Source organism: Arachis hypogaea, chromosome 3, assembly GCF_003086295.3.
Source record: "Arachis hypogaea cultivar Tifrunner chromosome 3, arahy.Tifrunner.gnm2.J5K5, whole genome shotgun sequence".
Lineage (NCBI taxonomy): Eukaryota > Viridiplantae > Streptophyta > Magnoliopsida > Fabales > Fabaceae > Arachis > Arachis hypogaea.
The window spans coordinates 22113922-22186010 of NC_092038.1; the positions used below are offsets into that span (position 1 = coordinate 22113922).

The 72089-nt window shown below is 28.0% G+C and overlaps 2 protein-coding genes across 3 annotated transcripts; one reads left to right on the top strand and one right to left on the bottom strand.

Moving 5' to 3' along the window:
• Positions 1–13542: 13542 nt before the first annotated feature.
• Positions 13543–22022, top strand: LOC112789842 ((-)-germacrene D synthase). The gene is made up of 7 exons (XM_025831929.3): positions 13543–13760; positions 15447–15726; positions 16081–16462; positions 18649–18867; positions 18957–19095; positions 19607–19855; positions 21554–22022. Exons 1-7 carry the CDS (start codon positions 13617–13619, stop codon positions 21845–21847), a joined length of 1707 nt encoding a protein of 568 aa, XP_025687714.1. The 5' UTR covers positions 13543–13616; the 3' UTR covers positions 21848–22022.
• Positions 22023–30103: 8081 nt separating this feature from the next.
• Positions 30104–36603, bottom strand: LOC112789843 (probable transcription factor GLK1). 2 transcript variants are annotated; one of them, XM_025831931.3, is made up of 7 exons: positions 36047–36306; positions 35562–35916; positions 34781–34921; positions 32938–33231; positions 32230–32286; positions 31543–31677; positions 30104–30614 (listed from the first exon to the last, which is right to left on the bottom strand). In XM_025831931.3, exons 2-7 carry the CDS (start codon positions 35904–35906, stop codon positions 30465–30467), a joined length of 1122 nt encoding a protein of 373 aa, XP_025687716.1. In that variant the 5' UTR covers positions 35907–35916; positions 36047–36306; the 3' UTR covers positions 30104–30464. The 2 variants fall into 2 exon arrangements, with proteins under 2 accessions (XP_025687716.1, XP_025687715.1); XM_025831930.3 differs by having other exon boundaries at positions 35562–36603.
• Positions 36604–72089: the final 35486 nt, after the last annotated feature.

Sequence of the window (72089 nt, forward strand, 5' to 3'; positions counted from 1 at the left end):
ATAATATTTGTTTAGGTGACTTATGTTATTGCATTTTGTTAGGCTTAGCTTATTATCGTAGTTTATTTGTTTGATAGATAATTGATTAAGCAATTTGTTTCATTTTCAGGTTTTATAGAAGCTATCTTATTTTTATTGATAGTTTACTTAATTGATAAATAATTATTTGGATTAATTTTTATAGTTATTGATATTGTTAGATTTAGCTTGTTTTGATATTTTATTTGTGAAGTGTCTATGTTGGAGATGCTGCATTAGACTTTTATTTTAATAAATATGTAAGGTTTGATTTTTTTAAAATATTTATAATTTTGATGAACTAATTTTATTTTTATGCATTATAATCTTTTAGTTCAATCACTAAAACAAAAAAATTAATATGATGTTTATTTTAGTGTAACGAAAAAATTGGAATTCTAACCGATATTCTAGTAAAATTAGCGACATACTCGCTATTGATGATGGTGACAAATTAAAGACTCTATTGCGACTGAAACATTTGTGAGATACCTATCGATCAGTTACTATTTTAATAGGAATTTGCGATGACATCTTGCGATAATATTGCAACTAATTGACTATATATTATTTTCTAGTGAATTAGCAACTATTTCATAACTCTACTTTATCATTTCGAATAGCTTTGGTTTAGCGATAAAATTCCTACAATTTTGATTATGGATTTTCAAAGATTAACTATAGATTTGCTACAAAATGTGACAGATTTGCGACTATATTAGCGGACAACTTGCGACGAGTTAGCTTCGAAAAAATTCCTCACTAATTAGCGTCAACTAACTATTCCATTTTGTCTGCGTAGTTAGCTTGCATTTAGGATGAATCTGCTAAAGTAGAGTTTATCGCTAATTAACGACTACCTTTTAGTTCATTTCTTCTATGGAATTAGCTTTTACTTTAGTGATTGATTTGTGACTATCTATTCGGTAGCTAAAAAGAATTTTCGATGAACTAGCGACTGTTGTATTTGTTTCACTGATCTGTCACTTGTAATTAGCGAGAAAACCATTAGTTGTTAGACGGTAGCTAATCTGTCACAAAATATAAGGTTTTGACAAACATATATTTTCATTATAAGGTTTTTATTAGCGAAAAAACCATTGTGTTTGCTTTACTGATCTAACACTATGAAGGGACTATGACCCTACTGATCCTCCTTTAAATTCGCTCCTGTCAGACTATAAGAGTATGTCCAATGGTGATAAAATGAAGGTCCCTTCACTATTTTCGGACAAAAAGTGGAGACTTAGTGTTAAAAGAAAATAAATTTGAGATTTTTCACATTTTTTAGGCAAATGAAGCGTGCTTAGAAGAATTAAACTTCTTTGAAAAGATGCCAACTAAAATTAAACATACGTGACTAATAATTTATTAATAAATATATTAAATCATTATATACATTAACACAATTCATTATTAATTAAATATTTATATTAAATCTATTAATATATAATAAGTATGTAGTAGATGGTTAATTAATTGACAAGTGTTATGAATAAATATTTGACAAGTATTAATTTTGTTTAATTGACAAATGGCACAGATAAAACAAGAATTTAAAAACCATTTCAGTTATTCTTATTATTCTAATATTAATTTAAAATTAATGCTGTAAATGGTTATTTGTTGGATTGTTTTCAATACGTTGCGTAAAAAAAATGATCAAGTTGAGCACAATCTTTCTGTTTTTGATATCAAAATTTGAAAACAAATTTTAAACGCTATCTTTCTTTTTTGAGTGCATAGATTTCATTTAGGTTTAAAAATTAATTCTTTTTTTATTCTCTCTGTCTCTTTCTCTTCTTTTATTCTTGCATTCTCTTTCTCTCTGATTGAGTACACAAATAGAATGGTGGTTCAAAATATATGGAGATATTACAAGCGAGGAAGAAGAAGCAAAGAGCTCGTTGCTAATGGAAGAAGTAACAGTGACTGTTGATAATACAAAAAGGAGAGAGAGACAGGGAAATGTAGAACAAAGCAGAAAAGATGAAAATAACAGAGTGACAAAAGGAAGCACGACCAAAGAAGGAGAAGAAAGTGACAACGACCGTGATGGATTGAGAAAGAAGGAGGCTACGCCGAGAGAGAAAGGAAGAGGATTGAGGTGACGACGGTGGTGGAGGCCACGACGCAGCGTCACAGCCGCTTCTTTACCGATGACGGCGGCGGGCGCTGCAAATGCATCGAAGCAGTTCGTTACGACGTCGTTGTACATTGGGATCTGGACCCTGAGGTCGATGAGAACCTCTACGATTTGTTCGACCAGGTCGGACAAGTGGTTTCGGTTTGTTTTCCCCACCCTTTTCTCTAAATTATTTTTGTTTTGTTTCGTTTGTTTGAGTTTATTTTTTCTTTTTCTATGATTGTTTGTATGAACAAATGGGGTGTCATTTAGTTAGAGTTTTTGGTGCCATTGTGGAATCATTTCAAACTTTCACTCTTTATCGTTAATTTTTGAAGCTGCAGATACAGTTTGTTTAGGATGTTCTCCGGCTGTTGTTGCAAAACAAAAGCGACCCCTTGGATTTTTATGCTGAAAGAAGAGAAGAAAAAATGCTTAGTCCACAAATGGAAGCATCTGGTTTAGACAGTGACTTGAACACTCGCTGATTTGTATGTGAACTGCTTTGGTAAGAACAATGCCTTGAGATGAAGACTAATTCTTTGTGTTTTTATGTTTTTGAAATAAGAAAAAATAGGTTGAAAGTAATCTTTTCTGATTGGGATTGTCCATGACTCTTTCAAAGGAAGATGTTAGTTTAGTACTTTTATCTAATATCAACAACCTAGAAGAATTCATTTTCGATAATTAGAATATGCAAAATAGATCTTTAGTTGTGCACTACAACATTTTCAGGTTGAGGCAACATTTAAAAGGTGTTGTTTAAAGGTTGGCAAAAAGTTGCTTTTGATCTATGGCAACACTTTTGGACCTAAGACAACGTTTTTGGGTGGCGTTGCATATGCAGCCGTTGCCTTAGATCAAGACAACACTTTTTTGTTTCAAAAGCAACGCTTTTGAGAGCAACACTTGGTAAGTGTTGCTTTTGGTTGAAAAACAACAAACTTCAAAGGTGTGTTTGAAACAACACTTTTGCAGTGTTGTTTCTTCTCTCGTCTTTTGGTCACTACTAAAAAATATTGTCTATTTGCAATAAAATGCAACTCTTTTAGGTGTTGCTTATAAGTTGGAATTTGCAATACTTTAAAGTATTGCCTATTAATTTTGAATATGCAACCTTTTAGTTGGAATATGCAACCTCTTAATGTTGTCTAATATTCAAAATATACAACTAATAAAAGGGTTGCCTTTTTGATAAAAATAAAAATTACTTTTGTAATAAAAAATACAAAAAAATAAAATTTATAATAAAATTGTTTGTTCATACATGTGTAATTATTTTAATTAATAAATAAATTTGTGCACAATAGAAAAAAATTATAAAAGAGACAAAATAATTAATAATAAAATTCTAATTAAAATAGATATTAAAAAGTTCAATTAGTATTTTAAATACATGTTCATCAATAATTCTCAACAAAATAATAAAATTCTTGTCTAACAATAATTGTCATAACAAAATAGTAATTAATATTTATCAAAAGGATGTCAATCTACTTGCATATTTTATATCCATGCTTGACTTGTCTTGTCCCATATGCTAAATCTGCAAATAATACACAACAAAAAATAAACAACTTATCATTAAAACTGAAAAATTATAATAAAAATTTCTTTATGATATTAATAAACAATGATCAAAAGCTGCTACTTTACCAATAAACAATGATCAATGATCCATAAACAATGATCAAAAGCATATGTAAATTTTGTGTTGAACAATCTATGTTGTACTCGCTGTGTCTCTCGCTCAAACGATTAAAGACTTAAAAGTAAACAAAATGGAAAAGAGGAGCAATTAGGGTTGGGCAATGAGAAATTTAGATTTGATTGAGAAAATTCATTGAGAAGAACAATGAGTTAATGTATGTACTACATTAACAGTAAGGTATTAAGTTGAACAGAAAAGCTAGTGATCAAGTGAAATCAAAATTGAAAATTGAAAATTGGCCTAAGGCTAGGAATTCATTTTGAATCAAAATAGCTAGAGAGTGAAAAGAGGCAGAGGAGAGTACGTACCATATTTGTGTGAGATAAAGTAATGACAATGTTCCAGATATGGTGTATTAAACTATTAATTGATGATCTGAGAAAACAGCACTTCACCACCAAATTTAGAGTATAGTTACAAAATTGTAAAATAACACATAACCAGAGAAAAACACAACTAGTAAGTACTTAATTGTTGATCAGAGTTTCATAAATACTTCAGATTTACTCACTTATGTACCAGATATGTGCATTGTATAGTATTCGATACTCGTATTTATATTCATGCAACATAAACTATAAAGAGAGGTGTCATTACTTGCCTGTGATAGAGGCATTTCCCTCAAATATAGGAAACAAAAAGACAATTAGTAAAAGAGAAAAAATCGTAGTGAAAAAAAAAACTAATTTTTTAAAATTTACCCGTGATTTCGTGTATGTATCTTTAGTGATGTTGTAGAATTCCTGCACATTCGAGGGTTGATTTTCTCATAATTTCTGAATATTGAGAAGTAAAAAAGCAATAATTAATTAATTAATTAATCAATTAATTAGAATTATGAAGTTTGATAAGATATATCATAAAGAATTTATAGATAGGAATTTATCAATGTTAAAAATGGAGAGAAAAAGAATTTCTACTGCACACAACACATCACTAATTGCTTTATTTTCATGAAAGTTCTAAGTATAACAGTTTTGACCACTAACATGAATTCAAAGTATACTGAGAGTTGAAGAACTTGTCAAGAAACTCTCTTGAGCTTTGCTGAATCTATCAACCTCTTTCTCCTTCCTGAAGAAGTAAGTTCAGTTAAGCAGAGTAAAAGAAAAAGTGAAGATAATTGGAAGCATTGTGAAAAACCTAGTAGCAAATTGATTGAACCGGAAGCATTCTCAGCCAACTCCAACACCTATAACAACTATGAATCTAATGTTAAGTTTCCTAAATTGAAATTCCACCAACAATAATTAAATTCCAAGCCCTAAAATTGACATCATTTAGTGATTAAAGCACAAGTCGGCAAATACACAATAACAATAAAACATTGCAGTGATTTAATAGGATCATAATTAATTAAAGAGTAATTTCTCATCAATGAAGAAAAATTATCATTAATAAGATCATAATTAATTAAACAGTAATTTCTCATCAACTTCAGCCATAACAAAATTGAGTAAAGCAAGGAGCCTATCTGTTGTAGTGCATGATATAGAGGGGAGAAAGAAGAGTAAAATAGAACATACATCATTGAGTCCAGGAACTCTGAATTCAGGTTATCTTCCTTGACATTGTTGGAGTTAGATTGATGATTCATGTAATTCTCCAAAGTCACTAATATAATCTATTATATAAGCCAATCACCCAAACAAAAAACAAGACAGGAAGTCATCTGATTAAAGGGGGAAAAAACAAAAGCTGTTGCAACGAGTCCAAGGTAATCTTGAAGTTTAATAGCCAAGTTTTGGTTTGAAGTTTAGAAAATAAATAAATAACAAACTGAATCACAATGTTGAAGACAACATTCCTTTCTCGTATATAACTGTTTGTATCATTGAGCCATAGCCAAGAGTCAAAATATGAAAAATATACTCACATCATCGAAATCCATGGAAAGATGTGAGTGCTCACCCATGAAACACACCTAGCCATGGAAACATAGAGAAGAGAAAAATGTATGAACATAGGATGGTACAAATGACCTTAGGAAACTACCAAAAGGTACTAAATGGTATTCAAGCATGAATAACTGACTCAAATGATTTAAATGTCTCCTTCTTATAACCATAAGTTCACCCCAAATATGTCCTACTCCATAAAAAGTTGTGTTCATAAAAAATAGTTAAAGGGTGGATTTTTTATGTGCTACTATATCTTTAATAAATTTTCTTGTGTGTATTTTATTAAGAATAGTCCTAAATATATTGAATTATGGGAATGGAACAAGAATTAAGCAATTTCCAGAAGCAAAGGAAGAACCAAAGCAAGGAGCAGTACCATATAGGATAAAGCTTGTAGTCCTGCTGAACGTAGATGCAGAGCTCGTTCATCTTTGTCCACTTCTTGAGCCAATTGGCATAGTTTAAGTATAAAACCCTCTAAATTGAACACGTATGTACCATCTGTCTATTTTTAATTCAAAAAGTCAGAGATACAAAAATTGTAAAGAAAGCAAATATATAGGGCTAAAACATACAATATCTATAAAAAGAACTTTGGTTTTTCTTTTTGAGCTAAGGGGTACCCACTTTTACCACCAAAATTAACTTCCACACAGATACTTTTCAAAGGGATTGCATATCGCTGCACAGTATCCACGGAAACCAATCATACAGTGATGTTAACCTTAAGAAAGGTTTAATAACCAAATACCTGGCATTCTATAAAATCAACAAGAGTGTTGCAGCCTAATATCCTGATTTCATCTATTTGAGACTGTTCTAGAAGAGTTCGAATCATCGCTAATAAACTACTGGCATATAGTGGCCTGCAAAATAGGAGTATCACTTGCATACTATTACATATTCTGATTATTTGAAATAGAATGAAGTGGCAATCCAACAATCAAAATCAAATGAACCAAAGCTTTATAGTACAGCAAAAATTGGCTGTCTGAGACTGATTCAAAACATTTGGCAAACTAAAAAAAAGTAAAACCACTCATTAGGAGGGAATTTATCAGAATAATGACAATTAGTTTAATTACTATGTATGTGCCACTGAACTTACATCTGCTCCTTACATGACGATAAGAATTTCCTATATATGCACAAGACAAATTTATTTGAAGAATTTAAGTATTGCACACGACATGGCCAATTGGGAATCTATTCAGGAGATTTTAATTAGGCATTACAAAAGCAATACATTTTTTATGCAGGTTATGTTCAATTAAGTTAATTACCAAAAAAAATTAGACCACTATATGTATATCACTTAGCTTAAATTTAAAAAATTAATACCACTGAGCCTGGAACTGGAGAATCTGTGTGCAAAATGGAAGAATTTTCTCATTATTTTCCATCAGAAGAAAGAAAACCTTAGCAGGAGCATCAGCAACTCTGAAAGCTTCTGCGGTTGCCCGTACTAACCACAAGCTAGGAAAAATACTGAAAATTTAGCATAGTACATACATGATGATGAAAGTGAAAATAGAAAGAAAAAAAATACACCGTGCATACAGTTGTTTCTGAACATGTTTAGGCCTCGAACCTCAAAGCATAGCATTATATGCTAGCGACTCGAAAAAGCATATTCAATAAGCACATACACTTGACCCTCTCAAAGAACATATATACATCCTAAACACATTCCTCAATTTTCCCAATCTGAGAATAGAATTAGCTTCCTAAGATTACGGAGAAAAAAAAACCCTAACCTGAGACATGATTGCAGCGAGCAGTGAGGATTACAGCAGAGACGGCTCAAGCAGAGTTAAATTTTTGGAAGAGCGGCGACAGCCTCCAACAACTCAAAACAGAACCAGAAAGAGCGGCGGCAGCGTCCAACAACTCCGGTGAGCTTCCTCAACGACAGTGGTGGCAGGAGCTTCGGCGTTGCTAATCGAGACTTGACGGCGGCGGTCGAAGCTCAGCAGCAACGGAGACCAGCGCGGCGGCGACTCCACACGCAACGGTGACAATGACGGCTTCACCTCCTCCGCGCGCACTCTTTCTTCTCCGTCCGTGGCTATGGCTCGCGCTCCCTTCCGTTCGCAGTTCTGTTTCCGACGCGGCTCAAGGACGATCGGTGGCGATGACCAAATCTCTAGCGACGGCAAGAGGATGCACGACGGTGTCCTGGCTTGCGCTCGTCACTCTTTCCCATGGCTCCCTCCGCGAACGCTCTCTCTCTCTCCACGGTTCGACAACGACGCGACGACGGCGGTGAGGCCCAACGCGCTGGCGCGGTCTTCTTCTCTGCTCTCCCCTGCTTTTCCTATATATATATATATATATATATATATATATATATATATATATATATATATATATCTCTCCGGTGACGGTGGTGCGGCGGCAAGACGCAGCACGGTCCCTCCTCCCTTCCCGATCTCCCTTCTCCCTCGGACTCCCCCTTTCTTCTTTCTTCGTTTTTAATTGTTGGAGTTAGGTTTCTAATTGAAAATAAGGGTTGCAATTTTGTTTTGAACTCTAAAAATTTGAATAAGTAAAAGAATTATTTTGTGTTAAGTTAAAAGAAAGAAAAAGTATTTTTTGTTAAAATATTTGGAGAAAAGGTCAAAATTTTAGAAGAAAAATTTTAATTTATTTTTGGCAACATTTATAATGAGAAGTTTATTAAAAATTTAAGAATAACACTTATAAAGTGTAATATATAAATATCATAAATGTTGCTTATTTAATTTACAAAAGCAATACTTTTTATTTGTATTTTTAATTGATCAAAAGGAACATTTATGATCTGTTGCTAAAAGAAAGTTGCAACAGCTTTATTTTTATGTAACAAATATTAAGTGTTGTCTTTAATTAGTTTAGACAACATTTTTTTAGTGTTATTTGTAATATATGTTGCAATAGCTAAAAAATGATGTAGTGGTGGTTTTTTAATTGTGGAAGTTAGGTAAACTTAAATAGTAAAACTCAATTCAAAATCGATTCGGTGAGTAAACATGTAAACTTTAGAAATTGATACCCTTTCCGTATCCACTGCATCATTGTAGCTACAAATTGTATTGATATTTTCAGTCCAATACTAATTATTTGAAAGAGGATCTAAATCATGGAGCTTGTGATTAAATTATAATGAATTTATTAATAATTATAATAATTAATTATATTAAATAATTATATTTTTATTTAATAATTTGAGTTTCTATTTATTGTTTAGGATGCAAAAATTGATATGAAATTACTTTTTATAACAGATGACTATAAATAAAAATTTAGATGAATTCTCTATTAAAAATAATCTAACATTTTGATATGTGTGTTTGCATTTTTCATTTTTAAAAAATGTTAAATGAATATTTTTATTTTTGGTTATATTAACACCAACTAATTTTTTATGTTTTAATATACACGGTAAATATATTGGATTCTTGGCATTTTTTCCTTTGAAAATTTTCAAATAGCCAGTTTTATATTTTTTAAATCTATTTATTATATTAATATCTAAAATATTTATTATTAAATTCAAAATTTAACTGATTTATTTAATTTTGTTAATATTATTTTATTATATCTTAATCATTTTTCTACTAATGCCCTAATGTGGTTTCAAAATTCATCATTATTTTATTTTTTTTTTCTTAGCCTACTTTATTCGATTTTTTTCTTTTTTCTTGTTTTATATTCACATCTTCCGCCACCTTTACATTTCATATATATATATATATATATATATATATATATATATATATATATATATATATATATATATATATATATATATTATTTCTGTCATTTTTAATCACAAATTTTTAACCACTTTTCATATATTCATTATCATTCTTGTTCATTCATATTTTTCTCAACATTTTCAACGCTACAATCTCATCACTTATTTTTTATCGTAACAAAAGAAGGAAAATAATTTTGACTTATTTCCTATTTTAGTTTCTTTCATTCGAGTATGGCAGTCCCCCAGCCCACACAAAATAAAAGCATGGTGGGAGTGACACTATGGATGATATAATTTTCCCCAGAAGAAATTACCAAAAATAAATATAGAATCATACCATTACATGAAAGAAAACAAAAATGATAAGAATAAATAAGCCAATATATACTTGATCATGCATAATTCGTTATCCGCCAGCCAGTGTGAGCTGGAGTGTTTTGTCTCGCGTTTTTTTTTTTTTTTTTTTTGCGATATAATCATTTGGATTCTGCTAGATACCAATTTGAAGTATAATCAATTATAGCCAATTATATATATTAAAAAAATAATTTTTTACAATTCTTATTTTCTAAAATTTTAAAATTAAAAATAAAGAATAATTGATTTGGGTTCGCTTATGCTATAATTAGTTTTTTAGAATTTTTAAATTGTTTATATTGTCTCCTTCTATAAATCAATTTAAGTTTTAAGATAAATGGTATTATGATATAGTATAAGAGCTCTATATCTAAAAAATTTAGAGTTTAATTTTTAGTAAATCTTAAAAAAAAAAACATAAGCTAAGACAAATACAAAAAGTTATGCAAAAAAATAAGCAAATTTAAAAGAAATTTTTGTTTAAAGAGGAGTATTCGAAATATATTCATTCATGTTATCTCTTTCTATTAATTTAAATTTTTAGGATAAATAATACTTTTAGATTTATACACCATCATATTATATTCATGAATAAATAATGGCACAATTTATTTTATATTTTTTATCTTTATTAAAAAAAATATTGATTTAATTTCTTATATTTAGACTAAATCTTAATTTTATTTTTTAATATTTAAAATATTTTATTTTAATTTTATCTCAAATATTTTATTTTATCTTATTTTAAATTTTTAATCAAAATTTAAATTTTTTTAAAAATATCTTTTTTTATTATTATCTTTTTTTTAATTATTATATTGCCATTGTTATTCTCAAATTACTATAATAGTCACTAAAATTATAACTTTTACAGTTATTTAAAAAAATCATAATAAAAAAATGTTTCAAAAAACTTTAACCAAAAAATTAAAATAAAAATAAAATATTTCAAACCTTAAAAACAAAATTAAAACTTATCCCACAAACTAAAACATAAATTTGCTCTTATTAAAATATTCACATGCATGACACGATGATGTGCATAAGAAACATCAGTGATGGTGCATTCTCCCTCCTTGAGGGAAGATCTAGAGACTTCAATATGCAAAGGGTAAATTTTACACAAACTTTGTAATTATCCTTTTTTGTATTATATTTTTTTATATAAAAATAATTTACACATGATATGTAGCTGTTGAATTACATTAATTTTTAAAAATTTTGTCAATGAATAACAAATTCTTAGAATTTTTTTTTCAATAATTTTGTTTTTATATGACTGCTATATAAAAAAAACACAACAATATTAATATTAATAATACTCTAAAAAATTATAAAATACTAATATTTTTGTAGTGTGTTTAGTTAAGAAATTATTAATATTTGAATGATTAAAATGAGTTTTTTTTTAATTTTAAAAACTTGAAAACAAATTATAAACTATTAATTATCTTAAAGATATTGATACCCATATAAAATAAAGATATATATAAATCTCAAAATAAAATAATAATCAAAATAAGATATAATAAAAAAATAAGGTAAAAATTTTTTCTTTTAACAATATAAATTAAAAAAAATAATTTTTTTTGAAAGAAAAAACATCTAAAATATATATCGTGGTGACCAAAATAAAAAATTAATAAGTCAATATTCATTTTTTATATAATAATATAAACATTAAATATGTTAATATTTTAATATTATTAAAAAATCAAACAAATTTTTAAAACATGAATATAGAGAAATAGATATATATAAAAAAAAGAGGACTTAAATATATAATATTAAATTGATTAAATAAAAATATTATATATAAACTCATTATTACATATAAAACGAAACCACTATTATACCATATAAGATATTTTATTTCCTTAGATACATATTTTATATAATTGTTAGAAATTTTGAGGGTCGAGGTCACTATTCGCTTTTATTTTGTATTTGCACTCATATATATATAAATAGGAGTAATAATAGATAGAATAAAATAAAATTTAGATTTAATTTTAATTTTATATGTAGGTTGAATTTTTTTTATATAAATTTAATTTTATTTTATTTATAAATTAAAAGTATATTAACTCTAATTTTATCCGTTTTTATTCTACAAATATTCGATCCTACCTTTGAGTTACTAAAAAAATTTAATATTATATAACATGATGAAATGTGCTAAGTCATTAATTGATGACTTTGGCTCTGTGGCTAAAAATGTTTTACACCAAACAAAAAATTCTTAGTTTAACATTAACTTTGATCGGATAGAATTAATACTTAACTCGTATTATAGCTGAGCTACATTCAATATGATTTTATCTATTGTTGATCAAGTTGGACATTTTATTCACTGTAAATTAGATTAGCAACCCTACCTAATTAAATAGAATCGAATTAAATGCCCATGAATAAATTGCAATATAATTTTTTTTAGTAAAAAATATTGACATAAATTAAAAATAATTTAACTTTTATTTCTCTTAGCTTTAAAGAATTTGGAGACAAAAATCAAAGAAAAGTTTTTAACGAACTTTTTATTCTCTGACTATGTATATGTATATGTTTCTTAAAGAAATAGAAAATTACTGTTGAAATGGTTATTTAATTTAGGTATAGCATAGTTTCGTATCTTAGAAGAAAGGATGAAGAGAGGAAGAGGATAAAGAAAAAGAATATATCGAGATATCAGAAGTGATGAGGGTTAAAATAGTAATTTTAATAGAAGAAGAAAAAAAAATTGACTTACTAAAAATTTGATTCTAATCCATATTAAACAGGGACGGATCCAGGGGGGTTAAATTAGGGGGGGTAATTTATATAAATTAAATAATTATATTAGTTATTGATTTATATTTTTTTTAATGTTTTTACTAAAATGTATTGTATTTTATATTTTGTTTATGGTGTAAATAAAATATGAAAAAAAATTTAAATACATATTATGGGTGTATAGATAATATGTAAAAATTGATGTACTTCACGTATTTTGTTTACAGTATAAACGAAATACGAGTATATATAATTATAAAAAATTTAATTTTTATAGGTATAAAAATATCATTTTTAAAATAATAAAACATTATTAAAAATATGATTTTGACCAATTAAAAAAAAACGATACATAGTTATTACTTTTTAGATCTACCTTAATTAATTTATATCTCGTCTATATTTTAAAATTTAAACTAATAACTTTCTCATGTTACTCTATATTTTAATAAGTATTTATCCACTGGTATAAAATAAAATAAAATAAATATGTAAATAATTCTTCTTCCAATCAAAATACTGCTAATTTTTTTTATCGTTTCCAATGCATTAAATGAATATAGTGTGCTAAATGAAAAATAATAAAAGGAAAAGTCTAGAAATTTAATAATTTTTGTGTTTTCTGAGCATCACTTAATCAAGCTAAGTGAGTGATTTCTCACTATTGAATATAATCTCATACCATTAAAAATATTATTGATGATTAATTAATGATACAAAATACTAAAATGGCTAGCTCCTAATATTGCTCATAATAAAATATTCATCATCATTACCGAATCCGCATTTAAGAATTCATGGGGTAAAGTTAGTGGTAAATAATTAAATATTGCTTAATTATTTAATCAATTTTAATTGCTTAGCTTTACATAAACTTTTAAGCATTATATATATAATGAACGCAGAGAGTCCAAATAATCCTGCAAAGCAAATCAAAGATTTTTCAGCATACAGAAGACAAAAAAGAAAGAAAGAAAGAAACATTGAAACATGTCTACTAGTGGAGCTTTAACCCTTAATTATTATCTCCCCAAGCCAAATGCAAATTCTAGTTTGCATGATCATCGACGCACTTCAGCATATCACCCTAGCATTTGGAAGGACTATTTCCTTCAATATGCTTCGGAATTCAAGGTATATAAATACTCGCAATTGTAAATTACTTTAGCATTAATCATCGTCATAATTAGCAGTTGAACTCATAATAATTTAGTGATTACTCTTTTATTATATATCTCATTAAAGTACACTATGAAACTGGAGAGTAAATCTTTCTCAATATATTTTTTAAATTGTTTGGTCAAATATAATTTATTATTAAATATCTTCAGTTATATACTTAAAAAATATAAGATAAGAGATCATATTTTATCAAATAATTAAAAAAAATTGAAATGATATATTTCCATGTCACTTTATTCAACTCACAACTCCAACATCTTCCAAATATCCTATAAAATAAATTGCTAACTTTTCTAAAACAGAAATCACATAATTACTATAGGATTTCGTTAAAGATATATACTCTTAAAAACTATTAACTTTAACTCTCAAAGAAGCTAAAAAATAGTTAATGCATGTAGATGCTACATCATTCTTTTCGCGTTTTTTTTTTCCATAATATCTCTCACTTCTTTTTAAAATTATCTATCATTCTCATTTTTATAGAAAATTCAAAGTTAGATTATCAATTATACTTTAAGAATTTAACTAATATATATTCTAACTCTTAGAACACATGCAATGTTAAATTTATTAATAAAAAAATATATTATAAAAAATTGTACAAATTTTGATTCTTAATATAATTATTGTGCATTTATTAAAATAAAATATTTAAATTTTTTATTAATAATAATGATAATTTATACTTTCAAAATACATATTAGTTAAATCCTATTTTTAATCTATTAAAATGTTTAACTACTATTTTTACCAAAAAATTGTTTAACTACTCTTCTCCCTCCTCATTAACAATTTCTTTTGGTAATATTACTTTTAGATTATATTAATTTAAATTTGTTAATAATTATTCATTTAACTAAAGTGACAAATAAAAAATAAATAGATGAAATGAGATTCTAAATTTTATATTACCTTAATTAACAAAATCATTAATATGAGTTCATTTTGTGGACTTATATTCACATATCGTTTTAATTTCGAGATTAGGATTTTGATGATGGAAAATACTGGGTGAATAAGTTATTTTTTTTTAACTAAGTTTAACCAATTTTTTTGGTAAAATAACCATTTTTTTCTTCTTATATATATCCTTTTTCTTTAACTGAGTTATTGTGCCAATAAATTATACTATAAGAAAAATAATTTTCAGTGATCACTTATTTTATTTTTAGTGACAATAAAAATAATAACTAATATATTTACTGATAATTAAACATTAAATATCTTATATTTTATCATTAAAAAGTTTTAGTGACAATTATATAATTGTTAATAAAATATTTTTAATTACCACAAAAATATAATTGCCACTATAATAATATACCGTAATAACTACAATTATATAATTGTCTCAAAAACATAAGTTTACTAAGATATATAATACTTAGTATGCTGTTGTCACTCAAAATTTACTACTAAAACTGAATTTTATCAAAGTGCTATTAGACCAACTTATTCAAATTTAGTACTAAAATAACTTGGTCATATAGCACTACCGATCTATGGTTCATAGCTCCTTAATTCATTGTTAAATGGTTCAAAGTTCCTTAATTCATTGTTAAAATACGTATTATCTCAGTTGTTTGATGTAAATAAGTGAGTACTTTGTTCTTCCACTAATAACATCACATGCAGGAACTTGATTATAAAACTGAGCCACAAATTGATGAACTGAAGAAACAAGTGTCCAAAATGCTTACCTCAACATCTGAGAAGCCCTTAGCAAAACTTGATTTGATTGATTCAATATGTCGTTTGGGTATCCATTATCATTTTGAATGTGAGATTGATGAAGTGATGCAACAGATTCACAAGAGTTATGTCCAAAATGGAGAAATAACTATTGAAGACAATCTTCGCTCCATTGCTTTACTCTTTAGGTTACTGAGGCAACATGGATTTCGGGTTTCATCTAGTATACACATCAACTTGTTTATTTATATTTCTCTTTATTAATACTCCATTTTACACTAAAATTATTAGGGGAAAAAAGTCTTTCACTACTTGGTCACAATATATATTTTTAAAAGATTTCCTTATTCAGAAATGTAGTTTTTATTTAACCGTTAAATATATAATTTTTTGTATACTTTTTTTTATCAGCTTAAATTTGTAGGCATAATATAATATTAGAACTTCTATAACCGAAAAATTTAGTATAAGGCAAAAATAAAAAAAAATTATGTAAAAATTCAAACAAAATCAAAAAGTGGTATCATAATATTAACTTATTTTTATTTTTCACTATTTTGGACTTGTTGTTATGCAGATGTGGTCAACAAATTTAAGGATATAGATGGAAATTTTAATGAAAGCCTTACGAAAGATGTTGAAGGAATGCTAAGTTTATATGAAGCTTCACACCTAAGAATTCATAGAGAGAAGATATTAGAAGAAGCTCTTAAATTCACTTCCACTCAGCTTGAGTCCATTATTACTACTCATCATGAGTTGAGCCCTTTTCTTGCAGCGCAAGTTAAGCATAGTTTAAGGCAGCCTCTCCACCATGGCTTGCCAAGGTGGGAGGCAAGGCATTATATTTCAATCTACCAACAACATCCCAATCAAAATGAAGTTTTACTCACTCTTGCTAAATTGGATTTCAATTATCTACAAAAGTTGCATAAAAAAGAAGTTGGCAACCTCACCAAGTAAGTTCTTTAACCACATATTCTTTCTAATTAACCAAAAAGAATGTTATAGAACTAATTTTTTTAGTTAATATTAATTAATTTAAAAAAATATTTTATTTAATTTATCTTAAATCTTAGATCCTAAATCATAAATTTTCAACTTTAAAATCTAAATTATAAATGCTAAACTCTAGATCTTTCAAAAAATGAGAACTTTTATAAATTTTTTTTTAAAAAATAGTTATTATTAGTTAACTAAAAGTTGGTTCTCTTTTTTTTTTCTTAAAGAAATTATGGAATATTTCCATGATTATTTAAATAATTGCTCTTTTTATTTTGGTTTTAAGTACCATGCGTTCCTATAATTTTACTCAAAATTAAAGTTATTATAAGTTAAAAGTTTGTAGTTATGTTTTAAATCCATTTCCTGTACTGTCATCTATCAATTACAAAAATAAGAAAGAGAAAAGAATAGTAGTGTTGTTTTATTTTTTATCTCATAAAAAAAACTAAATATGCCCCTTTTTTATATCTTACTATTAATCTCACTATGTCAATGTATAATATTTTAACATTAAATTAAAAAAATTTCCCTATAAAAATAATAGTAAACCAAAAAAAATACTGAATAAAACTTATAAAACCATATTTAATAATATATATTGATATTGTGAGATTAACAGTAAAATATTAAAAAAATATTAAAGGAAACTTTAATAAAATCACAATTTAGTAACTAAAAAAATATTAAAGAATATCTTAGTAAAAAAATATTTTAATTTTTTTAAAATATTTTGAAGTTTTTTAAAAATATTTTGAAGAATATTTTGATAAAAATATAATTTAATTACTAAAAAAATAATTTGTTCAAGAATATTTTAATAAATAAAATTTAATCACAAAAATAAATTTTTTGCTGAAATATATTTTTGTAAAATTTTTTTCTTAAAAAATAGATAAAGTTAATGTTAGTTAATACAAATTTTAAAATGGGTTAAAGAAAAATTTTTTAAACATTATAAGAAAAAAATATTTTTTACAAATGAAAAATAAAAAAATATTATTTTAACATATCTCAAAAAAAGAGAGTAAAATTTTCTCTAAAATTATATATACACAATTTCCCCAATATATTAGGTACATTTTGTATAGGTGGGGCAAGGAATATTTATTCATGAAATGTTCTGTTGATGTTTTTGCAATGATCGATAAAATTAGGGGCTTGAGTGAAGTCTTCCAATATAAATAAATGAACATATATGAAAAGGCAGACATGGTTAATGGAGTTGATGATGTGTTGTCCCCAAAAAGAATCCGATAAGATTCTAATTTTAAATATATTATGAAAAGGATGAAACGCGAGGGTGTGTACTATACTGGCAAAAATGGATAAGGCATAAAAAAAAAAATTTAGTTAATGAATCAGTTTACGCATGCAGTCAATTACATATTGTAATATAACAAAATTAATTTATTTTTATATACATTACTTAAAAATTATTTAAATATATATCTGATAAATTTGATTGAATAATTTGTGTATGTAAAATTTTTTTATATTATCAGTATTTAAAATTAAAGTTATTATAAAATTTGATTATAAACTTTTATACCATGACATAATTAAAAATTAAATGAGATTATATATACTTTATAGAATAATTAATCTTTTTAGTTTTTATTAGAGGTAATTTTTAATTTAGTTTTTGAAATTTTTATCGCTCACTAAAATAGTTTATTATTTTTGAAAATGATTAAATTAATCTTTAAATTTATAAATTATAAATCTCATTTGTTCCTAATAATTCAACTAGCTATCATTAATATAGTGTTGACATGAAGTATTACAGTATTATCGTACTATTTTTATCCATAAAGTAATGCGACTAAAATTTTATTATAATTAAATAGGTATTTTAAATTAATTAATTTGATATATTTTAGGACATTTATTTGATTATATTAAAATCTTAGTCATATTATCTAATAATTATTGAGGATATTACGTTGTATTTAAATATTCTATATCAATACTGTATTAAGGACAATTGAATTAGAGATGAATGAGATTTAAAATTTGTAAATTTAGAAATCAATGTTTTGATGCAAATTGAAATTCAGAGACAAAATCGGATATTTTCTCGTTTTTATTATTATCATTAGTTCATTACTAATTTATCTTATTTTATTTTTGAACTTTTTAGGTGGTGGGAGGAGTTAGATGTGAGTAGAAAACTACCATATGCAAGGGATAGGATTGTGGAATGTTGCAGTTGGATTTTGGCTGTATATTTTGAGCCCAAATATTATCAAGCAAGAATATTACTAACACAAACAATCGCCTTGTTATCAATCATTGATGACACATATGATAACTATGGAACCATTGATGAATTGGAGCTTTTTACTATGGCAATTGACAGGTTGGTTTATATATATTGCTTTCTTTAATTAATTTCCTTTCTTGAAATAACAAACTTTGAGTTATGTAACGTTATTCAATGATTTTTAGGTGGGATGCTTGCTACTTGGATGATCTACCCGAATATATGAAAATAATTTACAGGGCTCTCTTAGGAGCTTTTGAAAAAGCCAAACAACAAGTGGTGAAGGAAGGAAGAGGATATAGCATTGACTATGGCATAAATGAAGTAACTCTTCTCATTTTGTCTATATTTGAAACAAATTTGAAAATAGTATGTACTAATATGAGAATATAAATTTTTTGAAACAAACAGAAAATATTTATAGAATCAAATTACTTTTATAAAATGTCATAAGGGATAAAAGTCTATGTTAGATAAAAAGATCGTAATCTCCACATATTAAAAAATTAAATAATTTTTTAGTTATTATTTTCATATAAAAAAAATTTAATTTTTTATTAATAATTAATTTTAATATTTATTATCTAAAATTAAAAAAAATTAATGTATATACTTTTATAATATTTTTAAATAAAAGACAAATGGGTTGAATTTTAATAATAATAATAATATTAGATGTACATTAAAATTAGCTATTAGTATAGAATACATATTAAAAATAAATTAAACTATATAATACATAATAACTAATTTTAGTATCTGATTTTAATGTGTAAATAATATTTTTGTTTTAATAAATATAACCTTGTTGACATATGCATTTTATTGATGGCAGTTTAAGAAAACAGTGAAAGCTTACATGACTGAAGCGAAATGGTTCAAGAGTAACTATGTTGCAAAATCAGAGGAGTATCTCCAGACATGTACTCGATCAACCACTTACCCATTACTCACAACTACTTGTTTTATTGGCATGGGAGACATGGCTACCGAGGACGTCTTCAAATGGGTCACTAATGAACCCAAAATTGTTACAGCTTCTGCAATTGTTTGCAGGCTCATGGATGATATCGTCTCCAATGAGGTACACAACACATGCATCATATAAAATTAGAGAAATAAACTCAAAACGTGAAACATGAATTGTAAAATTGTATTATACAAATGATTTGAATTAATTAACTCAGTTAAAATCTAATATTAAAAATTTCAGGAGTTAAAAGTTAAAGCAAAATTTTAACTAGCGTATCTAAAATATCTAAATAAAAAAAGAAATAATATTTATACTATTTTTTGTGTATATTTCTTTTTTATATTTTTTATGGTATAAAAGACAATTTTATTTTTTATTTTCTCTCATTTCTTATCGAAAGAGAGTGTTACAAAGGTAGTATTAGTAAGGGCCGTTTGGGACTTTAGAAGTATTTTTTTTTTATTTTTGATTTATGAAAAGTAATAGTATTAATATCTGGTATAATTTTTAAAATTAAATTGTAACTTTTTAAGAAGTTATTTAGGAGCTTATAGAGAAGTTTAAAAAAATGACTTTTGTTATAATACTTCTATTTTTCATCACATTTCTATAAAATAAGCACTTTTAGAATTAAAAATCTAAACACAAAATAACGTATTTATAAATTACTTTTAATAAAGTCATTTATTATTTAAGTTATTTTATCAAAAGGAGCTTAATTAAGTTGGTTACTCAAATTGAACCTAAATATAACATTAGTCAAATAAACAACTCTACTATATATAACCAAAAAACAAAAAAATATTATTGCTTTTTATTATTTTTTTTCACTTAGCCTAAATAAATAGAAAAAATATAGCCATACTACATACTGCATATATATACAAAAAGTCAGTAGTTCGTATAGAATATCTCGTGATTGATTTAGTGGTTAGCATATAAATAACTTTCTTTAAAAAAAAATGTAATATCTTTAAAAAACGTCAATTTATACAAAAAAAATAAAAATAAATATTATGGTACTTTTAATATTTTGTTTAACTTACTAAAAAAATTTAAACAAATAATATTTAATAAATTTTTAATATTTTATTTTTATTTTAAATATTTTATTTTTTATTTTTAAAAATAAATTAGTCAACTTAGATATCACAATAAAAATGCAGATACAGTAGAATTCACCAAGTTTAAAAATGGGTGGGTCAGCCATGTAAAAAAAAAATAAATAAATAAAAGATAGAGAAATGTTTTTAGTATGACAGAGTAGCGTGTTTGTCATGACGACCTATTTTGAGTATGAAATATAGTAGATTAATAGTCATTTTTAGTAACGTTTTTCTTATTCTTTTGTCACGAATAAAAAACAAAAATGATAAAAAACTACAGAGAACAAACTTGTAATTAATTAATATTGGCTAAACTTTTTTATTGCTACATTATTTTTTAGCTATCACATTTTAAAATGTTTATTTAGAGCTTGGATTTAAACTTTAAAATTTAAGGTTTATAATTTATAATTTTAGATTTAGAGTTTAGAATAAAAAATAATTTTAAAAAAATTTAATTAATATTGACTAAAAAATAATTAGTTTCCTAATTGAATTCAAAAATTATTTTTAAGAATAAGTATAACTAACTGACTTTTAACTAATCAAACCTTTTCTTTAATACAATCCTTTGTTTCTTGAATTTTAAAAGGTTTAAAATTTAAGATAAAAAATATATTTAAAATAGTTAGCTAATGTTAATTAAAAAGATTGATTTTTAAGCTGAATTGTTGTTTGAAATAAATGATATGTTGTTGAGCAGTTTGAACAGAAAAGAGGACATGTTGCCTCGTTCCTAGAGTGCTATATGAAGGAATATGACGTGTCAAGAGAAGAAGCCATTAAAGAAGCAGAGAAGAGAGTTAGTGATGCTTGGAAGGATATACATGAAGAATGTCTTATGCCAACCAAAGTTCCAATGATATTTCTCATCCGTTCTCTCAACATGACACGATTTATAAGCGTGATGTACAAAAATCAAGATAATTACACTCATGCCCATGGAATAATGAAGAAATACATTGAGGATTTGCTTATAGATCCTGTTCCAATATAAGAATAATTATCCTTGTTTTTTCTTGCGTTGTATGTGGTTTGTTGTCTTTAAATAAAGAGAGCATGATATGGGACATGTTCATGCTGTTTGCTTAGTCATTCTGACAAGTTGGGTAACTAGCTAGTTTGATGTAACATATGTTCTTAATTAAATAAATACGTTGTGTTTGAATCAATTCTGAAAGTAATTAACTTAGAAATAATAATTGCTAACTTAGACTTGTGATACTGAAAGGTTCGTGAAGCAGAGTGATTGAGAGAAACGAATAACATATTAGACGTAGGAAAGGATAGAAGCTTAATACATATATATCTTCTACTTGATCAATTCTCAAGATATGAACGAATAACATGCATTTTTATATTGAGTAACTTGTTTTTGGACAAAGTGTAAGTCCAAGTCAAAATGTTTAGTTCAACTACGAAGAATCAGATTGGCAAAGAGCTGAACTGTATTTAATTTGTCACATACTCACACTAGATAGTTACCGTACTAGAGTGCTGAAAATGAAGTTCAAATATAAGATAAAATAATATCAGTGGTGGCAGCAACTAAATTTCATTACATGCGTTATTTTCTACAAAGTTCTTTAACGTATGTTAAAATATAGTTTTTAGAGAAATATTATATTTTCAGTAAGGTTAGAAAGACAAAAAAATCATCAGAATTTATTTTATTTAATATTTATTAATTATTATAATAATTAATAATATTAAATATAATAATTAATTAATATTAAATAAATAAAATTTAACAATTTTTTATTAATTTTTTTGTTATTAAATTTTTGGTATTTGAACAAAAATTAAAGAAACTAAAAAAGTAAAAGAAAGACATACGAAAAATCTCTATAATTCAAGTAACATCTCGATCTTAAAAAAAGTTTTAACAATATTACTAGAAAGATCAAACCACTCAATGTACTCGTTCTGAGCTTTGTTATCAGATCGGTCACATTATTCCCCTCTCGAAGCACTAGGTTAAAATGAACCTCCTACAAGCATTTCATGAATACGCAACATCAGATTTCGATCTTTGCTGTCTTCTGAAACATGTTCATTCTGAGCAGCAATGAATGCTTCCCTTGAATTTGTTTCGCACACAGTTTTTTTTAACCCATACTCCTTCACTAAAACCATTCCTTTCTATATTGCAAAGAGTTTGGATCTTTTGATACTCCAAATTGGAATCCTCTCCAAACAACCTTTTACTCAAGTACCTTCATTATTTTTAATCGCACACCCAAAAACTAATTTTTGAGCTTCCAAAAAAAATGCTAGCCTCACAGTTAACTTTAAAAAAATCAAGTTAAGGAAGTTTTCAATTTACGTTTTTGAACAAAGAGAACTTACGATGTTGAAATCCAGCTTGTTTTAACTCCATCTTCCATCTTCTAGCCAAGGTCACCACTTTATGTTTCATCTAAACTTCATATTATTAAAAAGATTTCTTGATTATGATGTCTCCAGATCCACCAAATACTAGAAAAAAATAGGATTTTTGTTACAAATTGTAGCTCGCATCAAAGAAAACATATCTCTACTGACCTGAAGAATTGATGGATCTAATCTAATCCAAATGTCTTGCGCCTATCGACAACGTACCAAGCAATGTGTCACCGATTCTGTCTTTTTGCCACATCGAGGACACATATTCGACTAGAAGAGTCCACGGCGGTGTCGGAAAGCCTCTGTTGATAGAGAATCATGAATGGCCAGGAGCTTTGCTTTCTCCTGGGCGTTCGCCTACCACATTCATTTCCAACTTCTCTCCTCATTCCACTGAATCCTCCTCTTCAATAATCATGCATATCCCTTGTTGGTTGAATAACCTTTACTAATATTTGCTGTCCAAATCTATCCAGGTTCAACTATGTGCTGCTAAAATCAGTTGGAATTGACTGCATCATGTGGAGAACTAACTCTGATAATAAGGATGTCGTAATTCGCTCCAAACATCATCCATACTCACTCCAAACATTCTTGATAGTCAATTGAGTATCAAAGACATGGATAAAAGAGAGATAATCACAGATTTTGCCTCCGGATGCCAAACATCAAACCATAATACTACACAACTATAATTTACTTCCTAAAGATATTTTCACCGTAATGCATTGCTCCATGATACTGATCGATCACTTTGCAATGATTAACCGGGACAGAGAATAAAAATCAAATACCACCTCTTTGACCTTGCACTTCAGAGAAGGTTACAGTTGAATAACCCAAACCACTCCAAAAATTTTTAGTTTGTCAAAAATAATATGTATTTCCAACAAACAGATAAAAGATGGGTGATATTTGCGGACAAGCTTTTTATAGTAACTATGAGTCATTTTATTAGAGGCTCTTCTAATATTTCAAGCAAAAATATTAAAATCACAACTATCCATAAAAAATAAATATGAATAATAAAGATGAGGATAGAGTATACTAGCATCATGGCTTGGAATGGGCACCTATTAAAATTATACCACTGCCGCCACCTCCTCTTACTCTTGGGAGGCCTCCGTTCCAGCTTCATCACATTTGCTGTCCCAATATCAATAGGTGAATTTTGGAGAGAATTAAGTCTTATGCGTTTTCTATTAGAAGCAAAATTCGGGGTCTTTACATCAGCGGTCCTAGCCTCATGATAACCATATGCTCCATTTAAATTATTGATGCCTCCTTTTCTCAAAAAAGTCAAAGCCTTATTCCTTTGATTCAAACCATACGTTGCCAATCCATTCCTTGTTTTTGGCCTACCATGAATTGCAAACCGTTTTGTAACATTGGGCTTATATGCTTTTAGTCTAGTACTCTTCCCTTCAGTTCCTTGACAAACAATCCTTTTTTTTTTCTTTTTTTCAATTCACTTGGACTCACTCCTTTTTTGTATGATTGTCTTACTTGATCTCATTACTCCCATGCAACGCCTCATGCAAGAAATCCTCACCTTCCATATATATTTGGTTCATTACAACTTGTTCCTTTCCAAATTCAAATAAGATTTTTGAATTTTGAATTTGAATAGTGCCTTCTTTATCCTTTGAAACTTTTACCGTTTGCGTCGGCAGTGCAACCTTTTCACTCAGCATTCCATCATTGGTCGATTGCACCACAGTTTGTGGTACCTGTTTTTTTTTTTGTAGAAGCTGCCCTCTCATGTCCAAAACACTTGCATTGTTCGCATACTAATTGTAAGTTCTCATACTCTAGCAAATTTTTCGCATTCCGCCTCCTTTGTTGCCATATCTATCTTCATGGGTGTGCCAATGGCCGCATCAATTATCTTCATTGCTCTTTCTTGATAGTACCATATATTCAAACCCGCAATGTGCATCCACACAAGAGTTGATCCAAAAAATTCCTCCCAACGACAAAAATCAGATGTCCAAGACTTGACCGCCAGATAGTGCCCTCCTAACCTCCACGAACACCCAAGAGGATCTTATGTCTATCCTCCATGAGATCACATTTCACAAGAAAATATCCATAGCCAACGTTCATAACCTCATAATAGCCACGCACCCAGCGCCAAATGCTTCTGTGACGATGAACCATGGCCATATAACTCACATGCTTTTCAAGCACTTTAATGACAATGGAACTCTCATACGATGCAGATAAAGCTCGCCTTGCCTCTTCCGAGAATGTTATGGTTGGCGGGTTTTGGATCCCATTGCTTACCAGTCACAATGACTAGACTACCACTGTCCAGTGAATCATCAACTACAAAAGGTTTACGATTAGATACACTAACTACTTTATCCTCAAAGGAGACTCTCATCCCTTTGGAACCCTCCATGCCATCAGATACACCCTCTCTCACACTCTCCCCTTTGTTACTTCTACCAACGGAGCCGGTGGCCTCACCATGTTTCTCACTCTTACGGCCGCTCACCCCTTTGTCGCTCATAACTCTTCTTTTTTCTTTTCTGCTTACCAAATATTTTCGTTACACTTTTTATAATTGCACAATGTTCAGTTTTAAATGATGTTTTACTTTTACTTGCATACCGATAGATATATAATTATGGTGTCGTTTTTTGGGGGCCACCGAATTGTTACTTTGTTGACCGTGTTTATAATTCTATTAAGTTGCAGTAAATGCGTTAATTCACCGGGTAAATGCATTAATATACTATAGGTTTTATTCCTTCCAAGAATCCCATAAATCCCTTTTTTATATATCAAAAATATTGATATTTTTGTTAAAAATGAGATTATATGATGTAATTATAGGTGGTTAAATTTTGTAAGTAGAAAGTCAATACGTAGACGTGTTGAATACGTGTCAATATTCTGGTTAAATTCTGCATATTTATAATATTGTAATATACTTTAAATATCAATATTTAACTCAAATACTATATTTATCTCCATATTAAAATAATTGAGACTTTACTTGAGTGACTAAATATGATATTTTTAAAATAATATTCAAATTTAAATATTGACAATAATTAAATAATAAATAGAACTCTTAAATATGTGTAAATGATCAGTATCTCCACAATAATAATAGAGAAAGTTTAGGAGCCAGCACTTTTATTAAAATCTGACTAGTATTTAACCATAAAAAAATGAATAATTTCACACTATTAAATATAATATCACACCATTAAAAACACTCAAAATGATTAATAATAACTACAAATTACAAAATCTACTGCCCCTAACACTCCTCGTAATAATAACTGTTTGTAATTGAGGACACGTACAAAAATGAAATTACTACTATCTCACCTGGTCTTTGTTTTATCATCAAATTTCCAAACCATGTACACTATTAAAATAAAAAAAATTATAGAAAAACAACTCTCCTACAAATCAACATAAACTAATTCTATTATAATTTAAATTTTATAAATAAATAAAAATTTAAAAAATTTTTATCAATATCTATCTTAATCACATTTATAGCACACAATAAAAACAATCCATAAAAAATCTAATCCCTTTTTATTAATTGAAAACAGTCAAAATCTCTCCTTCCATAAACCCACCGTCTCCACGAAGTTTTTAGCGCCGTCGCCCACCGACTACCGTCGCGTCTTTTGTTGCGCCGCGTGACCTCCTTTTTGCGTCCCGCCGCTGTCCTTTTTCATTGGACATAGTCGCTTCCACCGCCGCGGGGTCATAATCCTGACGCATCTACACCGCCAAACACCATCGCGGCCTCCATCTGTTGCACCAGACAGTGCAGAATATGCACCCCACGCCTCTCCATCCGTCGCAACCTAGCCACTGCCAGGCCCCATTCGTGACGCGCGATCAACTTCTCCAATCCATGGCAACTCCTCCACTCGCGATCGATGCGTGGCCTCCGTGGCTTTCTCCTTGCAACACGCCACTGCAAGTTTCCACCAACCACGCAACACCATCCAAGATATTGTTACCACCCTATGGCTCTTCTTCTCCTCCTCCTATTTGGTTTTGAATGTTTTTTTATCTAATTTTTTATGTTTCTTCTTCTTAAATTTTGGATAATTCTTTTTATTAATTTTGGATGATTCTTTTCTCTATGTTTTGTATGTTTTTTTAGGATTTGGACGATTCTTTTTATTAGTTTTGGATGGTTCTTTTTCCTTATGTTTTGCATGTTTTTTTCTTAGGATTTGAATAATTCTATCTTATGTTTTGGTTTATATTTTTGGAGTTTCGAAGATTTTTTTTTTGAAAGAGAAATTAGGATTTGCTTAATAAATGATAAGAGGTGAATTAAAAAATAATTATTAATTTTGTATTTTTTTTAAAATAAAATTTAAATAATTATTAATTAATAATAATTAATTAGAATAGAGTGCAATTCAAAAATACTTATTAACTTATTGGCTAGATCCCTATTCATTTTCTAACGAAATTATTAAAATAATATGATTACCAAGACACAATGCTTAACCATTTTTATCTCTATTTAACCACACCAATAAGTAACGTACAACCACCAGAGGCATGGCCTTTAATTATTATTTATATTTATATTTTATCTAATAATGCAAATTTTTGGGATACAATTTTATGACATATATCACTGATTCTAAAAGTTTAAATGGATAGAAAAAGATAATATTAATAATTATATTATTAATAATTTTTTAAAGTAAGATTTTTTTTTTAAATTCACTAAATATTGAACTCTTAATCTTTTAAACATAAAAGTCTGATACTATATTATAAAATTTTTTATCCTAAAAATTTAAGTTAATAGAAAAAGATAATATTAATAATTATAAAGAGTGGATTGGTACTGATTTTATTAGTTGTTAATAGTAATACTAAAGATGACTGAGGTTGATAATTTTTATGTTTGAATTTGTTTTTGTGTATGTCTGATTGATTCACTTTAGTGTGTTGAACTTTTTTTATTTTTTTTAAAAAATATATCTCTAATATAGTGTTCTCAAATATAATTCAGCATATTATTCTTTCCAAATAAAAAGAATATTTATATTTGGGATTGGATTGGAGGTAAATAAGACTAAAGACTATAAAAGATACATATAGGGAAATATAATCTCACTTTTGGGTGCAAATAGATAGGAATGAAGTGCTACTTTACCTATGGTTTTTTTTTTTTTTTTGGTCAAGACCTATGGTTATATTCTTATTAGACTCCCGCATGCAAGCTAAAATTCTCAAAATAAAGTTGGGCCTTATTCGTTAAAGTGTCTTCTCAAGAAAGAAGTAAAAAGGCCCTCGAAGGATTAGTCTAATGGCATCTATATTACTTTGTATTTAGTTGTAAAAATATGATGGCTAGTTCTAGTGGGAAAAGCATAATGTGGTCCTTTAAGGACCTGAGACTCTAAGAGGTTTTATTAAATAAAGAAGTAGTAGGGATTGATTCAAAATTCTTTTTTAACCAAATAGTTTTGAAAACAAATTGACCATGAATAATACTTTTATAAAATAAAATTATTTAACTACAAAAATTTCACTAAAATTAAAATTACTATGTTTACAATAACTTATTATTATTATTATTATTATTATTATTATTATTATTATTATTATTATTATTATTATTATTATGTAATAGTAAACTTTTTTTAACTATTTTAAAAAATAATTTAATTTAAACAGGTTACATTCATTTATTTTTGCAACAAAAAAATTCGGTTTATAAAATAAAAAAGATTTAACATTTCTTTGTTATATAACAAGTATATAAATTATTAATTTTTTTAAAGGTTATACAACATAGCTTATGAAAAATATAGTACAAAATGTTCTCGTAAAAAACTTTTTATTAGCATTTTATATTATTTTTAAATAATAAATTTTAGTATTATATATATATACTTATTATTATTATTATTATTATTATTATTATTATTATAATAGAAACTTTGCTTGGGAGTTTTTTTTTCTTGTTTATACTTTGCTTTATGAGTTTTAATTCATAAACTATTAACGTAACAATTTTTTTTTACTTGTGTCCAATATTAATTTTATATATAAAGCTGAAATTGTTAGTTCTTTGTACGGATGTCTATCAAAAGTCCAAATTGTAAAAAGTCCAAAAATCTAATCCCTCCCTAATTACGTCCAAATAAAAATTCTTTTATTAATGATTCAGACTTTTTTGTAATTTATTATAAATTTTTGATGAAAACATAAATTTACAAACTAACTTGTATGATTGAATTACAATCATACATTTAGAATCATTTTAAAAAGTCCTTTAAGGACCATTTTATATTTTTTTTACTATAGCCAAATTCAAATATGATAAGATAAAATATTAAAAATAAGGGATAAAAATATAAAAGTAAATATTCTTATATTTTATATTATAAATAAAAATAAATTATAAAAGTTTAATTTATTATTTTATTAAAAAATATGATAATAAAAAATATAATTATAAAAAATTAATAAAAATAATAAAAAATTTAATAAAAAATAAATTATATTTTTTATTAATATTTTTGTATTTTTTTATCAGAATAAACACAAAATACATTAATTTAATTTAATGTTTATGAATATAATATTTTTATTCATATCTCATCTATTAAATATAATTTTATGTCTTTATTTTTTTTATTTCAGGGTTGTGTGCCTATAACCAAACACAGCCTATATGTCTTGTTTCGAAGGTGCATCAAATTTAAATTTTAGCTGTAACTAAAAAATGGTTATATAGAATCCATATGAAATGGAAAGAGGTGTGTATGTGTTATCGGTGTAACTTGAAAAAAAAGAAAAACAGAATTAAAATAAAAAAGAGAGAGAGAGAAAAAAAAATCCTTAAAGTACATGCTTTCTTGGGATTCCTCAACTTATTTATATTATTAGTCTCATAGTAACACAAAAATCACTGCCATTACAATGGTACATACACAAAATGGCTAATGATCGAGTCTTCAAACTAATACCTCGATTAAGATTACAGCACCTGAGGAAAAAGTTAAAAAGCAATGAAAGATATATTCTTCTTTTTTTTCCCCTTTTCTAATTCTTCTTTTCCTTTTGCTTTTAAAAGCAAAATATTACTATATATATATGATGCGATCGATGCATGCAACATATATATAATGAACGATAAGAGAAGTCGTCAAATTAGGGTTTGTTGTGGCCACCGCCATGAAAGTGCAATAAAGGGATAAAGAACCTTTATATTCTCAAGCACAAGAGGGTGGAATATTTGAAATTCCTTGTCTTTGTAATTCAGTTAGAACACTGTCAAGTGCTGGAGCTTTAAGTCCAAGAGGTAGTGGCTGCCATGGCTTTGATAGAACATCTCCAATAGCTGCATCTATGCTCTCCTTTGACTGCCCATATATAATAATAAAAAAATGAATTATAAAATCAGGTACATTGTTCTTCCATATATGAATTTAATTGGTCTCCCTTTTAATATTTCAATAGGCCTGAAAAGTAATTTTATTTTGATAAAAATGGGAAACCAACTTTTTTTTTAACAAAATCAGTCAATGCCTATCTTGTTTTTTAGATTTATCTTTTTCCTTTTAACATTTGTATATTCCCTACTTTGTTTGGTGATTGTTAGTTAAAATAAGATTGGTTTCCTAATAAAATGTTTTAACTTTTAACAACATAATATATGATTGATGTGTTCTTTTAATAATAACAATGCAAAGCAATTAAATCCATATATATTTTCATGTTGTTAATAGTTTGTCGTGTTTAGTTTTTTGTTAAAGCAATAATGTAAAACAAAGCAATTTATGGATCCTCACATGAAGTAGAAAAATATTACTTCCTAAATTATACATTTTGACAATTGAGAGTGATATTTTGGTTAATATATATCTGAATAGTACTAATTAAGTTTGCAAAACACATTTCAGTATAGGATGATATTATTAGAAGACTAGTAAGATTTATCATTTTTGTCTAGTAATTAGTTAATAATATTTAAAAATAAGGGTTAAAAATATGTTGTTACACTAATAAATTAAAAGTACTGTAATACTAGCAAAAAGTTTTAGAGTCTCTCATTCAATACTACTCGTACAATTTTTTTTATCAATTAAATCTAATTAAATTAATCTAACATCAACAGACACTATTTTTATTATTCTCATTTATCCATTTATTCAAGTTTTTATTGTTTAATTTAATTGGAAACTTAGATATGTAGCATTTGGTGTAATTTTATTGCATTATTAGACAAGTGTGAAAAATGTTTGCGTGTGTTGGAAGGAAGAAAAGGGAGAGTAATGAAATGAAGTTTACCGGATGGAAGTCAATGATGGGGTTTGGGTTGGGGCTGGAGAGGCCGTTAATGGGAGGATCTGCTGCTTTGTACATAACATGTGGATGTGGTGATGTTGCTGGAATACTGCCTGCCACACCTCCTGATCCATATTTCTGCATCATTTTTTTTGTGTTTCCTCTTTTAGTTAGTTAGTTAGACTAACAAAATAATAGAAATATTTAAAGATTATCAAAATTTATTATTTTTTATTAATATTTGACTAATTTTAAATACTAAAATTAAATTCTAAATGTTAAATTTTAATAATATAAAAATAAAATATTAACCGAAATATTATTAATTAATATTAATAAAATATGTTGGTGTTTAGCATTTCTTATGATAAGAATAAATTTAAAAAGCTTTCAAAATATAGATAACAATGGATCAAGATTTCAAATAATGTACAGTTTTAAAATGTTTTAGATTTACAATTTTTTTGTTTGCTAATTTCAAATTAAACATGTCTCTTGTGTCACGAGACAATACCGAAGTGTAATAAGTTTTGTTTGTGTTTGTGAGTAGGTAAATATGGCAAGAATTGTGTATACGATATATATAAATATATGATATTGTTTTGGTAAGGGGGAATAATAATAATCTAAAAGACAAAGAGAGAAGACAACATGGGTGGTTCCAAAATAGTAAGGTAAACGAACAGTTACCCTTGTTGTCAGAGGCTGTGGAAAACACGGTGATCCTGGGGTTAGCATGTTTTGAGCCTGCATGAAAAAAAAAATATATACTTTTTTTTCAGAAAAAGAAATTAAGAAAGCAACATGATGAGTTATTCTTGAGATTCAAATTTTCATTCTAACTTTAGTATAAAACAAACAAAACACTATCAATGATCGAGAACTACACATTTCCAAATTATTATATAACTGGAACAAAATTATTAAAGAAAGTTTAAGCTTTATAAGTACTAGCTAGCTACAAGGTTATTAAATTAATCAAACAACGTATCAAATTAATATTTGATCATTACTCACATAAAAATATTTTTGTACAAAAATAATAATTAAACATTTTAAATAAAATTAATATATTTAACTAATTTATTTAACAAAACGTGTTAACATTCTAATAATATCATTTTCAGATAAAAATATCTTCAAAAATAGCTACCTAATATCATGCATGGTTTTGAATTCTGGTTTGCATCTACAATGAAGATGCATTCTACATGTGCATTGCAATAATTTCAATAATCACATGCATATGTTTTCTACTAAATTTTTTTCATAATTTTTCACATCAAAGCACAACTATATATAATTCTTGTTACCAACATGCAACCACAGTTTAAACCAGGAAAATCAACAAATTATGAGTTGGAAGCTTAATTAAAGGAGTTAGTTTAGAGCGTTAACTAGTTGGTGGTGAGGATGCCAGAACGGGAGAGCAACAGGTTGCACCCACGGCCGCGACAGTGAATGAGTCGGAGAGTGTATAAAAGATTGGTCCATGGAGGGATGACCCCATACATGTAATGGTCTAAAATGGTGCATTGAAGTGACTGGAGGGAAACCCATGGTAGGTGCTACCCATGGGCTACTCATATCTCTCTTCCCTGCTATACCTCCTCCATACATTTGTCTCCTTTGATTCCAATTTGCTGCTTCAGCTTCACGCGCTAGTAAATGTTTCCTATGGGATCTATATTTCTGCATTAAAACAAATCATATTGTTCTCTATCACAAAATCCTACACCTTTTCTTTAAACTATTAAGTTACATAATCCATGAAGCAATTAAATTGTAATCTAACTATTTTTAACTACTAATTTTAAATAAAGACAACTTTCAAGAGATTTCTATCCATGTATATATTTTGGTGGAAGTTGGCAGTTAGCATATAAACAATGGGATGTCATGCCTCACAATGAAAAAAACATTCAAACTAAGTTGTAAATGTAAATAGTGGTTTTCAGTTAATAAAATATTTTATATCAAATTTAATATTAATTTAAGTAGTTAATATTAAATTAAAAAATAAATATTTAAACAGTATAAATAATGAATTTAATATTTTAAATTGTACATTTAAATAATTTAGAATGAAAGATTAAAAAATAATAAAATTCACTTGAAATAATATACTTTTAAACTCATTTGTAAAAGAAACATGTACCTAGTGCGTACTAAATACGAGTACATTGACAACAAAAAAACATACTGGTGCAAAATAAATTTAAAAAGTTTTGAAAAAGGTAAAAGCTTGTAAAATGATACTTAATAGTCGATAATTAAAAAATTTATAATTTTAATAATTTAATTAAATTTATTAAATAAACGCAATAATTCTCAAATATCAATTTTTTTAGATTTCCAACTTTGATAATATATATACTAATATAAGTAAAGACTAAAACAAGAGGTGAAATATAATTTTTTTTCTTGTTAATTATATATATGTCTTATATTTTTTTTATTTTTTTAGTTTATATAAATTATTTTGTACATTTACAAAAAATAATTTAATTTTCATATAATAAATACATTTACATAGAAAAATATATTAGACAACTTGTTTTATAGATTAAGATTTATATATACTTGGTACTAAAAAAATCTTCTTTACTCACATATAAACTCTATTATCAAAATTCAATTAAGTTGTCATTTTTTAAAAGTAATTTAACAAACTCTGTTATTATCTACTAAAATCAAACATAGGAGAGAGAGATCTGGAAAAGAGTGAATTCATATAAAAACAAAGTGCATAAATTTAACCCATTAAATTTTATATAAAAATGACAGTAATTTTTTTTAGCCCTAACAATTTATTGTTATTACAAATAGTTCTCTTAATCTATTTTGTCTAAATTATCATAATATCATCGTAGTATTATCAACCATATATGATTAATAGTAATCTAACTTTTTACTTCTATTAACACCGATTATGCTTTTTTCAGAAAAAAAGTTTTAACTACTGAAATAATACATGTGTTTAATTTTTTTCAGACTAATATAAATTAAAAAAACATAAGAATAAAAAAAATAAAACTAATGTTATAGTTAAAAATTAATGTGATGTATACAATTTTTTTCCATAAAATTTGAAACTTTTTCTTTGAAAAATCTAAAAGTTTGAATACTAAAACTAGAAAGAGGAAAAATATCCTATCATTAAATTACGAAAATATTTTTTTATCGAAGATTATATAGATATTAAATTGAAAGAAATAAAAAGAATATTATTATTAGTTACCTGAAGGTGACTTGCAATGTTATGGCGAGTGAGGCAATCAATTCCCATAATCTCCAAAATCCTAGAAGGTACTGCCTTATCCACTCCAAGTTGTTCCACGGCTTGTACAAATCTCCTATGTAACTCTGGGGTCCAATCCACCTATACATTCACACACCCCAAGAGATAACACAACAACATCAATAATAATATTCCTTCTCTACCAAATACTTTTTCAAATCAAATTTCTTAGGTCAATGAAAGGTTTTATCATCTCAATTTATTTTATAATTATTTATTTATTTTTATAAAACTCTCTCTCTTTCTTCTCTCTATACAACTTATAGAACCCGTGAGTTTTTTTTCAACTTTGTAGACAACATAATTGAGACAAAGAGATAGACTCAGAAGAACATTATGGATATATAAACTTGCTTTGACATATTAACATGGATATAAACTTCAATGAAAATCTAAACTTCCTAATTAATGAAGTAAAAGAAACACTACCAGTAAATTTAATAAATATTAAATAAAAAATAATTTTTGTGAAAAAATTGAATTTAGAAAATAAACTAAGAATAATTTTTATTAGCAACTCTAATTATATTGGTAAAATAATTTATAAATATAAATAATGGCATACATGTTCTCTGTAAGAATCATTTTTTAGTTTTTTTAAAAAGATTAACTTTAAGTTGTGGTATTTTTAAGATAATAAATTTAGTGGGCATTTTACTTTGTTTAGAAAAACAAGTTATAATTAATTTGAAAATAAAGCAAGGAAGTATGTAGGTTGTACCTTGACTTTTCTAATCTTGGCTTGAGGATTATTACTCTTGGATTGAGACGATGGTTTTCTTCCTTTTCCAGCATTCTTCGCAGGAGGATTCACAACTACAGACTCCTCATTCTTATTGGAAGCAAGTTTATTGTGAATTGAAGATTGATATGCCCCTGCCTTAGGGTTGTCAAAAAATTGGGCAAAGACATCAACCTCCATCTCCAAATCTGGCAACACATCGCTTTCCATGTTGATGCCGACGAAGAGGTCATCAAAATTGATGCTTTCCAACAAGCTTCCTTCAGACAGTTCGCCAAATCCATCGTCTTTTGATGACACCCCAATCGACTTGAAGCTCTCCATTCTTTCATCTCTTCTTGTACTCCCCACAGGAGGTGATGACACACCAAGCATTAATCAAAGATTTATTTTTCTATATACATAATACCGTATTCACAAAAATAAATATATGAAAATCTCATCAAAAATTAATTGCTTCATACCACGTGTCTTATGGTGCATGAAAATTTGATAATATAGTCAAGGGATCTAGAGAGTACTTAGATGTGAGTTTGGTTTTTACACCAAAAGGGTTACTTTGCTTATGGCATGTGAATATGAAGAGTTGATGTTCTCTTCAAATAATATAGGGCATTTTATGTTGCCTTCTATTGAAGTAGTGGCGATAGAAGAGTGTTTCTGAGAGAGAGAACCAAATTGTTTCTCAGCCACAACTTTAAATTGGTAGTGTATTTTTGTTTTCATTTTTCTTGGAAAATAGACATTTTGTTTTCATGTATTTCCTTTTGGGAGTATGTGCTACTTGCAAGTTACAATGTTAGTCTTGAGTCTATTTAATTTCATTTTAGTATTAGTGTATCACCTTTTTTTTAATTTGAATAGTCATGGTTTTGTTTTTTAAATGTATCAATTTTTTTTCTGGAAAAGTTATGATTGTGATCAGAAATGCTCGTGACCTTTTTGTAATTATTATAGTATAAATTTGTAATGGATATGCGCAAGAGAGAGGAAGAGAATTAGCAGCGATCCAGTCATGAATGAAAGGGATACATTGCATCATGCCATTATGTAGGTATTCATGCTGATGTTGGTCAGAGTGTAAAATTGACCTGTATGGATTTTCCCCCATGGATAGCAACTTACTAATTTCTATTTTTCATCATAATCATAATAATAATCACATAAGAGTGAAGCAAAATTGGGAGATATGGATATATACTATCTCCATTCCAAAGAAAATCAAATAATAACTAAACCATGAAAAATGACAAAGTAAGAATTTGGTCTCTAATCATCATCATTATTAAATTAAGATGATAGTTTTATACATAATTTAATTATAAAATCAACAATGCCTAAATTCTCAATTTTTTTTATTTGACAAATTTTCTTATGTTTTCAAAAAATTAGACAAAAAAATTATTCTTGAAAGATCAAAATAACAAAAATGGCTATAAAAAATTAAAAAATATGGCAAAAAAAATATTGGATATATGTTTAAAAAAGAATTACAAAAATTGGATTTTTTGATGATTTTTTAAATGGGATTACAAAATAAAACAATTTTATTTTTAAATTTTTGTAATTTGACGAAAAGTAATTTTTTTTATGCAATTTGTTTTTGGTGAATGGTCCAAATTTAAAAAAAAATATATATAAGAAAAAAATAAAGAAAAACTAAAAAACGAATGTACACGTTCTATATAATTATCTAAATATTCTCATTAAAATTAAGATAACATACAAAAGTTATTTGTCAAATATAAAAATTTATTTGAAGCTTGTAGAAAAAAAATCTTTGGTTTAATCTTAGAGAAATGTTGGATAGTCATCAGAATTTATTATTTTGTTATCAGTTAATCATTAATATTTAAAAATATAAAATAAAGTATGTTGTTAGATTAATAAACTAAAAGATCTAAATTAAAAAAATTAAATTGATAATCAAGTGATACTAAAAAATAATAAATTTTGATAGTTTCTAATATTTCTATAATCTAATTGGTTTTTAAATATTCTAAAGACATTTTAAGTTTAATATTTTATTAAGAGTTTTCTTGTCAATGCCTAAATTTTTTTTTGGATATTTTGGGTGATTTATGCTTCAATCATTATTATTAATATGTTAAGAAATTTAAACATAAATACCATCATATCTTTTACATATATCATCATACTATTTGATAATTAGATTTAATATTTTTACCATAAATATCATGCACGTCTATAATTCCTTAACGTTTGATATATAATTATTTATTTTTGCATAATAAATTAAATTTTTGAAATAAATAATTTAATTATATAATATTAAAATTGTTATAATTAAAAAATTAGAGGTTAACTAAATATTATTTTATAATTAATAAAATTGAGAAAATACTTAGAATACATGAAGAGAATTTGTATATTTCTTATTTAATTAAAAATAAAAAAGAATAACTAACTATATATATACACAAATACAAAATAAACTAACAGATCTTTGAATTTTAAACTACGCTAACAAACGAATAGAATTTTAAATTTTAAATTTTTTCATAATTTTAGAAGGTGGTTAATTCGGATTTGAATCTTCTAAAATTTGAATTTTACTTTAAAGAGTAAAGTGTGATTTCTCACCATTTATTTCATAGGTGGGACAAAAAATAAATATGAAAGAGAAACTATTCGAGGGTAGAAAATCACACTTTACTCTCTGAAATAAAATTCAAACTTTAGAGGATCCAAATCCGGTCTAGAAGTTGGAAAATGATATATATCGAGAATCCCAACTTAAAAAGATTAGCATGAAACAATTGAGTAGGCAAAGATTTGATAAAAATATATGCCAATTGTCCTCAACAAGGAATGGCAAGTAATTTTATGGTCCGGGGTTTTGTAATCAACTTCTAGATATTCGGTCCTCTAATGAAAAACTGAATTGGCAGCTATATGTGATGTACTCTAGTTATCACAAAATAGAACTGGAGGTCTTTCACAAGTAATGCGAAGAAATTGCAGCAGGTTTAATATCCATAAAATCTCACCAGTTGTATTAAACAAAGCAAGATATTCAACTTTTATAGAAGAACGAGCAATAATGGTTGGCTTCTTAGTTTTTCAAGACACTAAACAATCTCCCAAAAAAAAAATAATAGCCAGTTAAGAAACACAGATATCAGGTATCGGCCTAATCGAAATAACTAAAAATTCACATATCTAAATAGTAGAGTCTTTAGAAAATACAACCTTTGCCTGGACTATTTTTGAGATAGTAAAAAATCACATATTACAGCTTTATAATGAGCCTGAGAAGGAGAGCTCATGAATTGGCTAAACTACTAGGTGGCATACATAATATCTGATCGAGTAGTAGGCAAAGCAAGACGGCAATAAACAAAGGGATCCGAAAGAAGAGGGCCATCATCTTGGTAAAGCTTAACAGTAGTATCCATGCGGATAGCAACATGTTTAGGACCAAGTAATCTATAATCATCTAATAAATCAAGTTAGTATTTATGATGAGGAAGAGAAATACCCTTTGAAGAGTGAGCAACTTCAATTTCTAAAAAATACTTTAGTGTACCAAGATTCTTAATATTAAAATTGCAGTCTAAATTTTTAATAAAAGCAATTTCAGCAGAAAAACTCCCATTAACGATGATGTCATCGACATAAACTAACAGAATGCATATGTCATTGCCTAAAATTTTGACAAACAAACTATAATCAAAAGTTGTCTGCTAATAACCACAAGAAAGGAGAAGAGTTGAAAGTTTCTCATATCACATTCTGTTTGACTGTCGCAACCCTAAAGAGACTTAAGGATCTTGTAACACTGATTGGGACGGGATGGAGTAATGCCAAGAGAAAGTGCCATTTAAATTGTTTCTATCAAATCGCCGTGTAAAAATGCTTTATTGATATCCAATTGCAGAATAGACCATCTCTTCATTGATTCTAAGGCAAGAACAATTCTGATCATTGCAGGTTTCACCATCGATGAGAGTCTCAAGAAAATCAACCCCTTTATTTGTGTGAAACCCTTTGCTACGGGTCATGCCTTGTATCTCTCAATAGAACCATCCAGCCGGTGTTTAATCTTGTAAACCTATTTGTAGCTAATGGGTCGCCCTTTTGGAGGACAGTCTACCAGTTTTTAAGTCCCGTTCAACGTTAGGACATCAATTTCCTCATTCATGGTATTTTGCTAGTGAGGAACCTTTTGTGCTTTCTAAAAATTTTTAGGCTCATACCCAAAATGCAAATATGATATATATTTATTTTGTGAAAAAGAAAGGAAATCAAGAGAGAAAACGGGTGAAATGGGATATCTAGAACTTGACGAGTGAGAAGTTTAAACATTAAGAGAAGAATTGCAAATAAAATCAGAGAAGGTGGCTGAGATTAGCTTTACGTTGCCTCCGACAAAGGTGAAGAACCAGAGTTGGTGGGAAGACACAAGTGGCTAGGGAGGTGGTTTGGTCAGAAAACGAGGGAAAGGAAGGGACATGAGATCAGGGTGGTGATGGGGGAGATGGTGGCATTGAAAAAGTGATGAGGGGGAAGGATGCTATTTGGAGAAGATGAAGATAATGACATGTTAGATGAGGGAGAGGGAATAGGTGTTGGGTCATAGAATAGTGTATTAGGTCCAATTGGAAGTGAGGGAGTGTTTGGACCGTGGATAGTGAGTTAGGAAAGATTTTTTATCAAATGAAAAATGTGCCCATGAAAAATAATATTTTTGGACACGACAATTTTCTTATGATCCAAAATGTAGACAATATAATCATTTTGAAAGCTTATAAATATAGCTTTGTGTGCTCAAGGATCAAATTTAGAATATTAATTAGTGCTAGTGGAAATAAAACATAAACATTTAAAAATTCTTAAATCATTAAAGTTTGGTTGTTTATCAAATAAAATATCAAAAGGAGTTTTAAACTTGAGAATAGAAGACAGAAATCTATTAATCAAATAAAAAATACGATGAATGGCATATCACCAAAAAATAAGAGGTAAATTTGATTGAAACATAAGAGCGCGTGTAATATTTAAAATGTGTTGATGTTTACGTTCGACGCTCTTATTTTATTGGGGAGGTTCAATGCAACTTCGTTGATGAATGATGCCTTGAGATGAATAAAAATTATGTAAAAGAAATTCATGTCCATTGTCAGAATGAATAATTTTAACCATTGAATTAAATTAGGTTTTTACTAAAGCTATAAAATTCTTAATGTGTTGTGACACCTCACTCTTTGATTTTAGTAAAGTGACCTAAGTAAATCGGGTAAAATTATCTACAATAGTTAAAAAATATTTATGATTATGAATAGAGTTTTGGCGAAGGGTCCCAAATATTTAAATGCAATAATTTAAAATTAGCAGTTAATTTATTTATACTAATATGAAAAAAAATTGTTTGGAAAAATGACATACATCACAAATTTCATCGTGGTATGATGGAATAAAAAAAATTTCTATGCAATATATCAAGTCTGTGATCAGCAATGTGTCCAAAATAGAGATGCCATAATTTGGAAGGCGTGAGATGAGTGGTATAGGTGGAGGCGATAGAATGTGGTTGTAACGAATTATTGACAGAAGATGTTTATGTAAGAATATATAATCCTTCTCATAAAGCTACCTAAATCAATGATTCTCAAGTTATTCAATTCCTGAAAGAGACAAAAAAATTTTGAAAAAGTGATTTGATAGAGAAGCATAGAAGTAATTTTAGATACAAAAATTAGATTGAAATGAAATTGAGGCAAATAAAGAACGTTGGAGAGAGAAAGAATTTGAAAATTTAACTCCATCAACATAAGAAGCAATAACGATAAATCCATTTGGCATGTGTACGATGATGGGTTTGATTTTAGAATAAGATAAAAAAAATTAGACAAATTTAAAGTAACATGATCAGTAGCACTGTATCCAAGTATCATTAAATAATGATTAAGATAAAGAATGATTTAAAATAAAAAAAGTTGAAGAAGAGCATAAATGATGGATACCCAAAGTTAGACTTGAAAAAAGTTCAATTTGAGAGGAAGGAAGAGTTGTCTCATCTTTGGTTGCTGATGCATGAGTCTCAGCTTTCTTCAGAAATGTCATAAGAGTGTTATGCTGGGCCAGTGACAAGTCTGGAACCGTTTATGGTGGATTACCCTTAGCATCTTTCTCACGTTGATTTTGAGTACTGAAGGAATGGGGAAGTGCGGCAGTTGCGCTATTGATAGAGGTAGTGGTGTGATCTGGGAGGCGCGGTCGACTAGGAAAAGAGGGATGACCCGGCAGATAGCTGTGCTTTGCATAACATATGTCAATGGTGTGACCGGTTCGTCCATAATGAGTACAGATTTTTGACCGAGCATCTCTGCATCCTGCGCCAGTAAGGGAGGAACCATGTCGCAGCCTAAGGAACGGCGTCGGCTATCAATGGCAGCGGTAAGAATTTTTAGTTCATCAAGAATGCCAGAAGAGGATCGAGCAAAAGTAATTAGGATCGAACAATTACAAATTTGGCAGAACACGAGCAAACAGGAAGGAGTCGAGAGTTTTCTATCTCTTCCTATAAAATTTTGAACGCTGTATAGAAGTTACTAACAGACAGAGAACTTACTTCAACCCATATATTTCCTCTTGGAGTTTGGCAATGCGAAAAAGGTCAGTCTGTAAAAATTTCTCACGACGTTCTGCCAAATAGAAAAAGAAGTAGAGAGAAATTACACTTTGAGTATGGATGATGATAAAGAATGAAAGAGTCAGGAGAGAATAAAATTGTTGCATCTCTCCTGAACATGAAACAGAGGGTCATCAGAAAGGAGAAATTGTGTCGATAAGAACCCCATATTTGTTTTTAGAGATAACTGCCATGAAAAAAAGTGACTCCAAGAGTGATAATTATTTTCAGTGAGCACGGAAAAAATAAAAACAGAATTAAGGTTCTCACTTGAATGTATATAAAAAGACTAGTTGGATTTTGAAAAGGATGGTATCATCTATAGTGGGTAAAAATAAACCATCGAAAGAAATTAATAATAAAAAAATTGTTTGAATTAGTTGTTTTTACCATGTATAGTCATCAGTAGAGCTACTAAGAATTCTAATACTTAATAAAATTGAAAGTAATATCATTGTTATATAACATTACAATTTTTTGCATATCAAACTACATAGTGAATGCTAAAAGACAGAGTGATGCATGGGAATATGATTCGAGTGTTAGTGAGAATAACGATAGCACTTATTTTTGCACATATTTTTTATGTTCTTTCTATAATTAACAACTCCCAAAATTCAACAAAAAAAAGTGAGTGTAGTTCAACCTCATAAGAACTTAACAAACATTAACACCACTAAAAATGTAAACATAATTAACAATACAAAGATATAAATACCAACAAAATCAAAAATTCCAAAAAACACTAATGAATGCCACTCTAATTAAAGTTTTCTTGTCTTATCTCATGAATGTTATCTCTCTTTTTCTTTTCAATGCTTGGAGTTCTCCACGTCTTCTACCAATATATAATTTGATTTTGCAACACTACTAAGGATAGATACTTTTTTGATTTATCGTGTTTTTGTATTGGGCATATTTTAGATATGACATACATCGATACTCGTCCAACACATGTATCTTCTGTATTCAACTATATGTTTAATAAAAAATAAAAAATTCTTTTAATTTTAGACACACGTAAAAAATATCACGTGTCAACGTGTCCAGTCTTATTCTTAACATGTATTTTTGAAATGAGTTTAGAACTAGTATATATTATGAATTATTAAAATAAAATATATTTTAAATACTTTATATAATTAAAAAAAGATGTTAAAATAATAAAAAATTAATTTATATTTTAATATCAATAAAATACTAAAATATCATTATAATTTATCTAAAAATTACTTTATATTATATATGTATATTGTATCCCCATGTCTTACAAGAATTTTAAATTCACGTATTCGCGTGTCCTGTCCTGTGTCGTATCGTATTCTATAGCTATGTGAGTGTCATTCCATCATAGCCATTCAATTAGACTTCTTTCCTTTAAAAATAATACTATTTTTTAACCTCCAAATACACTAAATCATCCCAAAAAACATAATTTTTCAACATTCATTCCTTTCTTTCGATACTTTCTAGACAGCCAAAATTTAAATCATGTTCTTAATTTCTCATGCCACAACCACTTCACCTCCCAGATTTAAGAACATATCCCCATAATTTCCAAGAGAAGAACAAATGATGTATCGATTCTAGTTTAATATAGTAGAATACATTGTTAAGAAACTATAATTTTTTAATTTATTTATGAGCAATATATATAATTAATTATAATTATATTAACTATTTATATTTATGATTTATATAAGTGATCTTATTTATTATTATAAATGTTAATGGAATAAGTTATTATTACTTTTAATTTGAAATTAAATAAGAATAAAATTAAAAATATTATTTTATTTGGATTTAAGACTTTAATGCATGTCACACTTAAATATAAATAGTGATTTTAAGATTTTGGTCTCCAATATATCAAAATTACTTCCGTAATTCTTTCTCCATCAAAGAATTATTATTCAGCCCTATTAGAAATATATAGAAGACTTTGGTTGAAAAAGATCAAAAAATCAAATTGTTCTAATCATGCTCATGAATTTAAATATATTTCTGCTCTCAATTAATTTTTTTTAATGATTTAACATGTGGATAGTTTTTGAATTAAAAAAATATAAATTTTTCAACAAATAGTATTAGAATCATCTATGATTGAATCAATAAATTTTATTTATTTATAATTGAATCTTAATTTAAGTTTATAAAATTAAACTCAAATCAAATCTTTTTGTATATATATTTTATCCAATGAGAGTAGTATTTATATTGACTCGATAATAAAGAATTCAAAATTTTTATTATTATTATATTTGAATTTAATGTTGGGAGTTTAGAACAAAAACCTTCGGCGCTTTCTGCCTTATATATTCACAGAATCAATTCATTGCTATATAGAGTAATTTGGATAATAATAATAATAATAATAATAATAATAATAATAATAATAATAATAATAATAATAATAAAAGGATATTATTATTGATCTGGATTGAAAAGCCTTCGTAAGGGTTTATTGAAGATAATAGCATGAATATTATTTTATAATTTAATTTTCTATATAAAAATAATTATTATGATTTTTTTGTTATTTGAATTTTTTTATTGTGAATTTAATTTTTTATTAATTAATAAGAATTCACAATATTATGATATTGTTATATATTGTCTCTTATTATTATTATTATTATTATTATTATTATTATTATTATTATTATTATTATTATTATTATTATTATTATTATTATTATTATATGTAAAAATTTTGGATTAGCTAGTTACATTAGAAGATTAGTTACAGTTCGAATCATGTTATATTCATATATTTTATAAGGTTGAGTTTTGAAATAAATTAGTTGAATATTATGCTATTAAAGTAGTATTTTTTTGTGAAAACTAATTTATTTTAAAACATTAGGAATATGGTGATATGTAATTCATAAAAATATTGGTCGATTAAAAAGAAGGTTTATATTTGACAAAGTTACAATACATATCAATGATATTTATATATTTGAGTAACTAGTTAAAAATAAATCAATGTTTATTATTTATGCGAATAATAATTGGCACAAAAAAAGTTTATTATTTAGCCAAATAATAAACATTGAACCTTGTGTTTATTTTTTATTTAATTATATCACCATTAATCGGCTCAAAGGAAGCTAAGGTTGATGTTTGGCCAATTAATAAAAAATATATGCAGTAATAAATATGTATAATTCTCAAGTTTTTATGTGAATAATGAGTCCATCCAGACATTTGACAGAATTTTGTTGAGAATATTTAGTAAACCACACTAAATAAATTTATATGTACGTAGTTTATGTAATAAGAATCGACCCAAAGAAAGTTCTATATTTGGTCAAATTACATGTGCATTTGTGATAATAAACATGTGATACTTATTTGGTTTCATGTGAATAATAAGTTTGTCCAAAAATATTTATTATTTGGCAGGATTTATTATCAAAATTTAATTACTGTATTAAAATACCGCTTACAAATTAGTATTTTTATCCAAAAACTGAATATTAATGTTGTGCTAGATATTTGTGATAAGCCCACCATTATATGAATTTTATTCATATACTATGTATCTTATTTGGATATATTATTTTACTTTAAAGTCATATGTGTCAATATTAGTCTATTTTTAAATAGATTTTTTTTGAAATTAAAAAAAAGAGACGCTTTTTGTCATTAATAACTTAGGTTCATCAAATTATTATCTTATATGGCATTTTGAGATAAATGTCGTTGATGATTTATATCAATTTAATAAGAATAAGTATATTTTCATTATTCTTGTATATCAGTGGCATGCAAAATTGTAAATAAGATTATATACTCAACTCTATGGGAGACTAATATAGAATTTTATTATGTATGTCAAGAAAGTTATAAAACTCAAAAGTGTTTAAGGTTTATTATACTTCGACAGTATTCTGATGGAAAACGAATTTGTACACATACAATTGTTGTATACTTTATTAGTATCTTTGACAGATATTTAATTCAGTTAAGAATAGATGACTAAATAAAAGATAAACAAATTTTGTTATAGCAAAATGTTAAATGTTCACACATATGAAGTCAAAAAATAAAGTTAGAGATCATTTAGTATTCAAATTCTAACTTTATTAGATGTCTAGGTAATTTTGATCCACTTGCAGGTATGTTCATATATTCATTGAAAGAGTTCTTTAGAAAGGTGTTAAGAAGAAATTTATTACTCTTTCTACTAAAGTAATTGAATATAAAACACTTTTTGAAAGCATCTATTTTAATGACAATGAATACTTGTCACAAATTATGAAAAAATAAATTTGAAAGACTGCTTGAGTTATTTTGTAACAATGTGTTAGTAGTCTAATATTTTAAATTGTTATTAAATAAGGGAATTCAAAGTGTTTAAATGTCTAACGAGCAAATTAGCACAAACTCCATAAATGCATGCATATTTGGTTCATAAGAAACAAACGCCCAAGATCTTTTGTGTGGATGCTATTCATATAGGTGTCATATTATTTTATAATATATTATTTCAGTGGGTAGATACATTTAGATGCTCATATGATTTAGACAAATTTACGAATATATATATACACAATAAAATATTCAGTTTTATTTTCACTTTGACCGATGATTTCTTAAAGTTTATTAAAGTTTGACCAGTTGAAAATAGGCATGTATAAGATCATTTTCGCATATAATTTCTGAATTTTCTCATCCAAGTTTAATCTATGTCGTGAGTATATTAGTATGGTGATCATCGTGATTTTATCGCGACACTAATGTGATATAACATGTAGTCATAACTGATATATGAGACGGATAAATTATTACATAAAGTTTATAAGATGTGATTAATTAACTCAAAAAAATATATATATGTATAGTCTAAGTGGCAGATTGTTAGAAAATTATAATTTCCTAATCTATTTGTGGATAATACATATAATTGATCATAATCACATTAACTATTTCATATTATATAACTTATATAGGTGATCTCATATATTATTATAAGGTTAAATTACATAGTTGGTCCCTATACTTTTATTGAAATTACAAATTGGTTCTTATATTTTAAAAATTTGTAATTGGATTTTTAAACAAAATTAAATTTTATAATTTAGATCCCACCATTTAAACCACATTTAATTTAATAGAATACTCTTCAACATATTTATTATTTTAAACATGTGAGTTAGTTACACGTATTTAACAGTAGAAATTAATTTATAATTTTAATAAAAATATAAAGACCAACTATATTTGGAGCTCCCAACTGTGATATAGAGATCAAAGAAGACTACATCCAACTTCATTAAAGACAAGGTTTGCCACAAACTAAGTCATTAGAAAAGAGCCCTCCTATCTTCAAGTGGTAGGAAACTGCTAATTAAGGATGTAGCCATACGTGATTCCTGTTTATATTTTAATTTGTTTCAAGCTTTTAGACATTGATATAAGCAATTCAGTGGGCAATCCTTAATTTTAGTGTGGTAAAAGATTACTTGTATACCAAAAGCTCAAGGTGGTCTTAATTTTAAAGATTTTAAAACCTTCCACCTTGAGATGCTAGCAAAATAAGGTTGGAGACTACTTTTTAGACCACAGTTCCTAATTAGTAAATTTTATGAGAGTAAGTACTATAGTATTTTGCTTTTTCCAAGGCTAAAGTTAGTATTAAATTATTAATCCTTCATAATAAAAGATAGAACGATTTAAGAAAAAGATATTTTTTAGGATGTAGGAAAGAATTTTTTCAATCAAAATTAAAGATGATTCTTGGGTCAGAAATTATTTAATCATAATGCTTAATCCTATTCCTAACTCAGGTTACACCACGATGTGAATCTCTGAGTTAATTTTTTCAAATAGATAGAACTTGAAACCAGACAATCATATATTGAATATTCAGCCCAAAAATGGCATCAACCATCCTTAACACAAAAGTTTATGAATCAAAAGATAAAGTTACTTAAATTTAACGCATGTTTCTTTTATAATAATAATAATAATAATAATAATAATAATAATAATAATAATAATAATAATAATAATAATAATAATAGCATACTTTTGGTGAGGGTTCGAGGGTCCAGATAAGATATTTGCCAGCTCCGAATCCAACAACTCCACATTTTTGCCTCCTAAAAGTTTAAAGGAGCAATAATTTTGTCTTAAAACTACAGTGTAACGCAAAAATAATGATATTATTTATTACCTTACTTTAGCGAAAATGATTTGACATTTATATATGATCTTTTGATTCGCCAGAAAAAATCACAATGTGCGGTGAGAATAATTGTTCCACCTTCATGGTTGTGGTTTGTCTTTTGCTAAGAGTTTCATAATATGCGATAGTGATTAAATTAGTTTATGAAATATAGGTTATCTTTTAAATTTATTTTTAAAAATTTTATAATTAACTTATCTTTTTAAAGATTATAAATTATTTTTATCTTTTTTCTATTCAATTAATAATTTTTATTAATAATTGATGATATAAATATACACTTATAACATATATGACATTTAACATGTTTAATTAGATGCTGAATAAATATATTTATAAAAATCTATTAGTTTAGTCTATTTTTTAATTATATAAATCTTAATCTTAATATACGATACTAAATTGATAATTTTTCATCAATATATATTTATTTAGCGTCTAATTAGATATGTTAAGTAATATGTATAATGTGAGTTAACGTTTTATATAATTAATTATTTATGAAAACAATTAATTGGGTGATCGAATAACAAAAATAATTAATTTATTATCTTTAAAAAATTAATTTAATTAATAATATTTTTTAAAAATAAATTTAAAAAACAAATTATGTTTTAAGAAGGGATAAGTATTGTTTTGGTCCCTCACGTTGAGGGTCGGAATCGAACCCGTCTCTTATCTAATTTTCGATTTAGAATCGTACTTAACATTTTTTTCGTATTAAAATCGTCCTTTTTATTTTTTTTGGACAAAAATACCCTTCCTCTCTCCCCTCCAACCCCCACCCACCCCGGTCTCCCCTCCCCCTCCCCTTCTCGCCTCCCCCTCCCCTCCTCCTCCCCTTCCCCTTCCCCTTCCCGCCTCCCCCTCCCCTCCCACCACCACCAACCCACCCCCACCCCCAGTCTCCCCCACCCCACGTCCCCTCCCCTCCCCCTCAATGCCTCCCCCTTCCCCCCACCCAGCGTCCCCACCCGTCCCTTTCCCCACGCACCGCCGTCCCCCTCCAACCTTTTCCCTTCCCCCCACCCCCACCCCCGCGTCTCCTCCCCTCCCCCTCAATGCCTCCCCCTTCCCCCCACCCAGCGTCCCCACCCGTTCCCTCGCCTTCCCCGTATTTCCTTCCCCCACCGCCGTCTCCCTCCAACCTTTCCCTTCCCCCAATAAATTCAGAAATAAAAAATTCAACAAATCAACCCAAAATCAATCCAAAATCAACAAATTCAACAACCAAATCAAAAAATAACAAATCAAAATAAAAAACAGAGGCAATCACAAATGTAGAAGCAGAGACAGTCATAGAATCAGAAACAGAAACTCAAGCAGAAGCAGATGCAGAAGAAGAAGATGCATTCAAGCAGAAGCAGATGCAGAAGAAGAAACTGCAGAAGCAGATGTAGCAGAAGAAGAAGCTGAAGAAGCAGATGCAAAACCACCGCTGCTGCTATCCAAGAAGCCATCTCTTCTGCGAACCAGGACTGAGGTGAGAGAGGACTGCGAAAGAGAGAACTGCTCCGCCCATCGCTGCCTGTGCTGCCAGATCCGTCACTGTCAGCTGCCACAGGGTCGCCGTCAAGCTGCTTCGGAGGAGGGGTGCCGTCGCAGGGTCTCCTTTCTTCTTTCTTCCGGCGACGGCGACGGCAACTCCAAGCTTCGCCGACGCCGTCCCTCTCCCCCCTTCCCCTTCCCCCTCTCCCTCCCCTCCCCCTTTCGCATTTCCTTTCAGCCCCCCACCCCCCCAAAACGCGTTTCCTCTCCCCCCTCCCCAACGTGTTCTTTTCTTTTTTTTTTATTTTATAAATTTTTTTATTATTAAAATAAGGGGTATTTTTGGAATAAAATTAATTTTTTTTTAAAAAAGGACGATTTTAATACAAAAAGATACGTTAAGGATGATTTTAAATCAAAATATACACCAGGGACGAATTCGATTCCAACCCTCAACATGAGGGACCAAAATAATACTTATCCCTTTTAAGAATTAATTTAACTATTAATCCTTCGTAATATATATCACATACACGACATATGATTAATTAGTAGCAAAATTAAACGACAAGATTATTATCTCTTCTCTTTATCCTTTTTTTTCACACGAATAACTTTAAGATTAATCTTTATTGTGTTTTCATAGAAAATTTTTTCTACTTTTTCATAAAGAGATTTAGATCCTTTAAATTTTGAATTTTATTTTAAAGAATAAAATATAATTTTTTACTCTTAAATAGTTTCTCTTTCATATTTTTTTGTCTCACCTATAAAATAAATTATAAAAGATCACACTTTATCTTCTAAAGTAAAAAAATTGAAATTTAGAAGATTCAAATTCAATATAAAAACACCATTCATATAAAGATGGTAAAAATATATTTTTTTTAATTTTTATTTAACTATAGTAAAAAACATATTCTAAAAAATAAATTAATAATAAAAATATAAATTATAAATAAAATTAAATATCTAAAAAAATAAATAATTATATTAATTTTTTAATTAATATTAATTTAGACGATACTGAATTAAATTCAATATAAAATATATTTTTTTAAAATCTCAATTTCACAATAAATTTTATTTAAAGAATTTAAAAATAAATAAGAATTACTAGACTAAAAAAAAGAATTAAGAATAATACTGGATAGATTAAAATATAAATCTTAAAAAAATATATATATAAATTGTAAACAAAAACTTAACTCGGAAAAAAAGATCAAATTAGCAAAATGAGAAAAAATACCAAGATGATAATGAAATAAAAGCAGAAAAATAATATTATAAAATTTATAAAAAATAAAACAATCTTTTAATAAAATTTTTATTAAAAATTCAAATTTTAAATTAATTAAAAATTTAGTGTTAAGAGTCAAATTAACAATTTCAAGAATATAACAACATTTTTTAATAAACTTTTAATTTATGTCATGTATCAAAAATTTAATACATAACGATCTATTTAATGGACGAGATTAAACATATTTATCTGAATCTCCGCCATAATATAAATGAATAAATAATATAGAAAATTAACTTTTGATTAGTTATTATTAGTCAATTTTTTATTTTAAAATATTTTAATTTTAACTGTTATATTTTGAAGATTTAGGTGTTTAATATGTAAAATTTAGCATTTAAAATTTAAAATAAAAAATTCAAAAGTATTAGTAGATATTAAAATAAAATAATTCTCTAGTTGAACTCAATATATATTACGTATTTTATTATGTTAAAAATATAATTATTTCTGTTATCTCTTTTTATCAACTTAAACTTTTTAGATGAGTGATATCATAAGATGATATTAGAGTTCTATATTCAAAAAGTCTAAAATTTAATTTTTAGTGAATTCTAAAAATAAAAAAATAGTATAAGATAAATGAAATAAAAAATTATTTAAAATTAAACAAATTCCAAAAGACTTTTATTTAAAAAAATTTTTAAAAATATAACTATTTATAATAATTCTTTCTATCTTAAGTTTTTAAAATGAATAATAACATACTAACTAGCTACATTATTCATCCATTATGAGGAATGCGCAGATTTTATATGTGTTTTAACAATATTTTAATGTATTCAATATCTATTAATTGCATAGTGTTTTAGATCTGCAACTAAAAAAAGGAAATAAGCAATTAAGTGGAGTTTCACTGTAGTACTTCGCCGAGTAATAAACATGCACTTGATGAATCTATAATATAAAAGCTATCAGCAATTATGCAGTTTCTTTTAGCAGTTTTTGAAATCGACATCTAGCATATAAAATAGATTCATTATAGGCATTATGGACCTAGATGTTAAATCCATATGGAATTCTAAAGTTAATGTTGGTTAAATTAAAACTAACAATAAATTAACATATAACCATTGAGAGTTGAGGACGGATAATGTCATGATAACATCATTTTTCTCAAAAATTTATACTGGTGGAAGAAAGGGGATTTTTTTAAATAAATAATTTAAATATTTTATTTATAAATATAAATATTTTATAGTATATTTACTAATTTCTATTTTTTATATATTTTATTTACTGTGTAAATAAATTAATATTATTTATATCTCGTCTACATTATAACAGAAATATATAGAAATTAAAAAATATACATATTTCATTTACACTATAAATAGATATGTGTATTTATAAATATAAAAATATATTTTTTAAAAATAATAAAAAAAATTAATAATTTATTTTAAACTAATTTAAAAAATAAAAATTGATATATTTTGTGGACGGTTTTAACTCACTGATGAGTTAGTGAGCAATTAGGTATTACGTAATTTAAAATTGTCCATTTAAAATAAAAAAATTATTATTTTAGAAATTAACACATTTAAATTAGTATTCAATTTTGTGCAATTTTATGTATTGAAATTATGATAAAGTATCTAATTCTTTTGAGTGTATAATGATTTTGATTTGGATATATAATTCTTTTAGTTTCTACGACAATTTAATTTTTATTACGTGTGTACATTGGTATTAATTAAAATTTTTAATATAACAGAGTTAAACAATTACCTAATAACGAAAGGAGCTTCAGAGATTTAAACAGCTACAACTAAAAATAGCAGAATTAAATAATCACATGAGGTATTGAATAAATTTGATCAATTATTACAAGTTAATAGTAAATTAGAGTTAAGAGTTTAACTACTCTAAACTAATTAGTAATTAATGAGTGCATTACTTGAAGACAGTGGTGACGAAGAGGACTTTTCTAGTGTAGCGGCAATACGGATGCGTGCAGTATTAGTGGAGCCGGCGGTGACCAACCAGCAGACTGCATTAGGATTTTAAAAAAAAATTAAAAAAATAATAAGAAGAGAGAGGAGGACAACCTATTTGGACTGAGGAAGGAGACAGCTCTGGCAATGCAGAAAGTAGTGGCGGCGGCATCAGTGGTGAGAGCGACCAAAACGGCAGCGATAAAGCGACCAACGCGACGCAAAGAGCACCAATTGAGTCTACGCAGTCTTTGGACGCTGTTGGTAGTGGCCAACGCTGGTGAAAGGCGGCTGCCGGAGGTGGTTTGCAGGGAGAGAGAGAGTGAGGAAAAGGTTAGAGAGAAAGAGAGTAATTTGAAAATGAAGGAGGAGAGGACTCGTGATTCGAATTTAGTGTGAGATCACCTCGAATTAATAGACAGTAATGCTCTTCAAGTGATCAAAACGCAGCATTACACTGATTAAGGTTAGTAAATCCGACGGTAAAACGTGCGCACCAATTTTTTTTTTCAATTATTACCGACAAATTTACCATAAGAAAATTAAATCCGACGGTAACCTTTTTACTCGACGAATTTATTATCAAATATGCCGGTAAATCTGTTGCTAACGTCTAATATTAAATCCGACGATATTCAACATTTTTTTATAGAGCATTGAGAAATAAATTTATTGGACTCCTTCGATTTATCCGTACATTAAATTGAACTCCGATAACTCTGTCACAAGGAGAGTAAGGCAACTTGTGGAGGTGTTTTTAGAGACTATGATGACAAATTTTTTGCCTGTTTTAGTGAGAACTTGGACATGTGTACTATAACTATGGCAGAGTTGTAGAATATTCTATTCGGAATGAATTTGGATTAAAGTCTAGATTACACTTATATTTGCACGGAAGAGTGGACTCCAAAGCATGCAGCAGTTATACTTTGTTATCAAAACTCCATAGACCTGTATTCCACAAGAGTTGTGGTTTTGGCTATCAAAAAAAGGAGTAAAAGATTCAGCCGCTGGAGCATACATCACTAGTATCGTGAAGTAAATGCCTGCAGTAATGGATTTAGTATGGTTATGGCTTTCAGTTGAGCTGTCATTTTTTATACTCTGTTTCTTCTTGTATTACTTTATATTTTCGTGTTGATTTTACAGGCATTAATTTTCCTAAAATAGATCCTTGTTAGTCTTCTGCATTTTGGGTTACGCCCCGTTGTTTATATATATAAAAGAAAAAACTCACTATTATAGTCTGCTTCAAATAAATAAGTCCGAGTTCCACATCAAATAAAACTACGTACTAATAAGGATGATGGTGAGAAGCGCCACACACACGTGTATATAAGGATTTGGTTTTTTTATGGCCAAAAATATACTTTTTGTTCCTCAGGTTTCATACAAATTTTAAAAATATTCTTAAATTTTGTTTTGTTTTAATTTTGTCTTAAAAGTTTTTAATTTATATCAACTATATTCTTAACGGCTAATTTTTTAAAAAATTTAAGACCAATTCAACAATAATTTCATAAGAATAATTCTCAACATAAACAAATCAAGCATAATTTTCATGCATTATTGTTGAATTGATCTTAAATTTTTTGAAAATTTAGCCATAAAAAATATATTTGATGCAAATCAAAAAATATTAGGACAAAATTTAAACAAAATAAAACTTAAAAATATTTTTAAAATTTTTACCAAATTTTAAGAATAAAAAATATACTTTACCCTTTCTTTATTTTACTACTTGAGTCAACAAACACTCAAATTTTATTTAATTTTTTTTTATTCTTTCATTTTTTAGGGGTTTGAGATGTTAGTTTAGATATTAATTTATTTGTGAGAGTGTGAGTGTAGTAAATTAAATAAGTTGTTAAATATAGTACATAAACTATATAAATTTTTTAAATAATATTATTTTCTTTGTTATTTTGTAGCGAGAACTATATATGTTGTTTTTTAATTAAATATTTAAGAAATACTAGATGTGTATATTTTGAATCAAGTTTTTAATTAACTTCTGGCACTCTTTTTCTTTTAGACATGGACACATTTTCTCTCTTTTTTTTCTTTTTCTTTTTTTTTTCTCTTCCTCTCTCTTTTCTCCTTCGTCTTCCTCCTATTCCTTCTCCTTCTTCTCTTTCTCCTATTCCTCCTCCTCTTTCGTCGTTATCATTATTATTATTGTTGTCATTATCTTCTCTTTTTTTCTTTAACGGCGTTGTCATTGTCGCTGCTGTCATTGTGGTCATCGTCGTCACTATCACCACCGCTATCTTCTTTGTCTTGTTGATGTTGTTGTTATTTATTTCTTTTTTCTTTCTCGTCATCATTGTCTTTGTCATTTTCATCTTCTTCTCCTAACCCACGAAATACACATAGTACCCAAATAATAAAATATATTCGGCAAAATTTTGTTTGTTATATGCAGAAATTTGTATATTATACTAATAAATACGCATAGCACATAAATTTTGATGTGCAACACATAAATTTTTCGAGGATTATATACCCAAAATATTGATTCACCCAACTAACAATATATATTCGCAGCAAAAATTTGTGTTTATGTACAAAAATTTGTGTGCTATATATATGTAAATATTTATGTGCTATACGCAAAAATCTATATAGTATACTAATAAAATACGCACAACACATAATTTTTTTTTGTTATTGTACAAAAATTTTGGTGCATAATATAAAAATTTTGATGTATAAAAATTTTGGTGCATAGCATAAAAATTTTAGTTTACATACCCAAAATAATAATAATTCACCCAACTAACAAAATATATTCACAGAAAAAATTTGTATGCTATATACACAATTTTTTGTGCTATACTTCAAAAATTTATGTTATATCAACAAATTTTTGTGCTTTTTAACAAAAATTTGTGTGCAGTATTACGTAAAAAAGAAAGAGTAGTAATGCTTTTTTTCGCTAGACTTTGTACCAACTTGTTAAAATTAGTTATAAAAACACTTGTACATGTAGTAACACTCTTAAATTTTTTTTGCATAAATCTTAAATGTTGTATGTGTTTTTTCATATTTATTATTATGAATAAGTATAAAAAATTAATTTTTAGTTAACAGATATTGACTAATTTTTTGTTTTAAAATTATTATTTTAATTATATATATTTTAAGAGTTTAGACTTTATAATTACGATATAAAATTTAGAGTTTAAAAATGAGAAATGTTAGAAAGTCATTAAAATTTATTATTTTTGGCTATTAATTAGTCATTAATGTTTAAAAGTGTGGGTTATCGTGTGTTGTTGAATTACTAGATTAATAAAGAAATTGAATTAGTGGTTAAAAATGTTGAACAAAAATAATAAATTTTAATGATCTTCTCGTATATATCTTTTTAAAATTTAAAATAAAAAATTTTAAAAATTGGCTGATAGTTGAACTGTATTATTTATTACTAACAATTTTTTAGTAGGAAAATCAAACCAAATTTTCCCAACGCACTTGGTTATTATTTTGCAGAGCCATTTTATAGATTCTCTAATCTCTGATAGATACCACACTACATAGTAGTAATATGCCTACAGCTTAAAAGATGCTACAACACTTGCTATCACCACGAACTAGTAGTGTTGTCCTATTCACTGGATGCATATATGATGCTTCCATAAAAATTTCTGAATACGTCTAATATTTACTCGTTTTCTTTCGTGATTTTTGTTCTCTCTTTTCTCCATAAGTGCATGCATATGGCATGCGAAAATAGAGGCGGTAATAAAAACAAAATTTTCACCACTTCATCAAAACATATAGCAAATGAAAATACAAACTATAGAGACTTAAATTTTAACAATTAGGATATCCACAATCAGATAAGGTGGCTATATTCTTTTTCTATAGGTAGCTTGATATAGGCGGGACAACTGGCTTAGACTAGCCATATAATAATTTAAGTACTAGTTTTTTTTTTTTTTATGTTGTTATATTTTCTTGTTTGATAGTAAAATTATATATTATTTATTTAAGATTTTCTTAATATTTTAGCTTTTGAAAAATAGTAATGTATGCAATTTACTCCTTTGCTTTTAAAATGATTATTGAAAAGCAAAATCACACAAACATAACAAAAAATTAATAAGTGAATTTTGATAATGTTTAAAATTGTATAAATAAAAAAGTACTATCTTTTTTATAGATGACAAAGTCTTAATTAACAGATATAGTCCATGTTTATACACCACAGTTAAATCAAAGGTGTCATAAAGAAATAACTGAAGTAATTTTAACATTAAAAGTGGACAATATTTTAATGGTAATACTATATAACTAAGTTAATCTAATTTTTTAAAGATTAATACAAAAAAATTAAATTTAGATAAAAAAATAATGAAAAGGAAGAGAGGCAGAAAAAAAAGACTTGATTAAATTTAGTTATAAACATAATTTATTTATTTAGCATTTTTTATATTTTAAATATATCTTTTATTGATATTTTTAAATTGAGGAAGTACTTCATGCATTCATTTTAGGTTTTTACCGCATCCATTTTATAAGAATTAAATGTTGGGTTTTTTCTTTCCTTTGTGAGATCCAAGCCCAACATTTTTGGGGTATATTCTTGCACTCTAGTGTCGCAACCCAATTCAGTTTTTGAGGTCTTTTGAGAGAAAGAGAGAATAGCCACCAAGTGAGAGAGAAGAGGGAAAACAGAATTCCCGTTTTTGCCAAAAGTAGTAAATTTTAAATGGCAGTTTCTCAGTTGTTCACCGTTGGATCGGCTTGAAATTTAAACTGCGTGTTCCTATCATCTTGTTCTTCATTCTGGTCGGTGGAGATGTTGATTGGATGTTTGCAGTAGGAGAAATTGGCTTCGCAAGAGAGAAATTAGGTTTCCCGTTTTTACACAGAGCAGCAATCTTGGAACAGCAGTTTCTCATTCTTTCACCATTGGATCGACGTGAACTTTGGACTGTAGATTTTTCACATCTTGTTCTTCATTCTGAACGGTGAAGATTTTAATTGGAGGTCTGAGGTCTGCATTGAGAGAAATTGGCTTCGACATCAGCTCTGTTTTTTTGGGTATATTTCATCTTCTTGCTTCTTATTTGTGAGCTTTGGTGCTTTGATGTTTTGGCTGGTTATATGCACATTTTTGTGCTTTGTTTGAGACTCTTTTGTACCTCATTTGATTATAGTGAAGCTATTTCATTGGTCTGGACGACCCGTGGTTTTTACCCTCACATTGAGAGGGTTTTCCACGTTAAAATCTCGGTGTGTTCTTGTTATTGCTTTACTTGCTATATTTGCTTGTTATAGTTGCTGTCATATTGTGTTGTGAGTACTTCCATATTGTTCTTGTGTTGGACATTTGTGTCGTTTTCGCTGCTAGGCTCTTTCATACTGGCATCAGAGCTTGTTGGTATTTTTCTGGGCTTGTGATTCTGTGAACAATGGAAGCTAATACTAATACTAGTAGGATGATCACTCTTAATGTCCTAATTATGATTTGTGGAAGTCAAAGATGGAAGATTTGCTTTATGTCAAAAATTTTCATCAACCAGTTTTTGGTACAGAGAAGCCTAATGATAAATCTGATGATGATTGGACTTTGTTGCATAGACAAGTCTGTGGATATATTAGGCAATGGGTTGACGATAATGTGTTGAACCATATTATTGGAGAGACACATGCTCGGACCCTTTGGATTAAGCTTGAACAGTTGTATGCTCGAAAAATTGGGAATAACAAGATGTTTTTGATCAAGCAGTTGTTGGCTTTGAAGTATACAGATGGGACATCAATGACAGATCACTTGAATAATTTCCAAGGAATTATGAATTAGTTATCTTCCATGGGTATCAAGTTTGATGAAGAGGTTCAAGGATTGTTACTTCTTGGCTCCTTACCAGACTCGTGGGAAATTCTCAGAATGTCATTGTCTAATTCTGCTCCTGATGGTGTAATCTCTATGGATCTTGCCAAGAGCAGTGTTTTGAATGAAGAGATGAGAAGAAAGTCACAAGGTACATCGACTACACATTCAGATGTTCTTGTTTCTGAGTCTAGGGGGAGAAGCAAAAGTCGAGGTCCTAAAGGTAGAGATCAAAGCAGAAGCAAGTCTCGAGAAAAGTATAAGAATATCGAGTGTCATCATTGTGGTCAAAAGGAACATGTGAAGAGATTTTGTTGGCAGCTAAAGAAGGAGAAAGCCAAGGCAAGTAAAGACAAGAGCACAAATAAAGATGATGGTAGCAAGGAATACAAGGTAAATGTAACTCATGATGATTTTCTTGTTGTTGAGGAGTTTGAATCTGTTAACCTTGTTGATAATAGCACTAGTTGGGTGATTGATAGTAGTGCTTCTATTCATGTTACATCTAGGAGGGATTTATTTACATCTTATACTCCTGGTGATTTTGGTGATGTGAAAATGGCTCATCAAGGTATTGCAAAATGTGCTGGTGTTGGACAGGTTTGCTTAGAAACCTCCAACGGTACCAAGTTGACTTTGAAGCGTGTGAAGCATGTTCTAGATATTCGATTGAACTTACTTTCTATTGGTAAGTTATGTGATGAAGAATTGGATAGCTCATTTTCTCGTGATAGTTGGAAGATCACCAAGGGTTCCATGGTTGTTGCTAGAGGTATAAGACACTCTACTCTTTATTTAACTCAAGCAAATATTGTGAAAGATGTTGTTAATGCTGCTGAGTTTGTTGATAAATCTGATTTGTGGCATAAGAGATTATGTCATATGAGTGAGAAGGGTATGAATATATTGTCCAAGAGGAATCTTTTATCTGGTTGTAAGGTTGCTTTGCAAAAGTGCAACCATTGTTTTGCTGGAAAACAAAATAGAGTTTCTTTTAAGAGCCATCCACCTTCAAGGAAGCCGGAGATACTTGACTTGCATTCTGATGTATGTGGGCCGATGAAGACAAGAACACTTGGAGGGTCTATCTATTTTGTAACCTTTATTGATGATCATTCTAGGAAATTATGGGTTTACACTTTGAAGACCAAAGATCAAGTTTTGAATGTGTTCAAGCAATTTCAAGCTTCTGTTGAAAGAGAAACTGGGAAGAAGTTAAAATGTATTCGTACTGACAATGGTGGTGAGTACTCAAGTCCATTTGATGCTTATTGTAAAGAACATGGTATAAGACATCAGAAGACTCCTCCAAAGACCCCTCAGTTGAATGGCTTGGCTGAAAGGATGAACAGAACATTGGTTGAAAGAGTTAGGTGCTTGTTGTCACAATCTGGATTGACAAAATCCTTTTGGGGTGAAGCTTTGAGCACTGTTGTTCATGTCTTGAACCGGACACCATGTGTTCCCTTGCAATTTGAAGTGCCAGAGAAGGTATGGTCAGGTAAAGTGTTTCTTATGATCATTTAAGAGTCTTTGGATGTAAAGCTTTTGTTCATATTCCCAAAGATGAGAGATCTAAGCTTGATGTAAAGACTAGGCAGTGTATTTTTATTGGCTATGGCATGGATGAGTTTGGTTACAGGTTTTATGATCCTGTTAGCAAGAAGGTAATTCGAAGTAGAGATGTTGTCTTTGTTGAAGACCAAACATTGAAGGATGTTGATCATGCGGAGAAGCCAATGGTTCAGCCTAGTGATGATTTTTCTGACTTGGATATTACTCCCTCTATGCCTATGGTAGAAGATGGTAGAGTTGAAGCTCAAAATAATGAGCATGATACAAGTATAGGTGAAGATGGAACAGTTGATCCGATACTTGATGAAGTTGGTTATGTTGATCAAGATGAAGAACCAGCTTTGGAAATTCCTGCAAATACACTCAGAAGGTCTACAAGAGAGAGGAAGCCTTCATCAAGGTATTCTCCACATGATTTTGTTTTGTTGACTGATGGGGGAGAACCTGAATGCTTTGGAGAGGCTATTGAAGTTGAAAGCAAAGCTCAATGGCTTGAAGCTATGCAAGAAGAAATGAAGTCCTTGTTTGAGAATGATACCTATGAGTTGGTGAAGCTACCGAAAGGTATGCGAGTTTTGAAGAACAAATGGGTATTCAGAATCAAGAATGAAGAACACAATTCTAAGCCTCGGTATAAGGCTAGATTGGTTGTTAGAGGTTTTCGCCAGAGAAAAGGTGTTGATTATGAGGAGATCTTTTCTCCTGTTGTGAGGATGTCATCCATTCGTGCTGTGCTTGGATTAGCAGCATCTCTTGATTTGAAGATTGAGAAAATGGATGTGAAGACAGCTTTTTTTCATGGTGATTTAGATAAGGAAATTTACATGGAGCAACCGGAGGCTTTGTTGTTAAAGGAAAGGAAGATTTTATGTGCAAGCTTAAGAAGAGTCTTTATGGGTTGAAGCAAGCTCCAAGACAGTGGTACAAGAAGTTTGAATCTGTTATGGGAAAGCATGGTTACCATAAGACAACTTCAGATCATTGTGTATTTGTACAAAAATTTTCTGATGATGATTTTATCATTCTTTTACTTTATGTGGATGATATTTTGATTGTGGGCAAGAATGCTTTGAGGATTAATGAGTTGAAGAAACAGTTGAGCATGTTCTTTGCTATGAAGGACTTGGGTCCTGCCAAACAGATTTTGGGCATGACTATTACTCGTTATAGGGATTCCAAGAAGCTTTATTTGTCACAGGAGAAGTATATAAAGAAGGTGCTTCAAAGGTTTGACATGAATGATGCCAAATGTGTTGCTAGTTCTTTTGCTCCTCATTTTAAGTTGAGCACCAAGCAGTGTCCAACCACTGATGAGGAGAAACAAGCAATGGATGAAATTTCTTATGCCTCAGCTGTTGGAAGCTTGATGTATGCTATGGTGTGTACTAGACCAGACATTGCTCATGCGGTTGGTACTGTGAGTCGTTTTCTCTCTAATCCAGGTAAAGAACATTGGAATACTGTTAAATGGATTATGAGATATCTCAAAGGTACAACTAACTTGAGTTTGAGTTTTGGTGGTGAGAAACCTTTGCTAGTTGGCTTTACTGATGCATACATGGCAGGAGATATTGATTCTCGAAAGTCTACTTCAGGTTATTTGGTCAAGTTTGCAGGGGGAGCTATTTCATGGCAGACAAGGCTACAGAAGTGTGTTGCACTTTCTACCACAGAGGCAGAGTTTATTGCAGCAATTGAAGCATGTAAAGAGTTGTTGTGGATAAAGAAGTTTCTTGCAGCACTTGGTTTTAAGCAAGACCGTTATGTCTTGTTGTGTGATAGCCAAAGTGCTATTCATCTTGCCAAGAATTCTACTTTTCATCCAAGATCTAAACATATCGATGTTAGGTATCATTGGATACGGGATGTGTTAGATTCCAAGTTGTTGGAACTTGAGAAAGTTCACACTGATGACAATGGTGCTGATATGATGACAAAAGCATTGTCAAGAGAAAAGTTTGAAACATGTTGTTTGATCGCCGGAATGGCGAGGGCCTCCACCTAGTCGAGAAGGGGGAGATTTGTTGGGTTTTTTCTCTCCTTTGTGAGGCCCAAGCCCAATATTTTGGGGGTATATTCTTGCACCCTAGTGTCACAACTCTAATTCAGTTTTTGAGGTCTTTTGAGAGAAAGAGAGAATAGCCACCAAGTGAGAGAGAAGAGGGAAAACAGAATTCCCATTTTTGCCCAAAGTAGTAAATTTTAAATGGCAGTTTCTCAGTTGTTCACCGTTGGATCGGCTTGAAATTTAAACTGCGTGTTCTTATCATCTTTTTCTTCATTCTGGTCGGTGGAGATGTTGATTGAATGTTTGCAGTAGGAGAAATTGGCTTCGCAAGAGAGAAATTAGGTTTTCCGTTTTTATACAGAGCAGTAATCTTGGAACGGCAGTTTCTTATTCTTTCACCGTTGGATCGACGTAAAATTTGGACTATAAATTCTTCACATCTTGTTCTTCATTCTGAATGGTGAAGATTTTAATTGGAGGTCTACAGTGGGAGAAATTGGCTTCGACATCAGCTCTGTATTTTTGGGTATATTTCATCTTCTTGCTTCTTATTTGTGAGCTTTGGTGCTTTGATGTTTTGCCTGGTTATATGCATATTTTTGTGCTTTGTTTGAGACTCTCTTGTATCTCATTTGATTATAGTGGAGCTAATTCATTGGTCTGGACGACCCATGGTTTTTACCTCTCACATTGAGAGGGTTTTCCACGTTAAAATCTCGGTGTGTTCTTGTTATTGCTTTACTTGCTATATTTGCTTGTTATAGTTGCTGTCATATTGTGTTGTGAGTGCTTCTATATTATTCTTGTGTTGGACATTTGTGTCGTTTTCGCTGTTAGGCTCTTTCACTAAACTACATCAAGAAAAAGAAAAACACTAGAAATGGCCTATGCTAGCTAAATAATAATAATAATAATAATAATAATAATTTCATTATCACTACTACTAGCGTTTGTTCTGGATGCAGATTGCCATCCGATCTAATGCCATCAGTTCACACAATCTTCCATCTAATCGATTTTTCTAAATATTCCAACCAAACCGAATTAGAATAGATTGAATCGGTTTGGTTTTTTTATTTTCAAGATATCGAGCACGTAAAACAAATCGATTCTATACTTACTATTCGTAGTTGGTGTATCCACAAATGAAAAATAACAAATTCCATATATAATAATTAAACTACAATCACCCAACACAACGTCTAACATAATTCAAAGTGCAACAAAACTAAAACTCTAAACCAAAGTCAAAATTGCACAAAAGACCTAGTAAATAGGGAAAACAAATAAACAATGGTAAATGGAATCATATGCAGCTCCATCAATTACAAATAGTTCTGTAAAACTACCATGCGCTGCACCATTATTCTCTGTGGTTTGAAAATAGTTGCAATAGTTGATTGTGGTTTGAAATATTGAAAATGCAATAGTTTTATATAATTAGATTAGATTCTCGAAATGAGACACAATCACAGCATAACTAAATAAAAAATCAGCACAATCAGAAATAGTTACCTAATTTGATTAGATTCTCGAAATGTGTTAATCATAAACTAACATAATAACAAAAATCTAATAATTATATAAAAATTAAGATTCAAATAAAAAAATTGACGTACTTAAAATCTGAACTAGAAAAAGATAAGGCGAGATATAAGAAAGAAACAAAAAATTACAGGATCAATTGCATCTGAAATTCGAAGCTGAGATTGCTTATTCGCGAGAAAGTGAATTACGTACTCGCGCTGATTAGATACATTATCCTTCTGCCAGTAAAAAATTATCATTATTTGAGGCTTCAGAAGATCAAATAAATTAGTTTGAGAAGAAGTTATCGGAGAGATTGTTGTTGCCGGAGAAGAAGTTACTAGAGGAAGTGGTGGTGAGAAATGAACTACGCGACAAGGAGCAACGGCGGATCTGGACGGCAAGGCAATGATTTGGAAAAAAGGAGTGAGCAGAGGAGGTAGCGCGACCAGAGGAGGCGACAATGAGAAAAAAATGGCTCGACAATGAGAAATTTAGATTTGGACAGTGATGAGATGATCTGCGAACTCAGACGATGCCAACGCTGTCGAGATCTTAAAGACAAAGGCGACGGCGCCGAGACCTCAGAAGATGACGAAGACGGCGCTGTGACGAAGAAGACGACAATGGTGTGGGTAACTCAGAAGACAGTGTTGTGCTTCCGACGGGTAACTCAGTAATTATTTGGAGAAGATGAGAATGATGGGTGACTTGAGTTAGGTTTAATGAGAGTAACTCAATAACTATCTTATTTTATTTAAATTAGTGACTGATTTAGTGACTAATTAGTTTATAACAGTATTTTTTAGTTGGTTGCAAACTTAACAATTAGCAACCGATTTAGAGACCATAGCCTTAGCAACCAAACAATTTTTCACCTTATTTCTCTATCAGTTGCAAAATCAGTCACTAAATTAAAAAATAGCGATCGATTTTGTGACCAGGAGTCCCAAATACGTTACTTCTTTGTTTTAGTTGCTAATTCGGTCACTAAATCAAAAAATAGCTACCAACCTTGTTTTGGTTGTATAAAAACTTATCGGTCGCTAATTTGGTTACTATTAGTGACCGATTTAGCGACCATTGCCTCAACGATCAAACAATTTTTCACCCTATATTTCTCTATCGGTTGCAAAATTGGTCGCTAAACTAAAAAATAGCGACCAATTTTGTGACCAAGAATCCAAAAGACGTTACTTTTTTTATTTTGGTTGCTAATCCGGTCGCTAAATTTGAAAACAGCGACTGATTTAGCGACCAATTTTATTTTAGTTGTATAATATAATAAACTTATCGGTCGCTAATTCGGTTGCTGTTAGTGACCAATTTTGTTAGTCACTAAAATCGGTCATTGAATATAATTTAGCGGTCAAATTTTTTCTGATCCTAAAAATTCTATATCGATCACTAAATCAGTCGCTAAAATCGGTCGCTATGTATTCTAGTAATTTTTTATGATGAAATTAAGGCATAAAACAGAGTCATAAACCAAAAAAATTCAATGTAAGAATATTCAATATAACTTTAAAAAAATATTCTGAACATATTTATAAAATGATTTTTGATATTCCAAAAATATAAAATATATATTTCCAAAGATATAAAATATAATTATGAAAATATTCCTAACATATTTAATTATTATTAGTAGCTATGATGAGTTTGGAAAACTCTAAATTAACATTTGTGATGACTAAATATTATAAACTTAATTAATTACAAAAATATTAATTCATATGGGCTGATTAGATTAATTTTTGCAAATGTAGGTTTTGCTTGGATCGAAAAAAAACTTTTAGTGCAAGCCCAATATGCTTATAAACTTTCAGCGTTGATGTTATTTGTTGTGATCATAGTGGCTGAAACAATGTGTTGTTTAATTGGGCCAAATTGAAGCTATTATAGTTACAAGCCCAAATTTTAATTTTGATGAATGTTACTCATGCATGATCCGAATACAATTCATGAGGAAAGCAAATGTTAACATTTGTCTTATGCTTTCCAACGGAACCCATTTCAAATATGTGATGGAACTCAAATATCATTAAAGTAAAATGAATACATGCATGAAAACTATGAGAGAGAAAGTGTGTTTGACATGATTGATTGCATTGAAGAAGCACGCTTCTCAAGGAAGTAAAAGCAATCCCATTTCAATTAATTTGATTCACTTAATTGTTTTTCTTCTTTCTTTATCTTTTCTCTCTCATCTCTTTTCTTCTCTTTCGATCATTGTCCAAGAAGCCATGAAAGCTACATCTACTCACCGAAAAGAAGATGGAGCACGTCTCAAGACCATCATGATGATGGCAAGAAAACATAAAAAAATGTAGTGGCTCAGATCTTCAACCATGAAAGGAAAGATATGGTGATGAGATCTTTGCTTCTCCATACCAAAAATGGAAGAAGAAGATTCGGCCAGCAAGGTGAAGATTCTTGGAGGCATGGTTTGTCTCTGATTATGCTCAACCACCACAGAAGGTAGTTAGGGTGGCTACGTGATGGAAGAGGCAGAGATTGGAGCAGATGAAGTCATCATCATCATGAAGCATCAAGGGCCAGAAATCCATCTTGGAAAGCAAGCCAAGGATGGAGAGCTGGGATTGATGAAGTCTGATGACCAAGAAAGAACTAGAGGTATTTGCATGTTGGGTTTTGCATGAGTTACCTCTTCTCTCTCTCTGGCCGAACTGGTTTTGTGTGAAGGAAAAGAAGTTAAACTTGGTTTTTGTTTCAACTGTGAAGGCTTCTCCTCTCTATAAAAGGGGTGAACAGTTACGGTTTGATTCAAGGAGAAAGTTTGAGAGTGCAAGGCACAAAAATCTCATAGCTACCTAAGCTTACAGATTTTCTTCTCCTTCAATGTATTCTATTTTGTAATTTTTTTGTTTAATTTTGTCATGTCTTGAGTCTCATGAAAAAAGACAAACAGTGAGGTTTGTATGAAAAAGGCATAGAGTGGAAAAAGGCAGAGAGTGCAAAATTAAAAGAAAAAATCATAGATGTCTTAGAGTTCCTTTGTTCATCTATGTTGTGTTTCATGATTCTGTGGGAATCTCCTTGTAAGTTGGGTTAGCACTTTACAGTTTGTAATCTGGATGATTATAGTGAAATTCCATCATTATTGTGATGGAGACTGGATGTAGGCTGCATTGCACTTAGCAGCTGAACCAGGATATATCTGGGTGTAATTTTCTCTCTCTACTACTCCATTTCTGTTTCTGCTGCACAGGAGCTAAAACAAAAAATATCTCATGCCAAGTGACGAGACAAAAATAAAAAGTCTCGTGACTAGAGACGAGACAAAAACAGAAAAGTCTCCTCAAAGATCAGAAAGTGTAATCAAACAAAAAAGTTGGCTAAAATTCAACCCCTCCCTTCTCTTAGCTATTGAAACCATCAAACTATAATTGATTTTTTTTTTTGATATTTTTAACATAAGTTTCATACTTCGTATATGTAATACAAATATTAATTCCCACCCTCTGTAATGCGAACAAATATTCATTAATTAAATTATAGGAATATTAGTTATTCTTCTAAAGTAATTAATATACTTGAGAATATTTTTTATTTGTTATACTTAAAAACAAATATTGTAATACAGTACTATTTTCAGGTGGCTATTCCCAAGTATAATTCTACATATATCTCGAATTAACTTAATTTGTAATAAACCAAATCCCACAATTATTTTGGACTAGCTTAGTTATGTAAATTGTTACAAGAAGGCCACTCAGATAAAGACGTTTAAAACGTTTTTAAACGTCTTTTTTTTAAAGATATTTTTATGTTGTGTTTTAATTAGTTTTTGTATAATTTATTCGGTATTCCTCATCACATATTATTAAAATACTCAAAAGATTTTCTTTCCAAAAACAATAAAAAACATTTAATTTAGACTAAAACAAAAAAGGTAATAGATTAACTATTAAATTTTTTTAAAAGATTATTTACATAAAAAAATATATCACATTCATCAATATATATATATATATATATATATATATAATTCTTAAAATTTTTATAAATAAAAAATAATTAATTTTTATTCGTATAATATATAAAATAATTACTATATTATTATTATATTATAGATTAAAATTTACTAAATTAAATTTTATTTTTATTTTTAATATAAGCATTAGAAATAAATAAATTTTTTATAACAAGATGTAATGTAACAAAATATATATAATATTAATTAGTTTTTAAAAAATTCTGAAAAGATGGTTTTTTCTAATAAAGTGTTATTAAAAAATTAATATTATAAAAACTAATTTCAACCAATATGATATAATAAGTCATTAAATATATTTAATACAAAACACATTGAATATAAATTTTTATTGAGTTTAAATTTAAATAATTTTTAATTGAATTTCAAATATTTTTATTTTAAAGAGTTAGAATATTTTAACATCATTTTTTTCGTATCTTTTTAATTGAGTCTTTGATTTTTTAAATTATAAACCTTATTTATAATTAAGAGTAATGTTTTAACACCACCAATTAGTCACACATATAAAAATACAAGAACAATTCTATTGTCATAATTATAATCTAACTTTATAAACAATACAATACAATAAAACTATATATAAGTAATATAACTAAATTTTATCTACATCTATAGTCACATTTCATAAATAATATAATTAAATTATATTTATGCTTATAATTAAAATATGAATAAAAATACAAAAAATTATTAGGATCGTTAATTTTTTTCGTTCATAATTTTTTTATTATTCTTGTTGTGAAAAGTTTAATTATTTTAATAATTAATTACTTTTTAAAAAAGATAATTAAATAACACAAAAAAGTCTTATTAAGAGTAATTTATTTATATATGATTAAAAAATAATTGAAATAATTATATACGGTAAAAAATTAATATTATTAAAAAATAAAATTAAAATTTATTTTAAAATTAAAAATAAAGTTTATTTAAAAATAAAATTAAAAATCATGGTTTTTTTTCCAAAATTTATCTACGAGTAATTCTATAAATATTTTATGATGAATAAAAATATTAAACTCGTACTAAAATTTATTTTAATAAAATTTATTTTTATTCTACTAAACGTTAAATAAACTATTGAAAAGAACTTTGTTTCCTCCATTAGAGAAGATGATAAACTTCCATACTTCTATTATGTTATTGTAGTAATTTGGCCTATTATTTTTTAATGTACATAATAATAATAATAATAATAATAATAATAATAATAATAATAATAATAATAATAATAATAATAATAATAATAATAATAATAAACAAGTATATCACAGTAAAAAGGAAGCACGTCACCAAATAATTTATCATCCGAATTATATATGAATCTAATTGATAATATGAGGGCTAAACTCATTAGATCAAATTCGATATTCGCACTTTTTATGTTTGGATCAGATATCAAATATATCCATAAAATAAAAAATATTAAAAAAATTTATTTTTATAAAAAAAGTCAATAATTTTTTTGTTTACTTTTTTAAACATATTTACTTCTATCTGATTAGAGTGTGGATCCGATTCGATCCAATCCGATCATCTTACAAATCAGATCATATCCTCAAATTACAGATCAGATACGGATAAATACTGTGGATTTATATGGATATGATCTAATCTATGAACACCCCTAACTACTACTATAGGTTCATTGTTGCAAAAGAATGCTTCTTTTATTATAAACCATTATTAGATCTTAATTACCATTAAAACAATTTAATTGTCAACAAAGAGATAATATTTATTGGTGTTTGAAATTATGTTCGTATTTCAATCCATAGTTGTAAAAACCAAACTGGATCGGCTGGTTCAACCGAAAAACTAGTGAATCGGACTAGAACCGAATCCTAGGATCCTAGTTCGGTTCGGTTTACTCCTTAGACCGTTTAAGGAATAAAACTGATGTGAACCGGTAAGAACCGGTGTAAACCGGTCTAACCGAACTGGTCTACTTGAAAAAAATTTTAAAATGTCTCCATAAGGTCTTGAACCAAGAACCTTTGAGCAAAAGCAACCTTTACTTACCACTTAGCCATTGCACTTTCAAAAATTTCGATTTACTCAATTTAGTCTCCCAACTTAATAGTTATGACTCACATTGGTTCCTAATTTTATTTTTGTCATTGTCTCACAAAATCGTTAACGACATGTTGAGATGGACTAACGACTGCTACATTATACATTCTAGCGACTATTTGATGTGACAATTAAAGTTTTTTTTACCTTATTTTTTTTCAACTAAACACTTAAAACCCTAATATGAGTTACGGATACCTAAGTTAAAAAATCAAACTAAGTAAATTGAAATTTTAAAAATCAGATTAAAACTCGAATATAACTTCAAAACAGAACTTTAACTTATGTAGTGATTAATTTAAATGAGAATCAAATAAATCAAAATTCAACATAATTTTTATCAATGTTTTCAAATTCGAAATTTCTATACCAAAATTAACTAGGATTTTTCTTTAAATTAAAAATTTAATGAAATAGTGACATTAATTATCTTAACCAATGTCCTAATTAATTACTTTTATGTCTTAAAAAAACTGTATATGAGAAAAAAATGATTAATTTATCTACTTTAATAAATAGTTATTTTACTAAAATGAAAGAAACTATTTTTTTAGAATTTTTTAAGAACTAATTAATATTATATATATTTTGTTACACTACATTTAGTTATAAAAATTTTATTTATTTCTAATGCTTATATTAAAAATAAAAAAAAATTAAATTAGTGAATTTTAATCTATAATATAATAATAATAATATAGTAATTATTTTATATATTGTATGAATATAAATTAATTATTTTTTTATTTATAAAAATTTTAAGAGACTTAAGCTTGTTATATATATATATATATTGATGAATGTGATATTTTTTTTATGTAAATAATTTTTTTAAAAAATCTAATAATTAATCTATTATTTTTTTTGTTTTAGTCCAAATTAAATATTTTTTATTATTTTTGGAAAGAAAATCTTTTGAAGAATTTAATAATATGTGATGAGAAACACCGAATAAATTATACAGAAACCAATTAAAACACAACATGAAACATCTTTAAAAAAAGATATTTTAGACGTATTTATCTAAATAGCACAAGTATATCAGACAACAAATACATGACTAGTTTCTTTCAGATCTGATCTTCAACAAATTAAAATGTTGTCTCATTCCGATGTGTCAAATTCGCTTATATGGATCGATCAAAATGCCGCTTCACCTCTCAAGATAATAATTTGACGGTGTATATCCCCTTTCTTCCTTTTCAGTTTTCAACATATACTTGGAATGTAATTCCTTTATCGTTTTTCATCACATGCATGTTGCATGAAGATTTCATAATCATGCTAACGTTTATTTTTTCTTCATGATTATTTTATGATAATTATGTTTAATTATTAATTGGTAGGATTTCATGAAGTTTAACGAAAAGATCCTATATAACAAAAATAAGTGCTAATGATGAAAGTGTTACATATATAATGTAACGTGTTTTTATTCTCTATTTTTAATAATTTAAACTTTTGAAATAAATAATTTTATGACATAATATTATTGTTGGTTCCATTTTTCACATAAAAAGAATTTTAACATAAAAAAGGAAATAATTTCATGACAGAAAAATATAATAAATAATTGAACTAAGATATCTATATTAGAGAAATAGAAAACAATCGTAATTCTTTCTTTGGTCATTAAATTAGTTTAACTTATAGGTTTTTAATTTTATCAAAATTTTGGCTCTAATATATATAATTTATTGGTTGACTAGTAAATCTTGATTGTATATATAAAATAAAGAGTGAATATTGTAATTTCTGATTATAGATATAATCATTTGTGTATCATTTATGTATTTGATTTTTATTAATCTTAAAAGCAAAAATTTCAGCATAATTATGATAAAGGAAAATTTTTTTTACAAAAATTCATACAATTCAA

Bases quoted from the DNA above. Each gene is read 5' to 3' on its own strand.
- LOC112789842 (XM_025831929.3), top strand. From the start codon at position 13,617: ATGTCTACTAGTGGAGCTTTAACCCTTAATTATTATCTCCCCAAGCCA. The intron at 19,096-19,606 runs GTAACTCTTCTC...TATTGATGGCAG, and splicing joins TTGACTATGGCATAAATGAA to TTTAAGAAAACAGTGAAAGC. The intron at 19,856-21,553 runs GTACACAACACA...GTTGTTGAGCAG, and splicing joins ATGATATCGTCTCCAATGAG to TTTGAACAGAAAAGAGGACA.
- LOC112789843 (XM_025831930.3), bottom strand. From the start codon at position 35,957: ATGCTTGGTGTGTCATCACCTCCTGTGGGGAGTACAAGAAGAGATGAA. The intron at 34,922-35,561 runs GTACAACCTACA...GTGAATGTATAG, and splicing joins CCAAGATTAGAAAAGTCAAG to GTGGATTGGACCCCAGAGTT. The intron at 33,232-34,780 runs GTAACTAATAAT...GTTTTAATGCAG, and splicing joins ACATTGCAAGTCACCTTCAG to AAATATAGATCCCATAGGAA.